Below are 71,143 nucleotides of genomic sequence, written 5' to 3'. Positions count from 1 at the left end.
GTAATTTTAAAGTCAAAGTTAATAGAAAACCAAGATTGAATTTTTTGTAATATTCTAAGGCAAATCAAAATATTAGCCACTTAAGTGAGTGAGCAACAAGAGCTTGGCCCCAACTTAAGTGGGCAAAATAAAAATAAAAATTAGAGGGTAAAAGAGGATTTTCCAAAAAGTTGTGGGGCCGGGGGCACATGAAATCTTTCTACCAAAAAAATAAAAAAGAAAATCTGAATTCATGATAAAATCTGAATTTCCAACCCAAGAAAGTTAAACTCCAGAAAGATTTCTTTCCGTAAATTGTCTAAGCAGAAGGCAAAGAGCAAAATCAGTTTCCAGAAATGCAACTAGGAAAGAACTCGGTCTGTAACAAACGAGTGGCAAAAATCAATCATAGGAGGAGGATGACATAGATACTAAACAAGAAGGTCATGAACAACTACAGTTGATTCAGAAACCATGAAGGTTTTTAACAAGGATTAATTCACCGAAATTTGTTACCTTATATTAATAGATGCACAATCTCCACCAGAAAAAAGAAGCAAAATTTCTGCAACACATATATACTTTGCAAGTGTAGACCTGCAAAAGCTCACACTATCTCCTCGACAACAGTTCCTACACCTCTCCCATAGCTACCGACGCAAAACTGAACCACCTAGGATCTGGTTCTATTTCACATCCTTCATCATGGACCATAATATTCCACGGCTTAGTTTGATCTTTCCATTACATCCATCTTTTCATCCCAGTTGAAATGCGTACCTCGTGATCACCCATCAGTGACAGCAACAGGATGGACCAGAGTGGCAGCTCATCTGCTTAGAGCATTTTATCAAGCAAAATCTCCAATCTACAAACTCAAACTGTACAACTACCACCACATGAACCAAAATTCTTACGTTACATGAAAGACATTTGCCTGGGTTTCTGTACCCCCACCCCCCAACTGCAATGACTTTGGAATGTTCTGGAGAACATCACTTTTTCTGAACTAGAATCGCCACTTAAGAACTGATTGAATCTCAGAAAAACCTTCTCCTGAAAGTACTGGTTGTTGCTTGGTATGAGCGCATCAGCAGTCCAACGCCAATTCCAATCCCAACGCACATACCTAGACCGATTCCGACTCCAACTCGAACACCAGCATTGAACCATGAGAGCTGACCATCATCATCAATGTACATCTCTTCTGAGTAGAATCTGGTCCCTATTTTCCCTTCAGAATCATTATCAACAGATTCCATCTCTGCCATCTGCAAAAATTCCACAAAGAATTTAGTGAGAGATTTTAGTACCTAAGCATTGGCAAATAAGTAATGTAACCAGAATGATGTCTAATATAAGAAGCATATTAAAAGATCCTGGTGTATTAAGGACTAACATTAAGAAGCCAACAGCCATGATTCAGGCTTTCAGAGTGTAAGATTTTTGATATGTAAGGTGAACATGAAGCCTTTGAATATTTATTTTCTAACAAAATAGTAAGGATTGAGAGGGTCAGTATGGCATGAATCATCAGTGCAGAGTAACAGGAACACATTTGCATTCACCATACTCATAGTGAACAAGCATTAGAACCACGTCACTGATAGACTGACTCCAACGTCTGCTCTAGAGGGCAACTAAAGCTTACTCCATTAGAACCCAGCTGTGGTTGTCCTAAATGGTTTCATGAGTATACAATAGGTAAAAACAAATGATAATAGACCAGATATCCGTAGTTTCTTCATACAAACAAAATCTTCACACAAGTCTTTACAATTATGTGAAGTGTATGGTCGTCGTCATTATGGCAACAATGCGGGGTCCAAGTGCCAAGGAAGTATTTTTGAAAGAGGGAGGGAGGAGGATTAGATACACTTTTTTCAGCCCTCCAACTATGTTTACATCTTACAGTTCTTCACCTTCATCTTTGGCACCAGAAGAGAGAGGGAAGCAGACATGGCTGTTCAGTGGGACCAGCAGCAATTGCAGCAAGACAGAAGAGAGAGGGATGCAGACATGGCTGTTCAGTGGGACCAGCAGCAATTGCAGCAAGACAACTGTTGCTTCTTTTTTCTGTAAATTTAGTAGCACAGTGGCTGCCATTTCTCCCTCCCACTCCTTTCACAAATCTGCAACTCTGGCAGCTTCTATCATCATCTTCTTCCAACAAATCCAGCAGCCCAGTAGCTGCCACTTCTTTTTCCCCTGCAACTCTGCAGCTGTCGCTTCTTTTTTCCCTGCAACTCCGCAGCTGTCGATTCTTTTTTCCCTGCAACTTGCAGCTGCCACCATTTCTTCTTCCTCCTCTTCCTCTTCTACAAATCTGCAGCTGCTGCAACTCTAGTAACAAAGTGGTTGTCACTGAAACAACTTCTCCCATCCTAGTAAATCTTCCCTGTTTTCCTTTGTTTGACCCTGCACCTCTGCCACAACCCCCCCCCCCCCCCACACACACACACAAAAGAAAAAAACCAAATCCCCAACCAAAACAATTCTGATAGATTTTGGAACCTAGATGCCTAGATAACTAGGTGGCTGTGGCTGATTACCTAGGTCCCACAAAAATGCCTAGCCTTGACAACTATGATGAAGGTTTATAATTAAAGTTTCTTATAAGCATTACTACTACCTGCGTGGTTCATATTGAAGGTCATCATAATTGTTTCCACAATCTCATAAGATAAAAGAGAGTAAAATCATATGATAAAATGAAATATCGGCCAACTATAAGATTCTCATAACAGTGGCTACTTCAAAACATCAAAATACAATAACATAAACTCAATTTATGCACACAGCATCTGCATTATCTCCTTAAATTTTCAATATAGAGTACACTAACACAGCATTTTCTGCATCACCCAGATATCTGCCAGAGGCAATACAATTCGAGCCAGAATTTTGTAACAGGTAGAACATGCAACATATTGAACTTCAGCCAAAACAGAGTTTGCCAAGTTTTAGATTGTAAAGAAAGAAAGCCTTGATTCATGAGTAACTTCTACGGGAAATAGTGTGTGTGAGTGTGTGTGTGTGGGGGGGGGGGGGGGGGTTGTAACTGATGTAGCCATAGATTGAAGAGGTTCAACTAACGCTTTTGAGGTTGGGTATCTCAATTCGGGTCTCAGGCAACTTGTTATGGTGATGACATGTAAGGAATGATGCAATAAGAGATTGTTTCTTAAAAATTGGATGGATAGAAGCAGGCTTCAAAATAATAATAATTAGCATTTAGGGTTTGCAAATTACAGAATTAAAAGCAGAAGAGTTAGGATGGAGGTTATTCAAAGAGCTTCTTGAACAGCAGCTTGAATAGTTGAAGATGTTCTTGGGAAGAAGGAAACACAAGAACAAATTAGAACAGAAGAGAAGAATCACGCTTGGGGGATATCAATCCTGCATACATTGCTCAACAGCACTAGAACTCCTATGACAAAAGTCATATTCTTTATGGTATCATAAGTAACTGATGAGATTCCTAATTGACTCATTAAAGTACTTCTAGACTTGCAGGAATTGATACTAGTCTAACTCAAACACTGAAAACTACTCCCATGTATTAATATTATCCCCACATTCTGCCCTTATATACTAGGCCCATTACACCAATAAGCCCAAGATAAGATGCCTAAGGTCCATAGGATCCACCGATGGGGAAAAAACAAGGCATTTTAAAGCCTAGTTGACCCATTTGGACCATCTTAACTGCATCAGCAATACTTTGTAATGTACCACCAGCTTCTAGCAAGAATAGTACATTTCCATGTAATTCATACCTCACATAGAAGACACAACATTCTAGTCAAGATAAAACCAATCTAGGATGCCAAAACACTACCAGCTTGATGCCAAAGACCAGACTAAAGTTGAACAAAATATATAAATAGAGCTCCTGGTTCTTGTATGGAACCACCCAAGAGCAATACCTGCATGGAAAAAATATCTGCCGGCATCAAGTCAGAAGGGTAGTGATGCAGGAATCCAACATGGAACCAGGACCATAAACCAGCAATGGACCAGGCCAGCTCAAGCCAGCCTATTCAGTTAAGATGGTCTTTTAGAAGGCCAAAAGGAGGCCAAAACGCTGTTTGCATGAACAGTGTCACAGCCCATTATTTGGCTTATCGAGAATGTTCCATAGAAGATTTGTGGGCCCAATATCAGATTACATAAAGATTATATTCTTGGAAGATTTCGGAGCTTAGTTTAGTTTCTATTTTAGTTATTTATGCATGTGGATAAAATATATAGCCTAGTAGATTCTAATTCTAATTAGTTTCTATTCCCATGAGATTCTATTGTCACTAGTTATTAAAATATTAGTTTCTACTTTCAATCTACTAAGTTTCTATTTCTTGTAAAGCTTTAGCCAAGCTATACATAGGCCTTTACATTGCATTAAAAAAGACTTTTGGAGAATAGTAAAAATGAGTTGAAGGTTTAGCTTTGTGTGTTTGCAGCCCCCTCTTCTCTTCTTCTTCTTCTTATGCGTGTTCTTCGACTTCTTCCCCTTCTTCAAGTTTGGTTCTTCTCAGACTTCCCCTTCTTCCCCCTATCTTCATTAACCTTCTTTTTTCTCTATCTTGTCCCCCGTCATTTGACTGTGTTTGTTTATTGGATTCTTCACTCTATCGAGCTTGCTCTCGATTTTTCTTCCTTGCTAATTTCCTTCTTCCTATGATCTGTCTTCCCTACTAATTCTTCTTCTCTCTCTGATTTGTTTTCTCTATTTCTTCTTCTTTTTTTGATCTTCCTCCACATTCTGTTGTCCACCTACTCACTACCATTGTAATTAATATCACTCTCACAAACCTTACCTCTCTTCATCCCGCATACCTTCAAAAAGGGGGGGTAAAAATAATAGCTGCCTTCTTGAACTTGAGCTTTCTATACAACATCAGTTCTTACTTCACTAGAACTCAAGGACGAGCCTTTTTAAGAGAGGGAAAAATTGATGCACAACAACGGACAGCCACCATGGTACCAGGACCAAGTGAACCAAAAATGGTCTGGCAAGCCCATTCAGTTAAGATGGTCTTTGAGATGCCAAAAGATGCCAAAACATTGTCCATTCGAACAGTGTCATAGCCCATTATTTGGTCTCTTGGGGATGTTTCATAGAAGATTTGTTGGCTCAAGATCAGATGACATGGAGATTTTATTCTTGGGAGATTTAGGACCTCAGTTTAGTTTCTATTTTGGCAATTTCTATTTTAGTTATTTATGCATGTGGCTGAAGTATAAAACCCAGTAGTTTCTAAGTTTAATTAGTTTCTAATTCCATAAGATTCTATTGTCACTAGTTACTAGGATATCAGTTTCTATTTTGAATCTACTAGGTTTCTATTTCTTGTAAAGCTTTAACGAAGCTATGAATAGGCTCTTAAATTGCAATAATAATAAATAAAAAAAGACTTATGGAGAATAAAAAAAAATGAATTGAATGTCTACCATTGTGCATTTGCAGCCCTCTCTCTCTCCTCTTCTCTTTTTCTTCTTATGAGTGTTCTTCTCCTTCTTCAAGTCTGATTCTTCTCAGATTTCCCCTTCTTCCCCCTATCTTCATTAACCTTCTTTCTTCTCTATCATGTCCCTCATTAGGTAGAGACCAAGGTTGAAGTTTGAAAATTCTAGGACTATGAGAGAGAGCACAATAGTGGATTGAGTACCATAGGGTTGCATGTGAAAACACAAGATGGTATTCAATTGTATTTGAGTACGAAATGAGACATGGCTAATCTAGTATCCATCGTCCCCATCCGGTAGTCAGAATTGTCATATCATCCGTTCACATAGCACATTGATGTTAGAGCTGAAGCCAGAAGCCCTCCCTGTGGGGCTTGTTAATAGGTTTTCTGTCATCACCGTCATTCAAATCATAAATCACATTAACTTAATAACTGCTGTTGTGATAAATTTAAAGTTGTAAACACATTTGAACATCGTGACTCTAAATTAACATCATATCGCACACTATGCTAATGCTTTTTCTGGGGAGGCAGGGTAGAAAATATGGTATTGCTACGATCACGTACATCAAACTAATAGCTGTTACAGGAATAAGGTCAAAAATTTCTATTGCTGAGATCTACTGCGGTGAGCTCATTTACACTATAGAGAATGCAAGATTTGGAAATATTCCTTCAATTCTATAACCAAGTAAATAGTAAATACGTCAATATTACTAGCTGCGAACCTGTCAAATGCAATGAATCCTGCTCCAAGGCACATCAAAGTCCAGCAAGATCCCATTTCTACACTATCTAACTCATTTTTCATAAAGAAGCCTACACTAGTACCTTGACTTGCCATATTAGCAATGTAGTGAGAAGCCCAGGTACCCCAACTGGCCAAGTTTCTTAGACACAATATTACTTGGGTGGAGGAAGATCTCCATGTTTTTACCCAATCCCCCTAAATCCCAATCTCTCAAACCCCAGAACCATCATTAATATATGACTATTACACCCCAATTTATCAATGCCGTGGGACCGAAGGAGAAAAGTTAACAATAACAATAATTTAACCTAACAAATATAATTAGAACTACACCTTAGTAGCCAAAGCATTTTGAAACGCTACATATCTTCCCTGGTCACAACTTGGAAATCGAAACAATCCGGCATTTACAGCATGAATTTCAAAACTACCGAAGAATCTTCAGTCTGCACAATAAGGATAGCCTAGCCTAATTTCTGATAAGCAAAAAGGTCATGCGACTGTCCTGGGACTAATCAATGGGTTGATAGAAACGGCATGGAATGCAATTCGGTCAACTCCACAAAGGCCATTTTTCCTTTCTCAATCTCCAGGCATCGTATAGAAACACAAAATTGTTTCTCTCTTTCAAAAACTCCCTGTCTCTACAAAACTTCATTCCCTGAATCAGCATAAAGAAAGAATCGTGTTCTACCTAGATAAAGTGGAAGATTTTCTCAGAAATAATAAATGCCGGTAAAAATTATCAAACTATGAAGGGAAAGTAGCGACAGACAATCTGAAATCATTAAGAAAATTCAATCGGATGAGAATGAAAGATTAAATGGTCAATACTCAAAAGTTGGCGCTGGTCAGTAATACTTACTTGCAACTTCCTGTGGCGAACGATGCCGTTCATGCTCTTCTGATCCTTTCCGATTTCGTCATCCTCGGGAATAACATCAAGTGTGGCATGCCGCGGAGGCTTCCGTCTGGGGCTGAGGTGAATTGTCTTCGTCAGTATGAGAGGGAAGCCAGAGGAGCATCCAGCAACATAAACCTCGATGGAAGGCGATGAAACCCCCAACTTTGGCTGAAAAAACGCAGACGAACCCGTAGCAATCGAGGCTGCTGTATAGCAATCCATACTCCAACCCGTTTTGGAATCGTTCTCTGTTCTTTGCTGGTTGTGATCGTAACCCCCACTGCCATTGATCCAAGGAGATTCCATCCGTTCCAAAGAACCACACAAGATCAAATCTTCCCTCTCGTACACCTCAAATTCAAGTGGTCCCGCCACTCGAACGCTATCAGTGCTTACATAGGTTACCTCTGACGACTCCTTATCAAGACGATCGCGACGGAGGGTGAGAGACGACGTTTCAGAAGCAGGGATGCGAGAGCCATTGATCTCCAAAGAAACCCCAATTTCGCGTCGAAGATGGCGGAGGGTGAGATGGGCGGGAACGCTTCCGACCACACAAGGTGCAATTCGAACATAGAATAGCCGAATCTCGAACCAAGAAGCTGGTGAAGAAGCAGGACCGTTCATTAGCCGATAGAAGCGAGGAGAATTACGGCTAGACGCGCTGGGAAGAGAAATCGCCATTGGCGAATTGCTCTGCTCCTGGAATTCCGTCATCCTATAGCAGAAATTGCAGAAACGTAAACCAGATTCATTCGCAGGCGAAGTGAACCAACGTTAAGACTTCGAAAAAATCATTTTCATGCATCTTCGTCTTCTGGGTAATTTCCAGGACAGAGAAGAATGATGGAACGAGGAAGATATATAGGGTTTAAACCTTAAAGAACTGCCGTTAAAAAATTTCGATGGAAAAGAAGAAACAAAAACGAAAATGAAAATCACGCAGAGATGAACGAACGAAAGGGCAGAGTCACGAGGGATCAAGCGAAGAGTACGAAATGCGAGATCCGAGGGAGAAGGAGAGGACATGGCTACTCATACCTTCCTGTCGTTACGAGTGTCCAAACTTAACTTTGATTGCAAAACGAAAAATAGAAATGAGGAGAAAAAAAAATTCACTAAATTCTTTTTCTTTTTCGGTAATTAAAAAATTGATTAACGACGTTAACTCAGTTAGGTGGCATTGTTAACTCTCGTCTTCAGTCCAACTGTTGCTAGTTGCATGCATGTGGGAACTGATGCTTCCGTTTGCCACTTGGCTTTCTATACGGATGAGAACCGTTCTGGTTTGGTTTGGCTTGATTCGGTTGGTCTGATTTATTTTCGCAATCGAACAGGTCTTGATTTGGGAATGAGAGGGAGAACTTGAAAGGACCACGTATCTCAAGGGTGTTTGAACTTTGAAGAATCCAATTCAAGTATTCAACAAGAATTTCTCGAAATAGCCTTCTTGAATTGAGCTTGTGAATTATATTTTGTTGCAAACGAAGAAAGAAATGATATTTGGTTGACATGATACGGGTTGGTCGCTTGATCCCCTTGTTGGGTTTCAGGTGCGTGCTTTCCCGTTATATCTCGTTCGCTGCAGAACCCAAGCATCCTCAGGCATATGATTTTCGCCAATGGAACAAGAACATCTCTCATTTAATTCGAATCGGTAGGTTAGATGAAGCAAGAAGGATTTTTGATACGATGGGACATCGAAACTCAGTTACATGGAATTCCATGATCAGTGGCTATGTGAAGCGCCGAGAGATTGCGAAGGCTCGGAAACTGTTCGACGAAATGCCATGTAGAGATATTGTGTCTTGGAATTTGATGATATCAGGCTATATTTCATGCGGCAGTGGCACATTAATCATGGAAGCGCGGTCTTTGTTCGATAAAATGCCTAGCAGAGATACCGTTTCTTGGAACACGATGATTAGTGGCTATGCTCGAAATGGAATGATGGCAGATGCTTCGGATCTTTTTCAGAGAATGCCCGAGCAGAATGTCATCTCATGGAATGCAATGATTACTGCTTATTTGCAGAATGGTGATGTTTCACGTGCAATTGGTTTGTTTGAGAGAATGCCTAGACGTGACTCGGCTTCTCTTAGTGCCCTTGTATCGGGTCTTATTCAGAATGGTGAATTGGATGAAGCTGCACGAATTCTGTTAAAAACAGGGCAAATCACCGATGACGGTGAAGATTTAGCACATGCCTATAACACTCTGCTTGCTGGTTATGCTCAGAGTGGAAGGGTTGAAGAAGCTCAAAAGTTGTTTGATCAAATGCCTTCCTATCATGACCATAAAAAAATCAAGGGACGGTTTGAAAGAAATGTGGTCTCATGGAACACCATGATTATGTGCTATGTGAGAATGGGAGATCTAGTCTCAGCCCAAAGGATGTTTGATAAAATGGATGAACGGGACGCTGTCTCATGGAACACTATGATCAGTGGTTATGTTCATGCATCAAATATGGAAGAGGCCTCCAATCTTTTCGGTAAAATGCCTGTTCCTGACACTCGTTCATGGAATTTGATGATATCTGGCTATGCCCTGAAAGGTGATTTTGAACTTTCTCGTGATTTCTTTGACAGGATGCCTCAGAAAAGCCTCATATCATGGAACTCAATGATAGCGGCTTATGAACAGAATGGCAACCATGATGAAGCAATTGTTCTCTTCTCTCGAATGGTAACTGAAGGGGTGATGCCCGACCGACACACTTTATCTTCAGTTCTGAGTGCTTGTGCAAGCCGTACAGCTTTGTACCAAGGAATGCAGATCCATCAGTGGGTCACAAAGACAGTGGTTGCCGATACACCCATAACTAATGCCCTTGTGACTATGTATTCAAGATGTGGAGCAATTAGGGAAGCACAAACCATCTTCAATGAGATGAAATTACATCGAGATGTAGTCTCTTGGAATGCAATGATTGGAGGTTATGCGTATCATGGTTTTGCTGGGGAAGCACTTGCTCTATTTGAAGAGATGAAGAGACTGAAGGTGCAGCCCACACATATTACATTTATTTCAGTTTTGAATGCATGTGCTCATGCAGGTTTAGTGGATGAAGGACGAAGACATTTTAATTCTATGATTAAAGACTTTGGGATTGAAGCAAGAGTTGAACACTTGGCTTCCCTTGTTGATGTGGTGGGTAGGCATGGGCAGCTGAAAGAGGCTATGGATCTGATTGATAATATGCAAGTCAAGCCAGATAGGGCAGTTTGGGGTGCCTTATTGGGTGCTTGTAGGGTGCATAATAATGTGGAATTGGCCCAGGTTGCAGCAGAAGCTTTGATGAAGCTTGAGCCGGAAAGTTCAGCCCCATATGTGTTGCTGTACAATATCCATGCTGATGCAGGGAGATGGGATGATGCAACAGATGTAAGGATGGTGATGGAAAGGAATGGTATCCGGAAACAAACTGCATACAGCTGGATAGAGTTGCACAATGAAGTTCATATGTTTATTGCAGCAGATAGAACACATCCTCTTTCTGATGAGATACATGGATTGCTCGAGAGTTGTAATCTGATAATCAGAGATCTGGGTTTGGATATCCACAATTTCTATGAGTTTGACTAGGGATATAGCTAACTCATGGAAGCTGATCCAGTGAGAAATTATTCATTCTCAGCATTCAAAGATATGCATAAGCTGGCTTGGAAACCTTTCCAAAAGAGGACTCGTAACCCATAGGCCAAATTGCACACTCAACCTTGTGGTTGGTTTGGTTAAATTAAATTGTGATGCCGCTTGATCATATGAAGATGGCAGAGAGAGTGTCAGCTTTGTTTTTAGAGACTCTCAAGGCTTACCTCTTGCTGCTGGTTTTATGGGAATCTCTTGCAATTCTGCTACAGTTGCAGAGGCTGCTGCAGTTAGAGCTGGTCTTATAGAAGCAGTTAACAAAGGCTTTGCTTCTATCCTGATTGAGATGGACAACTTTAATGTGGTGCAGCGATTAACAAAAGTCAGCAATTGGAAATTGAGGTTTCGAAATTTTACAGGATATCTCTTTGGCAGAAATTCACTTTTTGTTCCTTTCATTATATTCCAAGGTCTCCCAACTCGGTGGTAGATGCGCCCACCTTGGTGTTTTTGCATAATTTCAAGTTACCCACAGTTAGTGGTCAAAGCTTTGACCGTCACATTTGTTGTTTAAATGGCTAATACACATTTGTACACATAAAAAGACTAAAATACTTTCAAATAAGTTTCTCTCCTATTTTTTGTAGTTTCACGAAGAAGCTTCTTAAATCGAATCCACCATCACATCCTCCTCCTTCTCCAACTCTCACAACCGTAGGACAATATTGGAACCATCGCTGCATCATTTTAATGGTAGCACAAGAAAACCCTATCGCTAATCTCATGTTCTCTATTACAAGAAATTGCAACAGTAAGGCAAGAAATCTTAGAGCCCGCAATTTGAAGTTAGGGAAAATGACAAAAATTAAAGAATGCAGCAAAAAACCCTAGATTTGTAGAGGTGGCAAGAAATCTCAAAATCAGAGTGGATCTTTCTAGCGGAAGGAATCATACATTTTTGGTAGCAATCTTTAAAACCTTCTCCCAGAGATCCAACGATTCGTTCAACACTTCATCACCTTTAGAGCGTCTTTAATGGTGGACTTCAGATTTTCTGAGAAGAAGAGTTTGCCAAATAACAAATACTAGTTTGCTAGTGCTCTCTAATTCTCGGGAGAACCGAACAAAAGGACTTTGGAGCGATTCAGTAAGAGGTTAATCCAAGCATTCTAGCATTCCATGATGAAACGGATTTATACAAAAACCCTTAAAAAGGATTTGAAGTAATACAGTAAGTCAATATATTTGATGTGCTACCCAATCCACCTTGGCATCATCTGATAGTGCAAGAGCAGTTGTTAAAAGAGAATAACCAGTAAAAGCCTCGAGTTCCAATGTATTCTTGGGATCTATGATCTTCAGAACCATGGATAAGAACTAAACTTCATCAGCTGAAACTAGCATATCATTCCTATTCAAGGATTCAGAAAAGTGAAGTACCATCAACAAGATTCTAATTAAGTTTGTAGGTTTTAATCTGGTTATAGGAACTTACAGAGGGCCATATTTCTGAACGGTTACCTCTCTGATCTCCTTCAGCAGCTCATGCTCTTTTGGGTAAGCACTTCTCTAAGATGTGCTGGAATTAAAGAAAAAAATAGAGAAATAAGAAACCTAGGGGCACTTCTCTTGTTTTATGACCTTTGATTTTGCCAACTTTAGATACCTAAAGGGAACAACTAGTTATGGCTTAAGATACAGTGGGTATCCTACTGTTCTTGAAGGGTTCACAGATGCTAGTTGGATAACAGACAGGGTGTTGCCACGCGATCCACAAGTGGTTGGATAGTCACTCTAGTGGGGGTGCAATATCTTGGGGTTCAAAGAAGCAAACTTGTACAAGCTGATTCTACTCATGGCAGCAACAAATGCGTAGTGGTAAACTTAGTAAAAGCGAAATGGCTTAGGAATTTATTGATAGAAATTCCAATATGGCCAAACTCACGCCACCAATTTGCTTCATTGTGATAGTGAAGCAACTTGGCTAGAGCCTATAGCCGATTTACAATGGAAAGTCAGACATATTGGACTTAGACATAGTTTAGTAAGACGTTGATAGTTGATGGAGTATTACCATCGATTTTGTAAGATTAAGTCAAAATTTGGATGTCCATTGACAAAGGTCTTACAGGGATTTGGTCAAAATCTGCAAGAGGGATGGGTCTTAAGCCCATTTCCTAAGATCACCAAGACTTGTCTCATCTTGAGATATCAAATTTGAGTTCAATGAGTAAAGTACTTTGTATGGAATGGTCTCAGCACTTATATACCATCCCATAGGAGTGCTTGGTTCTTGTATGTAGATGGAGGATGAGCTATATGCTCTTAATAGATCTATAATAGTTCTTGTTGGGTGTTTATTCGGGACACTTCCGATAGATCTACCTAAGTGAGTGCATGAAGTGAGGCCGTTTCGGTTGGTTTGGGTTTAAACTCTAAAGCACTTATGATACCGGGTAGGACACATGGCCTTATTAGTGTCTCGTTTTTGGAGAATATTCGGAGAAGAATTCAAGTGTGTGAGATACGTCCGCTTGTCATCATAGAATTGTCGTTCAAGACTTGTCTCGTATACTTCGATTAGCTTTGATGGATTTCACTGTGGAGGTTCAAGTCTAAGTACACCTATCATTTAAGCATTTGGTTCCCGTTGTTGTTGTGTACTTATTTTCATTATATTGAATAGTGGGGGAATGTTGTATTATTTTTAATATATATATGTTTCATTTTATTGGATTTGTGTGCGAAACTTTCCTTTATTTATTTTGGAAAGTGTATTATTATATAGTCCCACATTGGAACCGCGGTGTCGGATCCGGTTATTATGGTACCACCTATTAACTTTAACTTATAATATGAGACACGCCAGTGTGTGTGGTTGAGTGAGGAGGTATCCGTCCTGCGCGCACTGCGGCTGGGGGCGTTTGTCGCCGCACTTAGCACGCTTGCATCGCTTCGAGCGAGATCGATCTAAACCGTGTGTTATGATCACGTGTCTGGGGCTACTTTCGTTTCTTTCTTCGACGCGAATACCCACCGAATTGATATTTTCAAAGTCGCGGAAAATCGCGTGGTCGATTTGCCGCTCTGGCGCGTTCGCCTTCGCAGTCGCGAATTTGAGTTGAAAGAGTAACTACTCAAAATTAACAAACGATGCAAATCGTCAGCTTTTCGTGAAGAGAGATATACACTGCGAAGGCAAACTACGTGACCACAATGAAATCTCACGGCGACGGAATGTAGAATCCGTGCTTTAAATCTATACTAGAGCTTGAAGAGAGTATGATACGAAATCGATTAAGCTCAAATGGCTGACCAAATGAATTCCCGCAGAACTTCCCCGAAGCCTAATGGAAGCCCGGATATGCGACCGAGCAAAGAGGAACGGAGCTCAGCGGTGACGCGACCGGAGAAGAAGAATGGCGTGAGATATTCCGTTTGGGGTATTTTTTACTTTTTCTATTACTTAAATTGAAAAGATAACTTAAACATCACGTCTTCACGTGCTTGCCTGGGTTTTATATATTTTATTATTTAAATTAAAAATCAACTTACATAATACACTCCACGTGCTTCCGCCACTTTATTTAGTTAATTATTAATGGGGGTAGGGATGTTTGGGTAATGTTCAATTAAATATTCACAAAGGCAAATGATCGGATATTGTTTTAAAATCGGCACATTTGGCGCCGCCCGTTCCTAGTTCGCCTCGTGCGAACGGCACGCCCGTTCTTGGATCTAGGGCATGGAAGTAGATCCATAAATATAGTTTTGATGGTTCAATATGGCCGTTAGATCGTGCGGCCCGATCCGCGGCTCATTCCACGCGCATTCGTATCCCTCGAGAGGTGCACCCATGCGCGAGTCATGAACCGAACAAGAGAGAAAACCCAAGTTTCTCTCCCTTGGTTTTGCAGTGCTTAGCAAAACTTGAGAGATTCAACTCGGGTTGGGCTTCTTTGTATCCGGGAGACGGTTCCGGCCATAGCACCTTGATGTGAGGGCGTCGTCTTAAGGAAATCGCGTTGTACGCGCCTAGAAGTTCCGCCCAAATCCGCCTCTTTTCCATTTTTTTTAACATTAAGCAATTGTCCTGAAGAAGAAAAAAAACTCATTTATTTTTCTTGGATAGGAACGGCTCAACATCTTGATGTTCAATTGACCAGGTATTCTGGTCTTCAACTGAGGCTACACTTTGAATTATGATACCTTAAGGTTTACTCGAGTATTAAAGATCAAATGCTTTATAATTAAGAAGCCATGAGTTCAAATATCACTAGGGTTAATTCCCCCCTCCTAAACATATGAGCTCATTACTCAACGATCATAAATCTTTCTTTAGCTTAGCCTGGTCTAGGCCGGGCCTTTCAACTTTTAAAGGGGGTTTACATTGATTTTTAAGTCTGACCTTTCTACTTGAATCTTGAGTTGGATATCAAATAAATTTGTTCTTGATTTCCCTATTGTCAATGGTGATAGTCTAAATCCGACATTCATATTATAAATCATATCGGGTCACTATGAATGAAGAATCATAATTCAGGAATTTTAAGTATAGAAAGTAATAGAATTATCAAAAAAATATATAGAAAGTAATAGAAGAAATTACATATACACTCTCTATAACTTTTTCTATTACATTTGTACCCTTCATGTTTTAAATTATGTATAAAGTGCACTCCTATTGTAAGATTAATGGGGTTAAGTGATGACTTGGGATCGACTATATTTTTAAAATTTTCATACTACCTCCTTTACCCTCAAACCAATTTTGACTTTCAATAATAAAAGAGGGGAGTATGAAGACTAACAAGTAATTTTAAGTATTTTATTTCAATTTTTTTCTCACTTAAAAGAAGATTCAACAAGGGCAAATGTGTCCTTTTTTTTTTAAAACTAATGGTGTTAGAATTAGGCATAGCGGAACTTGAGTAAACTAATGCGATCAAGGCAGGAAGATGACGCATGTCCAAAAATGTGGTAGTAGGTGCATTGAGGGGGAATCTAGTCGAGAGTAACTGATTGGAGGAATCTTAGACCATTCTCGTCACCAACCATAACTGCAAAAGCGAATATGCTTGGAAGCAAAGACATCTGCACAAAGCTTGGCATAGGAGAGTCTTTGCATCTATAGACTTCTGATATCAAAGTAATGGATGATGAAGAGACAAGGGGAGCTGGAGCAGGTGGAGAGGGAGGGATACTAGAAGAAATCATCAGAGGTGAAGGGGTGATTTCTGGCATGGTCAAGGGGAGGATTCTCCATATTCTTGTTCCTTGATTATCTCTTCTTATACTTTACATTAATTCCCTAATCTAAGAACATAAGAGTGATTGATATAAAGGGGAAAAAAATATAATCTAGTTAATCGTATATTATATTTCTCATTCCTATTTTACCCCCTTAAATATGTTGATCAATGTTGAGTATGGCTCATGCTTCACATTGTGTAGCCTGTAGAGTGTCTACGTTTCTGTGGGCTTCAGAGTTTCTTTATAGTTTGGGCTTGGGCCTATGAATAGATGTGGCTTAGGGTTTCTAAGCGCATATAGATATTCTCTTGTAAAAGAACATTGTAAGTGGTTGTTTTCAAAAACATAATGAATAACCTAATGCTGGACGTAGCCTCATATTGAGGTGAACTAGGGTAAAACTCGTGTCTCCTTCTTCTTTGTTTTCTATTCGATTGTGTGTGATTGATCGCTCAGATCTAATCCTAACAATCAAGAAGCCTTATGCATATGTTCCCACAAATCCAGTTTTGACATGACTGAATCAATATATCTATGGGATAGAATTAAATGTATCTATATACATATTTTATGTGGGTTTATAGATTTAATAGGCAAATTATATCTAGCCAATTAAGAACTGATCTTCCACATGGCATGTCTCTTAAGTGCTACACTTTTGAATACGTAGTGTTATGGGTTCAAGTGCAATAGCCTTCTAGTAACAAACACGAGCTTGGTACATTCTTTTTTTGGGTCAAAAGTTCAGCATTTCATTCATAAACTTGAAAGAAAATATAGATAAAAACACCAAACAAAATAGGGAAAAAAAACCAAAATTAAGGGATGGGTCTAGCCCAATAAACCCTTAGAATACTAGTTGTGACAACCACAGAGCCAACAAGCAAATTGGATATGATATACATATCCACCACCATTGCCTGCGGGGACACACCACAAAGGCGGACACCGATGTAGACAAGAACACGCCACAAGAGTTTACATACCACTCGCCTCAAGGGCGAAACACGCCACAATGGCGGATACAGAACACGCCCCATGGGCGAAGACAGAACAAGCCACAAAGGCTTACATACCACATGCCACAAGGGCGGATACAGAACACGCCTCATAGGCGAAAGCATAACACACCAGAAGGGCACCAACTCAACTGTTGAAGCGAAAATCGCCTGAGCTTGTTTCTAGACTCCCATCTTGAAACCGCAAACATGGAACCACCATCAGTAGTAGACGAAAAAAACCAGAAAACACAACCAAAGCTCGCATCAACCACTATTTTTTTTTTTTTTTTAACCGGAATCTGCAACCAGTGAAACAGACATAAAAAAAAAAAACCAATAAAATAGATGAAAAAGATGCAGAGATAAAAAAACAAGAAACGAGGAGGAGAATGCAAAGGAAAATGCAAAAGGTGAAATGGGAGAAAAATAGAGGCAAAAAGATAAAGAGAGGGAGGCAGAAGAGAGGCTGATAGCCTTAGGCGAAGAGAGGCAGAAAAAGAAAGAGATAACCAATTTCAAACCTTGCTAACCAGGGCGGAAAAGAGCTTGGTACATTCTAACCCTTCCAAACCTTGCTAACCAAAGCGGAAGCTTATGATAGAGGCTGGTGGACTCCTAGTAAATTGCATTGTAATTATTTATGTCAATTCAAAGAAGTATATGGTTGAATTTGAGTATGAAAAACACCAATTCTTTAAATGACTCAAATTTAGTCTAATGATATTGACACAACCAATTTCGAATTAATCATAACCCTCTAAATATCATAATTGTCACATCATCATTTCACATTATATAAATAAGTTTAAATTATCATAAATACTTCATGATTGCCCTCAGTTATTTTTCATTCTATAACCAACTGGGGACAAAAGTTGTCAAAATATTTTTTCTTTTTTTTTGACAAAAATGAATTATTGTATTGTTTCTTCTAAGACAAAATAAAAAATAAATATTGATAAATAGGAGGAAAAAAAACCCTTTACTTCAGAGAAATTATTATTATTGAATAAAAAATCCAATAGGTGAGATGAGGATGACCATGTCATCTCACATAAGGCGTAGTTTTGTGATGTGATGAGAAACTTCTGCATTTAAAACACAAGACATTAATTGGAAATTGAGTTGGAAAGTCCTTAGAAACTATCTCATCAATGACTATCTTGGAAATTTTCCATGCCAAAGTCCACAGTTTCGCCTGCTTATAGTTTTTCCATCTCTTTGCCAAAAAAAATTGAGTTTAAGGTCAATCATATAGTTAGACTGGGGAAGTTCTTCCTTTTTAGTAAAACAACTTGTGATGTAAAAGTCGGCAAATCTTAGACTTTCGTTTAGCTTGTTTATGAAAATATAAAATTCAAATCCTACCTGTAAGGAGTAGTCAGGGTGACTGTGGAGCAATTGGGAGGGCAAGGGACACTGGTGTTGTTTTTGCCATCGCGTGCCCTAGTGCGATGAGAGAGGCGTATGTGCTTTCCTGTGAGGTGAGGGGCATTCATTGTGATCTCTTAGAAGCTGCAAGGGAAGGTTACCGTCGTGTGGAGGTTAGATTAGAGTACTCTCTATGGGCGGAGATGAGGAGCTGCATCTTGATGTTGATTGTCTTCTTGCCTCTCTTCAGTCTTTTGTGCTTGAGGAGAGGTAGGGAAGAAGGTCTTTTAGATCTTAGTATTATTATAGTCTTTATCTGTAATTTTTAATATATTTCTTGTCTTGGTTTTCAAAAAAAAATAATAATAATACATTGACCAACGCGCCAGCCACCACGTTGTTCATAGTTGCTCTCGGATTTTTATTTGTAGCACCGCTGCTATCTATTGCCGACGGTGCTAATTGTTCCACGTAAGTAACATATGATCGGCAGCAGCCAACGATCGAGCCACGTGTGAAGAGATGAATCCAACAGCTGTGAATGAAAGTGCAAGGATGTAAGTATAAATACAATTTTTTTATTTTACAATATCTCAACTAACTTTTTGAAATTTACAAAAACAAACCCCTGGCATTCACCCGACTGGTATCTGTCGAGATTCTTCGAACGAACACTCTTCTTCTTTGCTCTATTTGCATAAACGACTGCTCCACTTTGCCTCTGTCAAATTTATTTGTTTTCCATTCCTTGCAAGTTGGGAGTTTCACTGTTTCTTTTTATTGGGAATTTCTCCTCCTCCATTATGGTTTTCTTTTTCTTAAAATTCAAATGTGTTTGTTTGCTGGAATAAAGGTGGGGTGGGAAAATTCTTGAAAAATTTGTAGATTTCTTACTTTTCCCTTAAATCCCAAAATGGTAGATTGTTTGGTTGCTTGGGATGGGAAAGTGAGATGTCTCCATCCCCAACCCAAGCCATTTTAAAGCCCACATATTTGGTGGGACTTTGTGGGAAAGTTGGACAAAGTAAAAATGCGACCCACCACTATCATTTTTTCAAAACATCCTTTCTTTTCATTTCTTTCTCCCTCACCCCACTACACATGGGGCCCATATGTTTTTTTTTTTCAACACATTTTTTCCACCCCACCTTTGCAAATAAATGCAGCCTGAAGTTTCTTTTTCTTGGTCTCTATCTTAAATTACCTTGAAGCTGATACTTTAAACGTTTTTTCAACTTTCTTTGTCTTTGGACTCTGTTAAGTTATTCTTTCCAACTTCTTTTTTGGGTCTCACTATATCTTTCTTCCATTTTTTTGATTTCAATGCGAGAAGAATCTGAGTCATCGATGCAGGAAATGAATCAAAGTGTATTCTCTACCATCAAATTCACTAAATACCTGTGTAACTAAGAGAGTAGCAAAGTAGTTACGGAGCATAGCCGAAGGTGGTGAGAATCTCTGTTTGATGCCAATGATTCATCTGGAATGAATAAGACGAACTTTTCTGTCGCCACCGTCTGAAGTAGTACATCATTAAGACCCGGATTGAAAAGCCCTAAATCGAATGTATCTCAGTCAGGGAATACCGGAAAGTTATTTTTTGTAAATTTCAAAAAATTAGTTGAGACTTTGTAAAATAAAAAAATTATATTTACATTTACATCTCCACATTTTCGTTTACAGCCAGTAGCCGCAAATAAAAATCCGACTGGGTCATCTTGCATAATACGACACCTAAAGCCCCTTGGCGCAGTTTTCCACAGTGACGTGATTTATTTATAATTTATGGGATCATACCATACCAATTAAACGCAAATAAAAGTTGACTGACGAGTCAAGGTTTTAATTTATTTTAATTTATTTTAATTTGTTGAGACTGAGTCATGGTCTTTCGAGAAGCTTCAGAGAAAGAAAAGAAACCAAGAAATCTTCGAATTAAAAACATGAGAGAGATAGACTTCCACGCGTTTCAGTTTATCTGACCCAGTTATCTTTGTCTTTATAATATCTGTGTTCGATTTTACTCTGTATCTCTTCTATAAATTCGAGATAGATCATATCGTTTTTATTCACAGAGCATTGCTCGTTACACACTTCTCTTTCTGTACCTTCGTCTGCTTCCGTTTTAGAAGTCTTTTCTTGCTTACTCGAAAATCCAGAGAGAAATGAAGGCCAGTTTTCTGTCTTAATGGTTTGTTCTGAGTCTATTATTCGATTCAAAATTGATTCAATCTTCTGAACTCTGCTTGTATTTTATTACAGAAAGTGGTGGTGAAGATTGATGTACATGACGACCGAGAAAAGAGAAGGGCCATGAAAGCAGTCACTACTCTTTCAGGTATCCATCAGGTCTTCTATAATTTTGAACTTTTATTGAGCTTAAGCAAGAAGAGAATTAATGATATTTGTGTTTTCTTGTAGGAATCGATTCCATCACGGTGGATATGAAGGAGCAGAAAATAACAGTGATCGGAGAAGTGGATCCTGTAGATGTAGTAGCCAAATTGCGGAAGCTTTGCAGAACAGAGATGGTCTCTGTTGGTCCCCCAAAAGAACCTGAGAAGAAACCAGAGAAGAAACCAGAACAGAAACCCATTACAGAAACCGTCAACCCATATGAGTTATTTTATAACCCTTCCAAAACACAGTACTATGCTCCTGTTTTCTACACTGCAAACGAAGACAATCCCAACAATTGTGTTATCTGCTAATTGGGAATTGTGGGATTTCATCTGTTATTGCTTGACAAGGCTATGCTCAAGAATCCTGAAGCTCCCCTTGCTGTTCATTTTTGTTTTTGTGCATATATGGTGTGTTTTCTGATTGATCCTGACAGAAAGGACATCAAGAGACTAGAATGGAAGGAAGTATTCCTCTTGATCTTCCTGATGTGAAATTGATCTGAGTGGGTTTGAATCACTTGTAGTAGAACGAACATAAATGAACAATAGAGTTACTCTCCAATAAAACCCAGTTCTGGAATCACAACATTTGTTGCATGTAGTCTTTGATTTACACAAATCTATGGAAGGCTATATATTATAAATCATAGAAAGTTCAATAAAAAAAATAAACACACAATGGAAAGAGTGACTTGGTATTTTTGAAATCAAATGGCTATGAGTTTGTCCACCCTTTTAATCATAGTCATTAATTCTTGAAAATGTCACTTGTCACCTTTTGAAAATCATATGGTTGTCTCCTGTACAACAAGAAATAAAGATTTCTTATAAGATTTCTTCAATAGAGTATAAAAAGAGGTACAGAGTGAAGGGTATAAAAATATGTTGTCCCTTCTGTTGGATCTACCAGGATTTATATTATTTTTATAATTACAGAAGCGTAAAAATAAATACTTGTAATGCGTTCTTGTTACTAAATTCTCCTTTTGCTCTTCTCAAATCTTCCGTTGCCTTTCACTCTTTGGAATCCTTCGTTTGAGTGTATGTAAAAATAACCTCAACCCAAATGTATTGTGTGACAGCTACGGGGACCTAAAAAGATATTCAACAATAAAATACATATCATATCCATACAAATACGCATGACTGCATGAGTGTGAGGTTTGGCAAGATCCACCTCCAGGATGGTTTAAAATCAACACAGATGCCACTTTTACCAAAGGAAGGCCAACAGTGGGCCTGGGCTTCATTATTAGAGACAATGGGGGACATATTATCACTGCAGCATCTAAGAAAACAAATGGACATTCTGCTTTGGTAGGGGAGGCTCTAGCTGTACGATCAAGCATGCTTCTTGGATTGGGGAAGATCTTCAGAATGTTCATGTGGAACTCGATTGCAAGGAACTAGTCAATATACTTCTTCACCCTGATCGCCCTATAACCATGGCGATCGAGCCCATTATTGCGGATATTATGCGTCTTCAAGCATCCTATTCACAATTTATCTTTTCTTTTATTCCTAGGAATGCCAACTATGTTGCAGACTTCCTAGCCCGGAAGGCCCAGTCCATTGAGGACATGACTGTTTGGCCTGCATCCACTCCTTGGTTGGTAGACTTATGTTCACCTTCCTCGGCTTCTCCTCTTGAATAATAAAATCCTTTTACCAAAAAAAAAAAAATACGTGTAGAGCTCCAACCCATTTTGTTGATTTGAGAGAACGTGCCTTGCTATATGGGCTAAGAAGAAGTATTTCATTAAAGTTATCATAGAAAGAGACAATCTTTACATTATTGAGCTACTTCAACATCAGCAAAAGACTCCTACATGGAGGATTAGTTACATTATTGGGATAATTACTGTTATCCCTCTACTCTATTTTTTAATTACTGATTGAGTTATGCTCTTTTTAAAATTACTATTGACCCATCACTTCCAATGGTGTTAATGGTATTTCATAACTAATTGATTGAGCAGCAGCTCCTAGACCAACTGAAAAAGAATATTTATTATTTGATCCATATTTTAACATAAGAAGCAATACTTGAAATGGCAATCCAAAAAAAAACACCTATATTGAGATCAGCTAGAACAAAACCATAGCTAAAAGGAATTACTGAGTAATTTAATAGAATTGATATGAGCGCGATAGATGGTCCAATAGTGAATAGACGAGTATATATATATATTAATAAAAATAAATTTATTAAAAAACTGAGCTATTACAAAAATTGTGTTTGAATTATAAAGATTCAGTCTTTCAGAAGGCAATAATTGAATGAGTACCGAACTTTTGAAAACTCAAATGGATTGCCCAACCGACCAAGGAAAATTGTTTTCCCTGGTTCCGCTTTTCTCCATCTGCTTGTTTGGCAAGAAAACTTGAGCTTAAAGTCAATAATATGCTCTCATAAAAAATAATAAAATAATAAAAAATCAAATATGTTTTTCCATTTTTTGGTAGAATAGACTTGATCTCGTTGATTTGAGTGGGGTTGAAGTTGAATCACTTTGTTATATTATTGTAATAATTATTGTTTATCGCTTGGTATTTATTAATAACTAATTGATTTTTTTTTCTTTTGAAATTGTTATTGTCCCTCACTTCATGGTGGAAAGAGGCTGTTGAGTTTTATTTTACCATTCATTAAAATTAAAAAGTCAAAATGTGATATTAGCAACACCCAAAGAAAACCATTTGGAATATCAATCTTTTTCCCCTTATATTCTTGTCATATGGATTTCAAATAATCAAATCTTAGTTAAATAAATAAATAATAACAAATCTCAAACTTTGATAGACGACCTAGTTGGCAAAAGACCAATGCTTCCATGTACAAGGTCGAGGTTCAAATTTCCTCGCGACCACGGGTGAAACCCTACCTATATTAATTATATAAGCTCCACCCTCTTTTATAGATTCTTCTAACTGCTTGCTCTTTCCTCCATTTCTTTCAGTTCTGAAGCTGACCAACCAACAACACATTTAGCTTAGTTTTCTCATGTCTCAATCAGTATGTTAGAAAGTTTATCATTAAAGTTTATTTTCATATTATTTTTCTAGTTTACATTTAGAATGGGAACGTGACGTAAAAAAATATAATACAAATAATATATAGGCAGATAATACTAATTTGTACTTATAATAACATTTCATGCCAATAATATATACAAAGTTATATATAACTATCGCTCATAATTAAAATATCTTGTAATTGTTGTTTTAACTACATTTAGCTTGCAATTTCACAAAAACAGAATAGTTATTATTTTCTATAAAAAAATTATGAATAATTTTGAGTGTTTAATAGATTGGATTAGGACAAATTTTTCTCTTAATAAATAGAATAAAATTACTGAAATGAATTATTTTAATAAGTTATTTTTGATATATACATTGATCAGTTCTCCTTACAAATTATGGATATATTTTTTTAAAGAATATGGGATGATTTATAATATTTTTGTTTTTATTTAAATGTTATAATGTCATATTTTTGCAAACACAAAATAATTACTATTTTTTATTAAAAAAAATTTGAGAATGAAAAACACCCATACATTAAATGATCAAAATTTAATCCAAAAATTTTGACAAACTAATTTTGGATAAATCACATCCATCCAAATATCATAAGTGTCACATCATCATTTTAATTCATATGAATAAGTGGAAGTTTCCAACCCCACGAATATTTCTTGATTATCTATACTTATTTTTTACTCTATAATTAATTTGAACAAAAGTTATCAAATCAATTTTTATTTTGATCAAAACTAAACGTGATGAAAAGCTTTTGGGTTTAACAGAAAATGACGTAATTGTAATGGGAAGGTACTTTGAAATCAATTTTCCTTTAATGAGTCCACAATTTCGCCTACTTGTGTTTTTCCTCATCAGCTCACTTGTTTGGCAAAAATTTGTGTTCAAAAGCAATGATATTGACTTGTGATGTGAAAGTCGGCAAATCTTGGACTTTAATCACTCTAGAAAATATGTATTTCATCTTATTGTGGTATAGACTATAGATATGATTTGCCACCTTGTTTTTCCGTAGTGTGATAAATTTGTAATTTTAAAACATATAGTAAGGGTACCTCTCTTATGTGCCTAATGAAATTCATTCTACTGTATAAATATTAAATAAAACTAATTTAATATGGAATAGATTAAAAGTTTGGGCCTTTTAGCTATCATTCCATCAGCTTCAAAATTTTTGATGTACAATTCAAGTAATAATGGCATCAGAAGGGTTTGGATTAAAAAATAAATACATACAAAAACCGAAGAAGCTATTTAGAGTAAAGTTAAGAGGGCTATTATCCCCTATCAAGAAAGGTTACTTCATGCTGTACGATATGTGAATTATTTATAATTTATGGGATATCATGCTGATATCAATTATATGCGTGAGTCAAAGTCAATGACTCACGAGTCAAGTGTTTTATGTCAATTTGTTGAAAAAGGTGAGATTGAGCAATAAATAGTCTTTGAAGAAGCTTCAAAGAAGGGAGATTTCCACGCGTTTCAGTTTATCTGACCCAGTTCGCTTTGTCTTTATAATCTCTCTGTGTTCGATTTTACTCTGTATCTCTTCTATAAATTCGGGATAGATCACATCGTTCTTATTCACAGAGCATTGCTCGGTACAAACTTGTGTTTCTGTACTTTCATCTGCTACCGTTTTAGAATTGAGTCTCTTCTTTGCTTACTCGAAAATCCAGAGAGAAATGAAGGTCCTTTTTTTATTTTTTATTTTGCATAAATTCACTTCAAATGCTATCTACAGTTTTGATCCTTTTCAACTTTACTGGGTTTGTTCTGATTCTATTATTCGATTAATCGAAACTGATTCAATCTTCTGAACTCTGCTTGTATTTTTTTACAGAAAGTGGTGGTGAAGATTGACGTACATGACGACAGAGAAAAGAGAAGGGCCATGAAAGCAGTCACTACTCTTTCAGGTATCCATTAGGTTTTCCAAAATTGGTTCAACTTTTAATGAGCTTATGCAAGAAAAGAATGTGAATTAACGGTATTTGTGTTCTCTTGTAGGAATCGATTCCGTGTCCGTGGATATGAAGGAGCAGAAAATGACAGTGATCGGAGAAGTGGATCCTGTAGATGTGGTGGGCAAATTGAGGAAGCTTTGGCGAACGGAGATGGTCTCTGTTGGACCAGCAAAAGAACCTGAGAAGAAACCAGAAGGGAAGCCTATTACAGAAATCGTCAAGCCATATGAGTTTTATTACAACCCTTCCAACACACAGTACTATGCTCCTCTTGTCTACAGTACTGCATACGAAGACAACCCCAACAATTGTGTTATCTGCTAATTGGGAGCTTTTAGGGTGACAGTTTGGAGAAGATTTCATCTATAGTGTGTTATTTTTTGTTGATCCTCAGCTTGTTGTCTCCTTTTAGAGTTTGTGATGCATGTGATGCATGGAGAGAACAAGTATAGTTTCGAAGTATATAGTATTCATTTTCATCAAAAGTTTCTGAGAAAGCTGCCTTGACATCAAGAGACTAGAATTGAATTGAAGGAACTATTCCTCTTGACCTCCTTGATGTGGAACCGATTATTTGAGTGGGCTGGGTTGAATCACTTGTGTAGTAGTAGAACTTAAACGCAACATGACTATCGATCCCCAATAGATCAGAGTTCTGGAATCACAATATTTGTTGCATGTAATATCTGATTTACACAAGTATATAGAAGGTTATGTATTCTTAGTGTTTTGAATTGAATAGTGCTGTTGACCCCAAAAAATGGAAAATTTTGAACAGAGTTCTACCGAAAAAACTAAAAAATGCATGGACAGTGTAAACTAATAACAAAAAGTTTTGCTTATCCTGCTGTGCTGTTCTGAGAAGGTGATACGTGGCATTTTTCGAAATCTAATAATTATGATTTCATTTACATTTTTAATCGTTGGCTCATGAAAGTGCCTTGTGTCACCTTCCAAGAACCATATTGTAATCTCAGTAATAATATATATAGACAAAGATTTGCTCAATGGAATACGAGGGATGGGTGGAAAATAATCAACCAGGCTTACCGGAGTGAAGAGTATAAAGACATGGTATCCCCTTCAACAGTAAAATATTATATAACACCTATATAATTACATATTGGTGTGAGGATATTAACATATAGATGTGTCAATACTTGTAGAGCTCCTACCTGCTTTTGTGATTTAACATATCGAAGGGCTAAGGAGAAGTATTTTACCAGTTATCAAAGAAAGAGACCTTTAACATTATTTTGAGCTGCTTCAACATTAGTGAAAGACTTGTTCGGATGATTAGTTAAATTACTAATCCAACTCTGTTCTTTATAAAAGGAACTACTGTTCTCCTCACTTTTAATGGTGTTAAAAGACGGTTAAAATTGGATGTATGATGTCAATTGTTGTAAATAGATGGTCACATTATCATTTATGTCTTTCTATTATGTTAAGACTTAGGATGTCTTATGTATTTGTTATGAGGGCATCTCGATATTTTGGGTCTCTATTCAGGTCTTTGGGTTTCTCCATCATTTGGTGTTGTATTCTTGAGCTTCTTGGAGCTCATGATTTTGATTATCTTGGAGATGGAGATCCGGCCTTCAGAGAAGCAAGGATGTTTTTTGTGCTTGGTGTCTTCCTTCGCTTGGTAAGATTGCAGCAATTTAAAGTCCCTGCTAGTAGGTGTTTCTTCGGTTGTGTTGTTGTGTGTCGTGTTCATGGTTGAGAGCTAGTTTGAGAGTGTTCCTAAGACTTTTGTAGCCTTTTATTTGATGATGGATAGAGTGTAGATTTGATTAGTCTTTAAACTCATCCTTGGATGTATGTCTCTAGATCGAACCAAGTAAAACTCTGGTCTCTATTGTGATTGTTTGCTTGTCTATTCCATTCCGTTGCTTAGTTTAGGTCCAGTTTACTAACATCCATTTTATCCTTCATTATAATTAATAAGCTAAAAGACGGCATTACCCTTATTTATAAAAATCATGTGGGTTGAATACCAATTCTTTCCTTTATATATATTATTGTCATTTGAATTTCAATGAGTCAAATATTGATGAGATGAGTAAATAATAAAACACCTCATGGGTATTTGAGGCTTCTGAAAATCATAAAATTACTACATCATCAATAAACTAGTTGTTAAGAATTAATACCTAATATGTGCAATGAATCAAATATACACAAACAACCACAGGGAGACACCAGAGTTTTTTTACTTGGTTACGTCAAATGAACTACCTCCATCGATTAGTATAGAGACTCATCAAATATGCACAAACCATCATAAAAAAAAAAAAAACAAGGTTATAACCCTGGAGTCTCACCTCTCTAACTCTCAAACACAAGTAACCCAAGAATACAACAAGAATAACATAAACAATATACCTTCTATTCACCGAATTGTTGCACTGTTCACCGTAAACGAAGAACACCATGAACCAGCCTTCTTCCACACACGATAAAGCCGAAACACCTAATCAAACCATCATGTGAGTGGGAGGAAACATAGAAGAAACAAGAACTCTATCACAACCTTCAAAAGACAATTGCAGAACACTTTAGAATGAAAGGAATATAATGAAACCCCTAGATCCTTTAATGACTGTAGGGGTGAAAGTTTGACCGAAATGGCCCTGACTCGCCCTAAGCCTGCCCTGAGCCCAAATAGAGCTTAGGCTCAAGATTTTGGCCCTGAGGGTTGGTTAGGGCTAGCCAAAATATTCTGGCTTTAACTAGGGCCAAGGGCGGGGCTGAGATTACTCTTTGGCTAGCAGGGTCTGTCCCGACCAATCCTTGATTTTTTGCCCTGATCCTGCTTTGATTTTAGCCCTGATTTTTGCCCAAATCATGATTCTAATTTTGTTCTTGGTGCTTGATCTCAATGAATTATGAACATGGACAAAGATATGGCCAAATATAGGGTCAATCAGGGCCAAGGATAAGGCCAATCATCGTTGGGACATGGCATGGGCCAATCAAGGTCAGGGACATGGCCAATTAGGAAAGAAATGAAATGAGCTTGGCTTGGCCCTATAGGACTTAAGGTCAAGAACAATAATCATTGGCCCTGAATTACGGTCAAAACGGGAATGAACTTAGATTAGACTATATAGGACTGGGTTTGGGATTGCAAAGCCCGGCCCAACCCCACCTTGGTGCAACCCTAATAATGGGTACTTATTCACACCAAGTACGTGATACAATTTCATTTTAAACAATTACATAAAACAACCCATATCCTATCTAAACAGAAAAGACATAAATGCTGTGAGACAATGCACCACTTTACAACACTAATAAAGCTTAACAACAGAGGATATCAATCAGATAAAATCCAAGATTAAATTAATAATATCAAAAATACCGAGAATGAAAGATAAAAGTTAAGCTATTGTATAAGAAAGGTTCAGTAATCATGCAATACTCTCTTGACTTAGCATCTACTTTGATTCTATTAGATTCTAACACGTTTTCATGGGATGCAATAATGTGAAAAAAATACTTTATCGCTTTTGAGGCAAAAGATTGACAAGCTTTGTTATTTGTTGGAGAATCTTCTTCCCACTTTCTTTGTTAGCTCATCCAAAAAGTTGTTATTTTCTTCCAACTAAATTAAGTTTTCACTCAAAAACAAGAATATCATAATAGCTGTGTTATGTGCTAAGTGGGAGTTTTTAGGGGATTTTGCGTGGGAGCAGAGCAGTTAACGCTACATATTGAAAGTTGAGTGGTAGATTAAATAATAATCATAGATTTAAGACACATGAAGAAAATTGAATTTTAAGTGAGAGCAATGCCGGTTTTTTAGTTTCAACTCGAACCACGATCGATTCATTTGGAACCATGCGAACCAAGTTGCTCTGACCTCTTTTCAAATCCCTCTTTTTTGGAATCCTCCGCCGCCAACTCTACCACCACTTGTGTTAAAAACTCTATGACGACAATGACATCGATGCATTCAATCAACCACTCATCTGCGGTGCCGGTGACATCATCCGCAGCAACACCACTGCCGCTTTCAACTACTAGCGCAAGCGAAGAAGGACGAGTGCTAATAATAAAAACAAGGCCACCTTGCTTTGATGACAGACAACCTACCAGGGAAACTAGTGTAGAAAAACGAATACTGCCGATCAGTGATCAATGATGGGTTTTTGAACTACGAACTGGGATGGATCGAGAAACTTGGTCGGGCGTGAATGAAGATATAAAGAACCCAATGCACAAAGGGATAACGGAATCAATAATGAGAGTGACTCTCGGTCTCTTCGTATAGGAACTTCTAAATCCAAACTAACACAAGAAGGAAGGAAGAAAAAAAAAATAAAAAATAGAGTCGCCGGAAAACTTCTAACACAGAGGAAGGAAAAATTGAAAAGAAAAAAAGAGTCGCTGGGAAACCGTAGTTTTAGATAAAACCACAACCGTGGTAGTAGTACCAGCTTTTTGGAGTTGGTCTTGTCATAGCAAAAAAAAAAAAAAACTTTCAGGGGGCTTTTGAGATAACCTCAGTATGTTATAGACGGGGAAAGGAGGAGGGTAAATCGATAGAAGGCAAGAGGAGTTAGGGAGCATCGGTCCTCATTTTAGGTTTTCTTTATCGCATAACCTTCCTTTCCGTAATCTGCAAATTTGGAAATGGGGAGGGAGTTAACACAGAAATTCTCTTCTTTCTTAGAAGACAACCAACTGAACCAAGGTTGAGGTTCATGAGAAAAATTAAAAAACAAATCGATGTTCACATTAGGGCAAAAAAAAATAAGAGGAGGATGTGCTCCTGGGTAGATAAAACATTCAAGGGAAATATGTCACATTCCACCTGCCGGTCTTGGTTATCCGCCTGACAACCCGTGAGTGCGATCCGTTACATGATCCATTGTCTTACCCATCAATAATAATAAATACAAGATAATAGATAATCAAGAGCAAAAGTAAGTTCAAATAATTAATCAAAGGAATTAAATGAGTTCAACTACTCTAATAAAAGTCAAAGAAAGAATCCAATAAAAGAAATCATGAATCAAAAGAAATATCAAGTTCACCGGAAGCAAACAAATAAACTAAAATATCTTCTTTCCTGTAGCTTTCTCTAAAGCTAAAGTATTTTCTTCTAATTTACAAGAATGAGAGTTCTTCAATTATTCTGCAGGGACTTTCTTGAAATGCCTGACGATCTGCCTTCTTCGACCATCAATGAGAGTTATAAGGTCAATCATCAAGCTCTGGACCACATCTCTGCTCTCACCCATCCACATCCTCTTCACATAGAATATTCGGCTCATATAGAACTTCTTCGGTTTCTGACGAAGTGTAATCATCTGTACAATTTAATATAACATACAAAGAAAAGAATGAGTTCGGACGAACTCGGTAAAGATGACATATTTCTCATACATATGTCAACATAATTAGCAATGTATATATGATTACTATTTTTACGAATACAAAATAATTACGATTTTTTATTAAAGAAAATTGAGTATGAAAAACACCCATACATTAAATGATCGAAATCTAATCCAAAAATATTGAGAAAACTTATATTGGATCAATCACATCCATCCAATTATCATATATGTCACATCATCATTTCACATCATATGAATAAATTTCCAACACCACGAGTATTTCTTGATTATCTCTACTTATTTTTCACTGTATAATTAATTTGGACAAAAGTTATCAAATCAAATTTTATTTTATCAAAACTAAACGTAATGAAAAAAATTTCCGTTTATGAAAAAATGACGTAATTGAAATTGGAAAATACTTTGAAATCAATTTTCCTTTATGAGTCCACAATTTTCCCTGTTTGTGTTTTCCCTCATCCGCTCACTTGTTTGGCTAAAAAGTTGTGTTCAAAAGCAATGATATAGATTTGTGATGTGAAAGTCGCCAAATTGATCTTGTACTTTAATATGTTGCACTCTAGAAAAATATTTATTTCATTTTATTGTGGTGTAGACGGTAGAAGTGATCTGCCACCTTGTTTCTCTATAGTTTGATAAGTTTTTAATTTTGGAAGCATTTATTCTAGTAAGAGGACCTCTCTTATGTGCCTAATGAGATCCATTCTACTGTATAAATATTAAATTGGACTAATTTAATATGGAATAGATTAAAGGTTTGAGCCATCAGCTTCGAAAATTTTGATACAATTTAAATAATAATGGCATCAAAAGTTTTTGGATTAAAAAAAATACATAAAAAAAATATTTAAAATAAAGTTAAGAGGATATTATCCCTAACAAGAAAGTGTTCATGTAGGAAAAAAATAATAATAAATAGAAGCACAATGAGAACAATTATGAAAAGCATGTTGGTTGGCTCTTGGTCTATGTATTTTTTTAATACTGTTTTTTTTTTCTTTTTGGAAAATATAATGTTTATTTTTTCGGTTGAAAGAAATGTAATGTTTATTTGTAATATGTCACTTGTGATCGAGGTTTAATGTAGTTTATAATGTTTATCCAAAAAAAAAAACCCATAATAAGATAGGATACTAGTAGATACACATTCATATTGGATCGATGCAACTAATATGATATATATTAAAGACGTCTCCTGATTGTATTAAAATATGTCAACTCATATAATACAATACTCAGATACGCAATGATACGTCTCTTGTACAAATACTTTATGTCTAGACACGTGAATTATTTATAATTTATCGGATATCATGCTGATATCAATTATTTGCGTGAATAAAAGTCATTGACTCACGAGTCAAGTTTTTGTTTTATGTCAGTTTGTTGAAAAAGTTGAGATTGAGCAATAGTTTTTGAAGAAGCTTCAGAGAAGAGAGATTTGCACGCGTTTCAGTTTATCTGACCCAGTTCACTTTGTCTTTATAATCTCTCTGTGTTCGATTTTACTCTGTATCTCTTCTATAAATTCGGGATAGATCATATCGTTCTTATTCACAGAGCATTGCTCTACACACTTTTTTCTGTACTTTCATCTGCTACCTTTTAGAAGTCTCTTCTTGTTTACTCGAAAATCCAGAGAGATATGAAGGTCATTTTTTTATTTTTTATTTTGCAAAAATTCACTTCAAATGCTATTTACAGTTTCGTTCCTTTTCACCTTTACTGGGTTTGTTCTGATTCTATTATTCGATTCAATCTTCTGAACTCTGCTTGTATTTTTTTACAGAAAGTGGTGGTGAAGATTGAGGTACATGACGACAGAAAAAGAAAGGGCCATGAAAGATCACTACTCTTTCAGGTATCCATTAGTTTTCCAAAATTGGTTCAACTTTTAATGAGCTTTGCAAAGATGTATTAGTATTTGTTTCTTATGTTCCGCCCGTGGATATGGGAGCAATGATATTGGATCTGATGTGTTGAGGAAGCTTTGGCGAACAGAGATGGTCTCTGTTGGACCAGCAAAAGAACCTGAGAAGAAACCAGAAGGGAAACCTATTACAGAAATCGTCAAGCCATATGAGTTTTATTACAACCCTTCCAACACACAGTACTATGCTCCTCTTGTCTACAGTACTGCATACGAAGACAACCCCAACAACTGTGTTATCTGCTAATTGGGAGCTTTTAGGGTGACAGTTTGGAGAAGATTTCATCTGTAGTGTGTTATTTTTTGTTGATCCTCAGCTTGTTGTCTCCTTCTAGAGTTTGTGATGCATGTGATGCATGGAGAGAACAAGTATGGTTTTGAAATATATAGTATTCATTTTTATCTAAAGTTTTTGAGAAAGCTACCTTGACATCAAGAGACTAGAATTGAATTGTGGAACTGATTATTTGAGTGGGCTGGGTTGAATCGCTTGTGTAGTAGTAGAACTTAAATGCAACATGACTATCCCCAATAGATCACAATATTTGTTGCATGTAATATCTGATTTACACAAGTATAGAAGGTTATATATATATATATATATATATATATATATATATATATATATATATATATATATATATATATATATATATATATATATATATATATATATATATATATATATATATATATATATATATATATATATATATATATATATATATTAGTGTTTTGATTTTTGAATAATTTAATAGTGTTGTTGACCCAAAAAAGGGGAAAATTTGAACAGCTTTCTACCAAAAAAAAAACAAAAAATGCATGGACAGTGTAAACTAATTACAAAAGTTTTTGTTTATCTGTGCTGTTCTGTCCTGAGAAGATGATATTTGGCATTTTTCGAAATCTAATGATTATGATTTTATTTACATTTTTATATATGGCTCTTGAAAATAGCTTGTGTCTCCTTCCATGAATCATATTGTAATCTCGTATGTAATAATAGACAAAGATTTGCTCAATAAAATATGAGAGATGGGTGGAAAATAATCAATCAAGCTTACTGGAGTGAAAGGTATAAAGACATGGTATCCCCTTCAACAGTAAAATATTATATAACACCTATATAATTACATATTGGTGTGAGGATATTAACACATAGATGTGTCAATACTTGTGGAGCTCCTACCTGCTTTTGTGATTTAACAGATCGAAGGGCTAAAGAGAAGTATTTTACCAAAGTTATCAGAGAAAGAGACTTTTAACATTATTTTGAGCTGCTTCAACATTAGTGAAAGACTTGTCCGGATGGTTAGTTAATTTGCTAATCGAACTCTGTTCTTTATAAAAATAACTATTGTCCTCCTCACTTCTAATGGTGTTAAAATATTGTTAAACATGGATGTATGATGTCTATTGTTGTAAACAGATGGTCACATTATCATTTATGTCTTTCTATTATGTTAAGACTTAGGATGTCTTATGTGTTTGTTATGAGGGCATTTCGATATTTTGGGTCTCTATTCAGGTCTCTAAGTTTCTCCATCATTTGGTGTTGTATTCTTGAGCTTCTTGGAGCTCATGATTTCAATTATCTTGGAGATGAAGATCCAGCCTTCAGAGAAGCAAAGATGTCTTTTGTGCTCGGTGTCTTCCTTCGCTTGGTAAGATTGCAGCAGTTTAAAGTCCCTGCTGGTAGGTGTTTCTTCGGTTGTGTTGTTGTGTCTCGTGTTCATGGTTGAGAGCTAGTTTGAGAGTGTTCCTAAGACTTTTGTAGCCTTTTATTTGATGATGGGTAGAATGTAGATTTGATTAGTCTTTAAACTCATCCTTGGATGTATGTCTCTAGACCGAACCAAGTAAAACTCTGGTGTCTCTATTGTGATTGTTTGCTTGTCTATTCCATTCCGTTGCTTAGTTTAGGTCCAGTTTATTAACATCCATTTTATCCTTCATTATAATTAGTAGGCTAAAAGACGACATTACCCTTATTTATAAAAATCATGTGGGTTGAATACCAATTCGATCTTTCCCTTATATATATTATTGTCATTTGAATTTCAATGAGTCAAATCTTGATAAGATGAGTAAATAATAAAAAACCTCAAGGGTATTTTGAGGCTTTTGAAAATCATAAAATTATTACATCATCGATTAACTAGTTGTTAAGAATTAATACCTAATATGTGCAACGAATCAAATAAACACAAACAGAGAAACGCTAGAGTTTTGATGTTAAACTATAAAACGGGTTATAACAGGTTGTGGTTTGGGTTCGGATTGGTGCGAGCTTTGCAACCCTCAGCCCAAACATAGCACATTAAGGTTCGGTTCGGGCTATAATGGGCCGGTGGGTTTCAATGGTTCGGGTTGCAAATTGACACCCCTAACCTAGAGTCTCACCTCTCTAACTCTCAAATACAAGAAACCCAAGAATACAACAAGAATAACCGAAACAATATACCTTCTATCCACCAAAATTATTGCACTGTTCACCATAAATGAAGAACACCATGAACTAGCCTTCTTCCACACACGATGAAGCCGAAACACCAAATCAAACCATCATGTGAGTGGGAGGAAACAAAGAAGAAACAAGAACTTTATCACAACCTTCAAAAGACAATTGCAAAACACTTTACAATGAAAAGAATATAATGAAACCCCTAGATCCTTTAATGGGTAGGGGTGCAAGTTTGGCCCTAATGGCCGTGACCCGCCCTGAGTCCAAATAGGGTTTGGGCTCAAGATTTTGGCCTTGAAGGTGGACTTGGGATTACTCCTAGGTCAGTAGGGCCTGTCCCGACCCGTCCTTGATTTTTTACTCGCCCTGATTTTGGCCCTAATCATGACCCTAATCATGACCCTAATTTTGTTCATAGTGGTTGATTTCAATAAATTATGAACATGAACAAGGATAGGGCCAAATATAGGTCAATTAGGGCGAGCACCAGGGCCAATCATGGTTAGGGACATGACCAATTAGCATCGAAATGGGCTTAGCTTGGCCTTGTATGGCTTAAGGTCAGGAACAATAATCATTGGCTTTAAATTATGGTAAAGGGGGGGGGGGGGAAATAAACTTAAATTAGAATACATAGGGCTAGGCTTGAAATTGCAAAAGCCTGGCCCAACAAGACATGTTGCAGCTCTATTAATGGGCACTTATTCACACCAATTACATGACACAATTTCATTTTAAACAATTACATAAGACAACCCAAATCCTATCTAAACATAAAAGAGATAAATGTTCTTAAACATTGCACCACTTTACAACACTAATAAAGCTTAACAACAGAGGATATCAATCAGATAAAATCCAAGATTAAGTTAATAATTTAAAAAAAATACCAAGAATGAAAGATAAAAGTTAAGCTATTGTATAAGAAAGATTCAGTAATCATCCAATACTCTTGACTTAGCAACTACTTTGATTCTATTAGATTCTAACACGTTTTCATGGGATGCAATAATGTGAAAAATACTTTATCACTTTTGAGGCAAAAGGCTGACAAGCTTTGTTATTTGTCGAGGAATCTTCTCCCCACTTTCTTTGTTAGCTCATACAAAAAGTTGTTATTTTCTTCCAATTAAATTAAGTTTTCACTAAAAAAGAAGAACATCATAATAGCTGTGCTATCTGCTAATTGGGAGCTTTTAGGGTGACAGTTTGGAGCAGATTTCATCAAGTATTGCTTTAGAAGGCTAGCCCAAGAACCCTGAAGGTGCCCTTGCTCTATAGTTTGTCCTTTGTGCATATATAGTGTGATTTTTTATTTAAAATAACATCATGATCCTCTTGTTTAATCATTTATTTTTTTTGCAGATGATAGTATCTTGTTTGCTCCAGCTATTATTTATAATGTCAAGAACAAGAAACTTGTTCGTAAAATTAAAATAATCACAAGGTCATAGTATTGTATAATTAACGGATCGATCTCGATCATGAAGATATACCACTTTAAAATTTAACATCTTAATAGTAATGTAAGAGTGCGAAGATTTAAAATTTTTAACTAATCAATTAAACTAAATTAAGAAATCTAAGTAAGTGGTCCTAACACATATATCTAATGCAATCGAATTGAAAATAAAAATAAAACGGACATAATCTAACTATTCATCATCTAATAAAAAAAATACATAAATAAATAAATGTGGGAATAAAAGATGCGAACAATAAATAAATAACCAAATAAAAGGAAAATGACCTGTGTCAACTTTGGATCGAGGGAAGGAAAGTATAACTAGGATGACTTTGACCGTGGACCCTTTGTCATAACTTACAGTCCACCGATCAGAGGAATATATATAAAAGAAAGAAAACACAGAAAGTAAAACCACGAAAAAAAAAATAACAAAGCAATAAATAAAAAAGAGAGACCTTAATTAGAGAGAGGCACGACTGTAAGTATCTTTTATTAAGGACCCAAGGGGAAAGGGAAACAATAAATGAATATTGAAAAGCAAATCCGAAGTTAGTAAAATAAAATACAAGTTCTAACTAATATCAGTTGTCAATCAAAATTGGCTTATTTATTTTTAAAATATTTTTGGAGTTGGCCCATAATCACATCTCTAACCTATCATGCTCCAAATCAAAACATTTTTGCACTTTGAAAATTTGAATTGGATCTCTTTATGTATAAAATTACATGTTTCGAACCTAAAACTTTACATATTTGCTATAGTTCTAAAAGAATCCTAAAATCTGTAAAAACAACATAAAATCAAAGGTAGCTCTGTTCTAAGTGTGTAAAATGCATATTTTATGCTTTAAGATTTCACATAAATGTGTTCAACACAATCGTCAGCAATTGTGACCCTGTGTTCCTTAGCAACTTCTGGCAGGACCCCCTTCATATGTAAGTACTACACTATCAATGAGCCCCGCATATAATTCCCAAAGCAATGGCCAGACTGCAGCACTTAATCGATGTCCAGAAATTCGTGAGTGACGAACCCCACAGTGGCCGAAACCTCTTGGTTGGGTGGTTTATTTCTACAACACTGCTCACCACTCACCACTTCTCACTAAACAACACACCCTATCAGGCGTTATATGATTACCCACTGCCATTGTTTGTAGAACCTCTCATCTTCATCTGCCCCGGCTATCCTTGGTAGTCGCAAGATGCAACGAGGGGTGAACACGATGCCACAGGTTCGTGTTCATGTGGCTTCGTGTTCAGAAGCAGCTGATGTCCTCAGATGAAGCCACCGATGAAGATGTTGAACAGCTACGACAACAGTTCCCTAAACTACACCTCAAGGACGAGGTGCTTTTCCTAGAGGGAGCCGCCACACACACCTTAAAGACTATATAGTACTAAAGCATTGTAAAGGTCCACCAGAACTACATTTACGGTTAGTCTTTATGGAGCAAATTAAATCCTCACTCTTCATCTACTCTCTCTCTCTCTCTCTCCTCTCAGATTCCGCATGATTACTAACCGTGTAAGCCGTGACCCATTGACCCACGAGTCAAGGTTTTATTTTATTTTAATTTGCTGAAAAAGTTGAGACTGAGTCATGATCTTTCAAGAAGCTTCAGAGAAAGAAAGGGACTTGGGCCCGTCTTCAGCGACGGCGAAGTAAACCAAGAGCTCCTTGAATTGAATACATGAAAGTGACAGAGAGAGAGATTTCCACGCGTTTCAGTTTATCTGACCCAGTTCGCTTTGTTTTTTAGTCTCAATGAGTTCGATTTTCCTCTATATATTCGGGATAGATCATATCGTTCTTACCCACAAAGCATTGCTCAGTACACACTTCTCTTTCTGTTCTTTTATCTGCCACCGTTTTAGGAGTCTCTTCTTGCTTACTCGAAAATCCAGAGAAAAATGAAGGTCCTTTTTTTATTTTTTATTTTGCACAAATTTTCACTTTAAATGCTATCTACAGTTTCGTTCCTTTCCACCTTTACTGGGTTTGTTCTGATTCTATTATTCGATTCGAAACTGATTCAATCTTCTGAACTCTGCTTGTATTTTATTACAGAAAGTGGTGCTGAAGATTGAGGTACATGACGACAGAGAAAAGAGAAGGGCCATGAAAGCAGTCACTACTCTTTCAGGTATCCATTAGGTTTTCCAAAATTGGTTGAACTTTTATTGAGCTTATGCAAGAAAGAATGTGAATTAACTGTATTTATGTTCTATTGTAGGAATCGATTCCGTGTCCGTGGATATGAAGGAGCAGAAAATGACAGTGATCGGAGAAGTGGATCCTGTAGATGTGGTGGGCAAATTGCGTAAGCTTTGGAGAACAGAGATGGTCTCTGTTGGGCCAGCAAAAGAACCTGAGAAGAAACCAGAAGAGAAGGCCATTACAGAAATCGTCAAGGCATATGAGTTTGGTTATTATCCTCACAAAACAGAGTACTATGCCCCTGTTCTCTACAGTACTGCATACGAAGACAACCCTAATAGCTGTGTTATCTGCTAATTGGGAGCTTTTAGGGTGACAGTTTGGAGCAGATTTCATCAATATTGCTTAAGAAGGCTATGCATGCCCAAGAACCCTGAACTGCCCCCTTGCTGTGTACTTTGTTATATGTAGTGTGCTTTTTTGATTGACCCTCAGCTTGTTCTCTCCTTCTAGAGTTTGTAATGCATGGAGAGAACAAGTATAGTTTTGAAGTATATTGATCATTTTCATCCAAATTTTCTGAAAAAGCTGCCTTAATTGACACCAAGAAACTAGAATTGAAGAAAGTATTCCTCTTGATCTCCTTGATGTGGAACTGGTTTGAGTGGCCGGGTTGAATCACTTTTGTTGTTAGTAGAACTTAAATGCCACATGACCAACTCCAATAGGTCAGAGTTCAGGAATCACAATATTTGTTGCATGTAATATCTCATTTATCATTTACACAGATCAACGGAGGTTATATATTCTTAGTGTTTTGAATTGAAAGTGCTGTTGACCCCGAAAAAGGAAATTAAATTGAGCAGTGTTCCACCAAAGAAAACAAAAAAAATGCATGGACAGTGTAATCTAATAACAAAACTTTTGTTCATCCGTGCTGTTCTGAAAAGGTGATAAATGACATTTTTGAAATCCAATGATTAGGATTTCATTCAATCGTTGACTCTTGAAAATGCCTTGTATCACATTCCAAGAACGATATCTAAATGGTAGACAAAGATTTGCTCGACAGAAAATGAGAGATGGGTGGAAAATAATCAATAAGGGAACCAACCGGAGTGAAGGCCTGAAGGGTCTTAATGGCATCCCTTCAACAGTAAAATACTATATAATACTTGTTTTAATACATATTGGTATGAAGATATTAACATATAGATGTCTCAAACAAGGTAAAACATTTAACCGAATTTTACCCATTTTGGCGAGTACCAAACCGAAAGCTGAACCGAAAAACGAAGTAAAACAATATCGTCGAAGAATTGCCGAAAAAATGCCTAGTCAGCAAAAAAATCGACAGTAAACCTACAAAATGTCACCGACTGTGTTTAGCTTCATGGTTGAAATCCTTCTATCACTAGCGAAATCCTTGCTTTGATGGAGAAGAAGTGAAAAATGAAGAAGAAGAAGACGATGAGCTCAAAAAAAAATCAAACTCTTCAACTCAAACTCCAGCAACAAAATCTTGTTTCAAGAGGTGCAAAATATGCCTAAAACCCTTCCATTTTCTGTTATTCTTCACTTCTTCTCTTCTCTCAGTGCCGGAATTGTCGAAACCACTGCCTGAAATAGAAACCTTCGCTTGAACCACCGCTTGTTTCTCCTCTTTTTATTCGTTTAAAATCTCAGTGAAGATATGAAGTTTGATTCAAAGTTATCCCATACACAAGTTACGCAACCTCACTTTGGAAAATGAAAAAAGATAAGAAATCTTTTCTCTTGGGGTTGAGTGATGATGGAAATGGGTTGCAAAATTTTAAATTTTAAAAGTGGGTGGGACCCTGGGATTGCATGTCATGATAATAGGGATGGGTTTGGGAATCGGGATTTGGGAAAATTAAATGAGGAAATATCGGCGAAATCTCGCCGAGATTCCACTGGTTTGCCAGGTAGCTAACTGGCGAACTCGGGCGAGATTTCATACCTTGGTCTCAATACGTGTGGAACTCCTACCTATTTTGGTGATTTAACAAATCCAAGGTATTTTACCAAAGTATAACAGATCCAAGGACCTCTTTATGTGTAAAATTGCATATTAGATACCCAAAACTCCACATATTTGCTCAAGTCCTGAAAAATGCTAAAATTTACAAACACAACATAAAACCAAAGATAATTATGCTCTAAGTATGTAAAATGCATGTTTTTTGCCTTAAGATTTGACACATAAATGTGTTCATCACAATCGTCAGCAATCGCGACTCTGTGTTCCTTAACAACTTTTGACAGGACCTCTTTCATATGCAGGGTACAACACTATCCAGAGCTCCACATACCATCCCCAAAGCGATAGCTAGACTGAAGCACTCAATCATGTCTGGAAACGTATTTGAGATGCTTTGTGAGTGACGAGCCCCTATAGTGGCCGAAACTCCTTGGTTGGGCGGATTATTTCTACAACACTGCTCACCACTTCTCACTAGACTGCACACCCTATCAGGCGTTATATGGTCTCCCACCACTAACCCTAATTCGGTATATCCCTAGTACCTCCTCTAACGCAACAGTGGATGTTGAGCTTCAAGACAGAGACCACTTACTTCGCTCACTCAAAGAGAATCTTCATCATGCACAAGAAAGGATCAAGATGCATGCCAATTGGAAGAGGACCGACAAGTAATTTCAGCCTGGTGACAAGGTGTTTGTGAGATTGCAGCCATATCGCCAAGATACAGTGGCCCAATAGGTTAATCAGAGGTTATCACGCCATTATTGTGGTCCATACCTTGTCGTGCGCCAAATTGGAAGAGTAGCTTATCAGTTGTAGTTGTCGGAGGGGTTATGTGTGCACCCTATCTTCCATGTTTCCTTGTTGAAGCCATGTGTTGGGGAAGCTAATACTCCCATGCCATTGCCAGTCAACCCTCCCATCTTCATCTACCAGCTGGTTATCCTTGGTAGTCACAAGATGCAATGGGGTCACGCTTTAGTGCTGGGCAATTAATGCTCAACACTGAGCTGCCTATTGTAACAACCCTCGTATTTCTAACCCAGCATCCGTATTGCAGGTCCGATAACCTGAAGGTCTAGCCGAATTGATTTGTGGAGTGTCCGGATTGAAGTCCATGATTCATACCCTAAACCCATGGATCTGGATTCTCTTGATGATGAACTTGTCATGCTTGGAAATTGGATTTTTGGAAGGCAAGTGGTGTTTAGAGATGTCCGGATTGAAGGTAAGATTTCCCCATGTGTTAATTAGGGTTAGGTTGTGTTTGGGTTTCAATTCCTTAAGCAAAACATCCTTGTATAACAATATACTAGGGGGCGGTTGGTTGAGGTAGTCGATGAACCAAGCAACCGCCTGGTTTTGCTTGTGGGAAAATACCCTAATTTGCCCTAGACTTCTATAAATAGCAACCCTCGCCCACTTGATGAATATTATATTCGGGATTGTTGTTTTTGGTGGTTAGGAGGCAGTGGAGACACACTGAGAAGTGAGTAGAGCATGGACTGAGATCTGGAGATTTCCCTTTCATTATTTGGTGATTCTGGTTAAGGTAATTGGATCTCCTTTCACCCTTTCTCTTCCTTTAACTTCTAATTGGTGTAAACCCATCCCCATGTTGTCAGTGGTTACCCAATTGGCTAGTTGTAGCTCTCTTTCTAATGTTCTTGATGAGATCCTGTTCGAAAACGAAACCCTGCTTTCGTGAAAAGGATGGATCAAATCAAGGGGAGGATTTTGGGTGATTGATTTGCGTTAATTTTAGGGTTTTGTTTTACCCCTCGATTATAGGAGTGTTTAGTTTGAAATTCGGATTGAGATCATCCCAAAATCGGATGATCAAAAGCTTGAGTTTCGGATTGGAAACTCTCTGTTTTTGGGGCGGTTGCTCAAGACGGTCGCTTGAGCCAAGCAACCGGCTAGTTTCCAGAGAGCAAGTGGCTTTTGGCTTTGATCCAATTTGACTCATTTGACTTATATAATCTTATAACCTATTTATAGGACTTCTCTGTTTCTACTAAAAGTCTTATAATTGTTTCTAGTTTGCATTTTATAAGACTTCTACTTAATTACAGGTAAGGACATACAATCTTATCTTTATGCAATGATTTGAACATGCTAGTCCAGTGTCTTTCAATATTGTTCTTTAATTGTATATATTGTTGTAACTGTGGATAGCATGCTGATCTTATCATATACTTGTTGTTGTATTGTCTTTGCATATACTTTGTTAATTATGAATGTGGTATGATAATGATTGATGTATTGTAGTTCTGATGGAAAGGGTATTCCATTGGGATATCTTGGCTTGAGATATTAGAGGGCTGTGGTATGGGACACATGCTCGTTGATGTCTTCAACACTATCATAACTACTAGATGACATACCTAGGTAGAGTCTAGAGTTGCATGGTTAGGTACCCCACATACTACTACCCTTTCAGTAGGGGAATTGAAGCCGTATGACCCGTGACGATGATGATGTGACTTTATTTCATCCTACAGTGGTAACTATTCCGTGCGGAGACTCAGTGGTCCACTGTTGTTCATGCATTAATAGGGTTGCATTTGTTAGGGTTGGGCTCATGGATGTCCAAGGAGCGGACTAAGTGTCGTGAGGAGTCATGCGAGCTTTCCATCCCAGCAATATGTGGATGACCATGGGGTTATGAAATGGAGTTCAATAGCGGTAGCCAGTCCGTGAGGGTTTTCATTCCTAGGTTGTGAAGGATACTGGACCGAGTTGGTTGGTGCTATAGGGGAAGTATCTGGACTTCATGGAGTGTGTTACTATTATGACTTGCATTGGATTAGAAACCTCGACATGCGCTAGTACTCATTACCAATGATCGTTGTGAGAGAGCGCTGATTTAACCCCAGCCATGGTTTGAGAGCCAGTGTGGATTTATCCTTTTACCCAGGATCCCTACAGAGGTATACAGTCCTTGCGGGATCAAAGTGATTAGACCTACCAAGAGGAAGGCTGGTGTATAACTTAAAGCATGTCAACTATTAGATACTTGCATAGTTAGATTTTTGTGCCATTCATACTTTTGCACTTCATACATATCATATATGCATTTCTGATGGTGTGGACATATGGATGAGAATTACGTTGTTCTTACTAAGTTTGTCAGAACTCATTCCTTTATTTCCCTTAGCTTGTACAAATGGATGAAATGCGTTGAAAATTGGATTGATACCCCATGAAGGAGCCTTCTCATATAAAGAGGATGTGACACTGGCATTGGGAGATGGAGATAGCCTGTGCAGGAGCTCTTATGAGTGCATGGAGTGCGCTTATAGCACCCATTGATGGACATAGGAGACAAGTTACCAGACATTTTACTGATCGTCTGGAGAAGAATTGAAGAACCCTTCACCTTGCTAAACTTGAGTCTCAGTTCTTAGTTTTAGATAAAGAAACTGGAAATAAGATTATTTGAATTATTTTGATTTGCTCCACTGAATTCATATTCGTTTTGATCATTTAATCTTTCGTTGATTATTTTATTGAAATATTTGGACTCCTGTAATATTTTTATTAATTATTGTACCTATTATTGCTCATGATTATCTATTACTTACATTTATTATTATTGATGATAAGACCGTGAATCCTATGACGGTTCACTCCAACGGGTTGTCTGGCGGGTAACCAAGATCGGCAGGTGGGGTGTGAAACCTATGGTCCACCCTTTTTTTTTTTTTTTTTTTTGAAGTCGTGTAATTGCAACTTTCATTCCATTTCAACGAGCTCCACTTGGAAAGTGAAGCGAGTCCATCAGAAAAAATCGTTGCGCGCGTTACACGTGTGTCTATTTTTCAGCTGGCTTCAAAGTGCTAGTTGTAGCACGCTAGCGCACGTATTCTTCTATGGCGCTATTAAGCCCATGAGCCTTGTCTTCCTCCAACGAGATGCAACGAGGGGTAAACATGATGCCACAGGTTTGTGTTTAGAGGCAGGGGATTTCCCTGAGGAAGCCACCTAGGAAGATGTTGAACTGCTACGACAACAGTTCCCAAAACTACACCTGAAGGACGAGGTGCTTTTCCTAGATGAAGCCGCCACACACACCTTATAGCTTGAAGACTATATTACTTAAAGGGAATTATCCAAAAGAATTGTAAAGGTCCACCAGAACTACATTTATAGTAGTCATGGACGAATCTGGATCTTCTCCCCGTCGGGGGAGCACAGAGTGCTCTCCCATGGCTTCCTGACCACAAATATCAGTGGGTCCTACTGGTGAAAATTTTTTTTCTTTTCTAAAAAGTGTTTTTCACCGTAGGCCCCACTGATATTTGTGGTCAAGGGGAGCACTTTGTGCTCCCCGTACAAGTCGCTGATCCGGACTCGTCATGGACAACGTAATGAAACCATGGAGCAAATCAAATCCCCACTCTTGATCTACTCTCTCTCTCTCCTCTCAGATCCCGAATCATTCAGATCTACAGCTAACCGTGTAAGTCGTGACACATTGACTCACGAGTCAAGGTTTTATATTTATTTGTTGAAAAAGTTGAGACTGGGTCATGATCTTTCAAAAAGGTCGATTTCAGTAATGCACATCATTATATGGTGAACGGTTGAGATTAAAATCTTGATTTAGACTATTCACTTTGTAAAAGTGTTATAAAGTAACTTTTAGAAATGGATGGTGGAGATCGAAAATTTCGGTCGATCTCTATTTTTCCTGTTTCCTGTTGCTGCCGGCGCCGCAATAATTTTACTTTCAAGAAGCTTCAGAGGAAGAAAGGACGAATCTGAGGCTCGTCTTCCAGCGACGGCGAAGTAAACCAAGAACTCTTATTGAATACATGAAAGTGACATGGAGAGAGAGATTTCCACGCGTTTCAGTTTATCTGACCCAGTTCGCTTTGTTTTTTAGTCTCAACGTGTTCTATTTTCCTCTATATATTTGGGATAGATCATAGCATTCTTACTCACAAAGCATTGCTCAGTACACACTTCTCTCTATACTTTTATCTGCCACCGTTTTAGAAGTCTCTTCTTGCTTACTCGAAAATCCAGAGAGAAATGAAGGTCCTTTTTTTTATTTTTTATTTTGCACAAATTCACTTTAAATGCTATCTGCAGTTTTGTTCCTTTTCAATTTTACTGGGTTTGTTCTGATTCAATTATTCGATTCGAAACTGATTCAATCTTCTGAACTCTGCTTGTATTTTATTACAGAAAGTGGTGTTGAAGATTGAGGTACATGACGACAGAGAAAAGAGAAGGGCCATGAAAGCAGTCACTACTCTTTCAGGTATCCTTCAGGTTTTCCAAAATTGATTGAACTTTTATTGAGCTTATGCAAGAAATATTGTGAATTAACGGCATTTGTGTTCTCTTTTAGGAATCGATTCCGTGTCCGTGGATATGAAGGAGCAGAAAATGACAGTGATCGGAGAAGTGGATCCTGTAAATGTGGTGGGCAAATTGCGGAAGCTTTGGAGAACAGAGATGGTCTCTGTTGGACCAGCAAAAGAACCTGAGAAGAAACCAGAAGAGAAGGCCATTACAGAAATCGTCAAGGCATATGAGTTTGGTTATTATCCTCACAAAACAGGGTACTATGCCCCTGTTCTCTACAGTACTGCATACGAAGACAACCCTAATAGCTGTGTTATCTGCTAATTGGGAGCTTTTAGGGTGACAGTTTGGAGCAGATTTCATCTATTATTGCTTAAGAAGGCTATGCATGCCCAAGAACCCTGAATTCCCTTGCTGTATGCTTTGTTCTTGTGCCTATATAGTGTGCTTTTTTGATTGGCCCTCAACTTGTTCTCTCCTTTTAGAGTTTGTGATGCATGAAGAGAACAAATATAATTTTGAAATATATAGTTCATTTTCATCCAAACTTTCTGAAAAAGCTGCCTTAATTGACACCAAGAAACTAGAATTGAAGAAAGTATTCCTCTTGATCTCCTTGATGTGGAACTGGTTTGAGTGGGCCGGGTTGAATCACTTTTGTTGTTAGTAGAACTTAAATGCAACATGACGATTTCCAATAGGTCAGAGTTTAGGGAATCACAATATTATTTGCATGTAATATCTGATTTACGCACATCAATGGAGGTTATATATTCTTAGTGTTTTGAATTGAATAGTGCTGTTGACCCCGAAAAAGGAAATTAAATTGAGCAGTGTTCCACCAAAGAAAACAAAAAAAATGCATGGACAGTGTAATATAATAGGATTTTGCTTGTATTTTGTTTATCCGTGCTGTTTTGAAAAAGCTATAAATGACATTTTTGAGATTTTATCAAAAATTAAAAAAAAAAAGGGTAATTTTCATCTGGACCCCCTGAGGTTTGCCCCATGTCATTTTTAGTCCAAAAAAATAGATACTTTGCATCTGCCTCCCCTGAGGTATTCAATAAGATTAATTAAGGACAATTTGTGATTTTTAAGACCAAAATACCCTCACATCTATTCTACTGTAAGATTTGCATATTTTTTCACAATAAAATCCAACGGTAAAAATAAAAAAAGTGGGGTTTACCTAGCAGCAGCATGAGCAGTGTCGAATCCACTTTGACAAATCAACACCATCAGTATGAAAAATCACCAATAAAACAACCACAATCAGAAAGTTGAAAGACATTAGCGAATAAACAAAACGAAGATTAATTCCCACCCAAATAAACTTGCTTTCCACAATCCCTGCAAAAAAGATGAACCAGAAATCAAAGCAAGTTAAGAACCGAAGGAACCAACAATGGATCGAATTCAAGTGCAAGAATGAGATTCACTTATGTAAATATCAACCATATGTGAGATTCCCATCTCCCAGTCCTTTGTTACGGCTCGACCCAATGTGCTCCAAATGAAGAAGATGAAGACAACCAGAAAAATACGGCATCATCAACTGGAGATTTATTTATATAATAAATCATTCCATGGAATTTCATGGACGTTGAGCCCAAACCCCAAAGGCGAGCCTAACAAATTATTGGCCTCCGCACAAGTCCATTTATAGCCGAAAGCCCTAAACCCTAAAATCATCATCTTCTCCATTTGATTCCTATAAAGCTAAAATTAGACTCAAAACCCCTCTCTCTCGTCAGTCGTCTCTGCACCAGTCGGGGCTCAACACAGAACTTCAGATGAATAGGTGTTTTCTCAAGATTGCACAAGTTCTACTCGTAGCGTGATTATATCAGAGCTATTAGGATTTTATTCTACTCAATTGAAAACCCAGATGCCTCTATTTTCAGATCTACTTTAGGTCAGAGTCTATACAAGAGGATTTCTCCAGTTGGAGATCCTAGTGTTTCAATGTTCTAGTTTTCAATCAATGGATTTAAGCAAAAAGGTGTTCCAATCGATTCAACTGTCGCCGGAGTTGAAGAGGAAAAAAAGCAAAGATGCGGCAACGCGGGATTGAAGATGGAGACAATGAGATGAGAGAGAATTGGGGATTTAGAAATGGGTATTTTTTTTCCAAATGGATTTATGTTTATTCGATTAGAATGATCCAGTAAATACCCCACTCTTTTGATTTTCAACGTTGGATTTTAGTGTGAAAAAAATGCTAATATTATGGTAGAATAGATGTAAGGATATTTTGGTCATAAAAATCATAAATTGTCCTTAATTGATTTTATTGAATACTTCAGGGGAGGCAGATGCAAAGTGTCCATTTTTTTTGATTAAAAATGACATGGACCAAACCTCAGGGGTCCAGATGAAAATTACCCTAAAAAAATCCAATGATTAAGATTTCATTCAATCATTGACTCTTGAAAATGCCTTGTATCACATTCCAAGAACGATATCTACATGGTAGACAAAGATTTGCTCAACAAAATATGGGAGATGGGTGGAAAATAATCAATCAGGGACCAACCGGAGTGAAGGGTATGAAGATATGGCATCCCTTCAACACTAAAATACTATATAATCCTTGTTTTAATACATATTGGTATGAGGATGTTAACATATAGATGTCTCAATCAAGGTAAAAGATTTAGCGAATTTTACCCAGTTCGGTGAGTACCGAACCGAAAGCTGCACCAAAAAATGAAGTTAAACAATATCACTGAAAAATTGCCGAAAAATGCCTAGTCGGCAAAACATCGACAGTGAACCTGCAGAATGTCGCCGACTGTGTTCAGCTTCATGGTCAAAATCCTTCTATCACTGGCGATGCTTTGATGGAGAAGACTGAAGAAGAAGAAGAAGACGATGAGCTCAAAAAATCAAACTTTGCAACTCATACTCCAGTAGCAAAATCTAGTTTTAGAAGGTGTGAAATATGCCTGAAACCCTTCCATCATCTGTTATTCTTCACTTCTTCTCTTCTCTCAGTATTGGAATCGCCCAAACCATTGCCTAAAATAGAAACCTCCACCTGAACTACCGCCTATTTCTCCTCTTTTTATTCGTTTAAAATCTCAGTGAAGAGTGAAGATGTGAAGTTTGAGTCAAAGTTATCCCACACACGCAAGTTACGCAACCTCACTTTGGAAAATGAAAAGTGAAAAAATATTTTCTCTTGGGGTTGTGTGACGATGGAAATGGGTTGCAAAATTTTGAAGTTTAAAAGTGGGTGGGGCCCTGGGATTGCGTGTCATGATAATAGGGGTTGGTTTGGGAAAATTGAATGAGGAAATATCGTCGAAATCTCGCCGAGATTTCACCTGTTTGCCTGGTTCACCAGGTAGTGAACCGGCGAACTCGGGCAAGATTTCATACCTTGGTCTCAATACGTGTGAATCTCCTACCTATCTTGGTGATTTAACAGATCCAAGGGCTAAGGAGAAGTATTTTACCAAAGTATAATAGATCCAAGGACCTCTTTATGTGTAAAATTGCATGTTAGATACCCAAAACTCCACATAATTGCTCAAGTCCTGAAAAATCATAAAATCTGCAAATACAACATAAAACTAAAGATAATTATGCTCTAAGTGTGTAAAATGCATGTGTTTTGCCTTAATATTTCACACATAAATGTGTTCATCACAATAGTCAGCAATCGCGACTATTGTGTTCCTTTACAACTTTTGATAGGACCTCTTTCATATATAGGGTACGACACTATCAAGAGCTCCGCATACCATCCCCAAAGCAATGGCCAGATTGAAGCACTCAATCATGTCTAGAAACGTATTTGAGATGCTTTGTGACTGACGAACCCCTATAGTGGGCGAAACTCCTTGGTTGGCCGGATTATTCCTACAACACTGCTCACCACTTCTCACTAGAGCACACCCTATTAGGCGTTATATGGTCTCCCACCACCAACCTTGATTCGATATATCCCTAGTACCTCCTCTAACGTAGCGGTGGATGCTGAGCTTCAAGACAGAGACCTCTTACTTCGTTCACTCAAACAAAATCTTCATCGTGCACAAGAAAGGATCAAGATGCATGCTGATCGAAAGAGGACCGACAAGTAATTTCAGCCTAGTGACAAGTTGTTCGTGAGATTGCAGCCATATCGCCAAGATACGGTGGCTCAATAGGTTAATCAGAAGTTATCACGCCATTATTGTGGTCCATACCCAGTCATGCGCCAAATTGGAAGAGAAGCTTATCAGCTTGCGTTGCGAAGGGGTCATGCGTGCACCCTATCTTCCATGTTTCCTTGTTGAAGCCCTGTGTTGGGGAAGCTAATACTCCCACGCCATTGCCAGTCGACCCTCCCATCTTCATATGCCCGCTGGTTATCCTTGGTAGTCGCAAGATGCAATGGGGTCACTCTTTAGTTCTGGGCAATTAATGTGCGGCACTAAGCTGCCTATGGTCCACTTATTATTTTTTTTTTTTAAGTCGTGGAATTGCAACTTTCATTCCATTTCCGCGAGCTCCACATGAAAAGCGAAGCGAACCCATCAGAGAAAGCTGTTGCGTGTGTCACGCGCACGTCTATTTTTTCGCTGGCTTCAAAGTGCTAGTTGTAGTGCACTAGCACGTGTATTCTTCTGTGGCGCTGTTAAGCCCATGAGCCTTGTCTTCTCTCCAATGACTAGCTTCCCTTTCTTGTCAACCAACTCTCCCTTCCCCAGCTCCGGTTAGGCACAAAGATTTCCCTAGCCTGATTGGCAAGTCCCTAGCCTGATTGGCAAGTAGAATTGTAGGTTGGGGAATTTCTCAATAGAAAGCAATTGATCAAGTTACTCGTGACTGAGGAGAGAATCATCAACGGATAGGAGAACGAGGTCGCAGGTCAGGTCGGTTCACACGTCCCATCCTCCCATTCAGGTTTCGGATCACTGAAACCCCCAAAAAAAAAGGGTGGTCATCTCGACCACCACTTTAGATCTGGACCACAGCTAGCTCAATGTTGTGCATTAATTTCACAGAACTGAAGCCAAATGGGATGCAATGAGGGGTAAACATGATGCATGCCACAGGTTTGTGTTTAGAGGCAGGGGATGTCCCCTGAGGAAGCCACCTAGGAAGATATTGAACTGCTACGACAACAGTTCCCTAAACTACACCTGAAGGACGAGGTGCTTTTCTTAGATGGAGCCGCCACCCACCTTGAAGATTATAGTACTTAAGGGAATTATCCAAAGGCACCATTGTAAAGGTCCACCAGAACTACATTATATAGTAGTCATGGACTACGTAATGAAAGCCATGGAGCAAATTAAATCCCCACTCTTGATCTGCTCTCTCTCTCTCTCTACTCTCTCTACTCTCAGATCCCGAATCATTCAGATATACAGCTAACCGTGTAAGTCGTGACACATTGACTCACGAGTCAAGGTTTTATATTTATTTGTTGAAAAAGTTGACACTGGGTCATGGTCTTTCAAGAAAGCTCGATTTCAGTAATGCACAGCATTATATGGGGAACGGTTGAGACCAAGTGAGATTTCAATCTCGACCATTCATTTCGTAAAAATCTGATAATGTATTTTGTAGAAATGGATGGTCCAGATCGAAATATCCGTCCAATCTCCTACCTTTCCTTTTGCTGCCTTTTGCTGCAGGTGCCGCAGCAATTTTACTTTCAAGAAGCTTCAGAGGAAGAAAGGACGAACCTGAGGCTCGTCTTCCAGCGACGGCGAAGTAAACCAAGAACTCTTAGAATTGAATACATGAAAGTGACATGGAGAGAGAGATTTCCACGCGTTTCAGTTTATCTGACCCAGTTCGCTTTGTTTTTTAGTCTCAATGTGTTCGATTTTCCTCTATATATTTGGGATAGATCATAGCATTCTTACTCACAAAGCATTGCTCAGTACACACTTCTCTCTCTGTACTTTTATCTGCCACCGTTTTAGAAGTCTCTTCTTGCTTACTCGAAAATCCAGAGAGAAATGAAGGTCCTTTTTTTATTTTTTATTTTTTATTTTGCACAAATTCACTTTAAATGCTATCTGCAGTTTTGTTCCTTTTCACCTCTACTGGGTTTGTTCTGATTCTATTATTCGATTCGAAACTGATTCAATCTTCTAAACTCTGCTTGTATTTTATTACAGAAAGTGGTGCTGAAGATTGAGGTACATGACGACAGAGAAAAGAGAAGGGTCATGAAAGCAGTTACTACTCTTTCAGGTATCCATTAGGTTTTCCAAAATTGGTTGAACTTTTATTGAGCTTATGCAAGAAAGAATGTGAATTAACTGTATTTATGTTCTCTTGTAGGAATCGATTCCGTGTCCGTTGATATGAAGGAGCAGAAAATGACAGTGGTCGGAGAAGTGGATCCTGTAGATGTGGTGGGGAAATTGAGGAAGCTTTGGCGAACAGAGATGGTCTCTGTCGGGCCAGCAAAAGAACCTGAGAAGAAACCAGAAGAGAAGGCCATTACAGAAATCGTCAAGGCATATGAGTTTGGTTATTATCCTCACAAAACAGAGTACTATGCCCCTGTTCTCTACAGTACTGCATACGAAGACAACCCTAATAGCTGTGTTATCTGCTAATTGGGAGCTTTTGGGGTGACAGTTGGGAGCAGATTTCATCTATTATTGCTTAAGAACGGCTATGCATGCCCAAGAACCCTGAATTTCCTTGCTGTATGATTTGTTCTTGTGCCTATATAGTGTGCTTTTTTGTTTGGCCCTCAACTTGTTCTCTCCTTTTAGAGTTTGTAATGCATGGAGAGAACAAGTATAGTTTTGAAGTATATTGATCATTTTCATCCAAATTTTCTGAAAAAGCTGCCTTAATTGACACCAAGAAACTAGAATTGAAGAAAGTATTCCTCTTGATCTCCTTGATGTGGAACTGGTTTGAGTGGGCCGGGTTGAATCACTTTTGTTGTTAGTAGAACTTAAATGCAACATGACCAACTCCAATAGGTCAGAGTTCAGGAATCACAATATTTGTTGCATGTAATATCTCATTTACACACATAAATGGAGGTTATATATTCTTGGTGTTTTGAATTGAATAGTGCTGTTGAACCCGAAAAAGGAAATTAAATTGAGCAGTGTTGCACCAAAGCAAACAAAAAAAAAATGCATGGACAGTGTAATCTAATAACAAAAGTTTTGTTTATCCGTGCTGTTCTGAAAAGGTGATAAATGACATTTTTGAAATCCAATGATTAGGATTTCATTCAATCGTTGACTCTTGAAAATGCCTTGTATCACATTCCAAGAACGACATCCACATGGTAGACAAAGATTTGCCCGACAGAATATGGGAGATGGGTGGAAAATAATCAATCAGGGAACCAACCGGAGTGAAGAGTATGAAGATATGGCATCCCTTCAACACTAAAATACTATATAATACTTGTTTTAATACATATTGGTATGAGGATGTTAACATATAGATGTCTCAATGAAGGTAAAACATTTAAGCGAATTTTACCCAGTTGGTGAGTACTAAACCGAAAAACGATGTTAAACAATATCGCTGAAAAATTGCTGAAAAAATGCCTAATCGGCAAAGCATCGACAATGAACCTGCAGAATGTCGCCGACTGTGTTCAGCTTCATGGTCAAAATCCTTCTATCACTGGCGATGCTTTGATGGAGAAGACTGAAGAAGAAGAAGATGATGAGCTCAAAAAAATCAAACTCTGCAACTCATACTCCAGTAGCAAAATCTAGTTTTAGAAGGTGAGAAATATGCCTGAAACCCTTCCATCATCTGTTATTCTTCACTTCTTCTCTTCTCTCAGTATCGGAATCGCCCAAACCATTGCCTAAAATAGAAACCTTCACCTGAACTACCGCCTATTTCTCCTCTTTTTATTCGTTTAAAATCTCAGTGAAGAGTGAAGATGTGAAGTTTGAGTCAAAGTTATCCCACACACGCAAGTTACGCAACCACACTTTGGAAAATGAAAAGTGAAAAAATATTTTCTCTTGGGGTTGTGTGATGATGGAAATGGGTTGCAAAATTTTGAAGTTTAAAAGTGGGTGGGGCCCTAGGATTGCGTGTCATGATAATAGGGGTTGGTTTGGGAAAATTGAATGAGGAAATATCGTTGAAATCTCGCCGATATTTCACTTGTTTGCCTGGTTCACCAGGTAGTGAACCGGCGAACTCGGGCAAGATTTCATACCTTGGTCTCAATACGTGTGAATCTCCTACTTATCTTGGTGATTAACAGATCCAAGGGCTAAGGAGAAGTATTTTACCAAAGTATAATAGATCCAAGGACCTCTTTATGTGTAAAATTGCATGTTAGATACCTAAAATTCCACATAATTGCTCAAGTCCTGAAAAATCATAAAATCTGCAAATACAACATAAAACCAAAGATAATTATGCTCTAAGTGTGTAAAATGCATGTGTTTTGCCTTAATATTTCACACATAAATGTGTTCATCACAATAGTCAGCAATCGCGACTATTGTGTTCCTTTACAACTTTTGATAGGACCTCTTTCATATACAGGGTACGACACTATCAAGAGCTCCGCATACCATCCCCAAAGCAATGGCCAGATTGAAGCACTTAATCATGTCTAGAAACGTATTTGAGATGCTTTGTGAGTGACGAACCCCTATAGTGGGTGAAACTCCTTGGTTGGCGGGATTATTCCTACAACACTGTTCACCACTTCTCACTAGAGCACACCCTATTAGGCATTATATGGTCTCCCACCACCAACCCTGATTCGATATATCCCTAGTACCTCCTCTAATGTAGCGTTGGATGCTGAGCTTCAAGACAGAGACCTCTTACTTTGTTCACTCAAAGAGAATCTTCATCGTGCACAAGAAAGGATCAAGATGCAGGCCGATCGAAAGAGGACCGACAAGTAATTTCAGCCTAGTGACAAGGTGTTCGTGAGATTGCAGCCATATCGCCAAGATACGGTGGCTCAATAGGTTAATCAGAAGTTATCACGCCATTATTGTGGTCCATACCCCCGTCATGCGCCAAATTGGAAGAGTAGCTTATCAGCTGCAGTTGTCGAGGGGTCATGCGTGAACCCTATCTTCCATGTTTCCTTGTTGAAGCCCTATGTTGGGGAAGCTAATACTCCCACGCCATTGCCGGTTGACCCTCCCATCTTCATCTGCCCGTTGGTTATCCTTGGTAGTCGAAAGATGCAATGGGGTCACTCTTTAGTTCTGGGTGCGCAATTAATGCGCAGCAATGAGCTGCCTATATGGTCCACCCGTTTTTTTATTATTATTTTTTTTTTTTTTTTTTTTTAAGTCATGGAGTTGCAACTTTCATTCCATTTCCGCAAGCTCCACTTGAAAAGCGAAGCGAGCCCATCATAGAAAGCTGTTGCAAGCGTCAATTTTTCAGCTGGCTTTAAAGTGCTAGTTGTTGTAAATATGTTTAAAAATTATTAATGTTATTTTATATAAATATATGTTTTAATCGTGTCTTTTATCCATGGTTTTATTTAGTCCCACATCGGGTTGAGAGGAGCTGATTATATAGTTTATATATAGTAAGGGCCTATGTAATATTTATTTGTGCGACACGAATCGTGCCTGAACTTTGTTGTGACCCTGCCATGATTCAGAAGGCCCATTGTTGGGTGAAAACGTGGAGATGCCATTTTAGAGGCACTCTCATATGGGGAGGTCAGTTGGAGGCACCTTCCTGAAGAGAGTTGAGTTGAAAGGTACCCTTACAAAGAGAGGTGTCTTTACCCTTTCACCCATAGCCTTTGGGGCTCTTTATAAACTCATTTTCGTGTTCATTCTTTACACTGAATTTCCGCCTCCTCTTTCTTTCTCTCTCTCCCTGTTGTTGTTCTGTTAAGCAGTGAACATAACCTGATACACCTTAAGTAACTTTTATGGGATGCAACCTTAAAGGTTGGGCTGACTGATCTTGGAGTGAAGACACTGTAGAACCTGTATTGCACAAATCGGGGTGTCTAAATACCTTAAAGAAAGTACCTCTAGTACGTTTCAGCTCAAAAGAAGTATTATGAGAACAAGCGTTCAAGTGTATTTGTAGATTCCTCAACAAGTTTTTCAACAGATTCCTCAACACTAGTTATAGAGTGCTAGCGCACGTATTCTTCTGTGGCGTTGTTAAGCCCATGAGCCTTGTCTTCCCTCCAACGACTAGCTTCCCTTTCTTGTCAACCGACTCTCCCTTCCCCAGCTCCGGTTAGGCACAAAGATATCCTTAGCCTGATCGGCAAGTAGAATTGTAGGTTGGGGAATTTCTCAATAGAAAGCAGTCGATCAGATTACTCGCGACCGAGGAGTGAATCATCAACAGATAGGAGAACGAGGTCGCAGGTCAAGTCGGTTCATTCCTCCCATCCCCCCATTCCGGTTTCAGATCACTGAAACCCCAAAAAAAAAGGGTGGTCATCTCGACTACCACTTTAGATCTTGACCATAACCAACTCAATGTTGCGCATTAATTTCACAGCACTGAAGCCAAACGGAATGCAACGAAAGGTAAACATGATGCCACAGGTTTGTGCTTAGAGGCATGGGGTGTCCCCTGAGGAAGCCACCTAGGAAGATGTTGAACTGCTACGACAACAGTTCCCTAAACTACACCTGAAGCACGAGGTGTTTTTCCTAGATGGAGCCGCCACACACACCTTGAAGACTATAGTACTTAAAAGGGAATTATCCAGAAGCATTGTAAAGCTCCACCAAAACTACATTATATAGTAGTCATGGACAACGTAATGAAACCATGGAGCAAATTAAATCCCCACTCTTGATCTACTCTCTCTCTCTCTCTCTCTCTCTCCTCTCAGACCCCGAATCATTCAGATATACAGCTAACCGTGTAAGACGTGACACATTGACTCACGAGTCAAGGTTGTATATTTTTTTGTTGAAAAAGTTGAGACTGGGTCATGGTCTTTGAAGAAAGCTCGATTTCAGTAATGCGCATCATTATATGAGGAACAGTTGAGATCCAGTACCGTTCATTTCGCAAAAATGTGATAATGTACTTTTTAGAAATAGATGGAGGTCGAAATCTTGGTCCATCTCTACCTTTCCTTTTGCTGCAGGTGCCGCAGCAATTTTTCTTTCAAGAAGCTTCAGAGGAAGAAAGGACGAACCTGAGGCTCGTCTTCCAGCGATGGCGAAGTAAACCAAGAACTCTTAGATTTGAATACATGAAAGTGACATGGAGAGAGAGATTTCCACGCGTTTCAGTTTATCTGACCCAGTTCGCTTTGTCTTTATTAGTCTCAATGTATTCGATATTCCTCTATATAGTCGGGATAGATCATATCGTTCTTACTCAAAAGCATTGCTCAGTATACACTTCTCTTTCTGTTCTTTTATCTGCCACCGTTTTAGAAGTCTCTTCTTGCTTACTCGAAAATCCAGAGAGAAATGAAGGTTCATTTTTTTATTTTTTATTTTGCACAAATTCACTTTAAATGCTATCTGCAGTTTTGTTCCTTTTCACCTTTACTGGGTTTGTTCTGATTCTATTATTCGATTCGAAACTGATTCAGTCTTCTGAACTCTGCTTGTATTTTATTACAGAAAGTGGTGTTGAAGATTGAGGTACATGACGACAGAGAAAAGAGAAGGGCCATGAAAGCAGTCACTACTCTTTCAGGTATCCTTTAGGTTTTCCAAAATTGATTGAACTTTTATTGAGCTTATGCAAGAAATATTGTGAATTAACGGCATTTGTGTTCTCTTTTAGGAATCGATTCCGTGTCCGTGGATATGAAGGAGCAGAAAATGACAGTGATCGGAGAAGTGGATCCTGTAAATGTGGTGGGCAAATTGCGTAAGCTTTGGAGAACAGAGATGGTCTCTGTTGGACCAGCAAAAGAACCTGAGAAGAAACCAGAAGAGAAGGCCATTACAGAAATCGTCAAGGCATATGAGTTTGGTTATTATCCTCACAAAACAGAGTACTATGCCCCTGTTCTCTACAGTACTGCATACGAAGACAACCCTAATAGCTGTGTTATCTGCTAATTGGGAGCTTTTGGGGTGACAGTTGGGAGCAGATTTCATCTATTATTGCTTAAGAACGGCTATGCATGCCCAAGAACCCTGAATTTCCTTGCTGTATGCTTTGTTCTTGTGCCTATATAGTGTGCTTTTTTGATTGGCCCTCAACTTGTTCTCTCCTTTTAGAGTTTGTAATGCATGGAGAGAACAGGTATAGTTTTGAAGTATATTGATCATTTTTCATCCAAATTTTCTGAAAAAGCTGCCTTAATTGACACCAAGAAACTAGAATTGAAGAAAGTATTCCTCTTGATCTCCTTGATGTGGAACTGGTTTGAGTGGGCCGGGTTGAATCACTTTTGTTGTTAGTAGAACTTAAATGCAACATGACCAACTCCAATAGGTCAGAGTTCAGGAATCACAATATTTGTTGCATGTAATATCTCATTTTCACACATCAATGGAGGTTATACATTCTTGGTGTTTTGAATTGAATAGTGCCGTTGAACCCGAAAAAGAAAATTAAATTGAGCAGTGTTCCACCAAAGAAAACAAAAAAATGCATGGACAGTGTAAACTAATAACAAGAGTTTTGTTTATCCGTGCTGTTATGAAAAGGTGATACATGACAACTTTGAATGATTAAGATTTCATTTAGGTTTTTAATCGTTGACTCTTGAAAATTTTCTTGTATCACATTCCAAGAAGCATATCTACATGGTAGACAAAGATTTGCTTGACAGAATATGAGTGAAGGGTATAAAGATGAGGCATCCCTTCAATAGTAAAATACTATATAATACTTGTTTTAATACATATTGGTGTGAGGAGCTCCTATCCAATTTGGTGATTTAACAGATCCAAGGGCTAAGGAGAAGTATTTTACCAAAGTTATCATAGAAACAGACTATTTAAGGGCTTGTTTGGTTACATGAGTTTGGAGATTTCAAATATGTGGAGTCAATTCATAAATTAACTGTTTGGTTAATCTAAATCTATGGAATGAAATCAGTGGATTCATTTGTGATTTTTGTGAATGTGCAAATGTTTAGTGCTTTTATAGTAGAGGAGAAATCTCTGGATTTCACCCCATACCCATAAATTTACAAATTCACATTTTTAGTGTAAAAAGATGAATCTCTAGATTTTATGAATCCAGAGATTTTTCACAACCAAACAGGTATAAATCTCACATTCATGAATCTAGAGATTTAAAATCTCTGGATTCATGTAACCAAACAGGCCCTAACATCATTTTGAGCTACTTCAACATCAGTGAAAGACTTGTCAGGAGGATTAGTTAAATTATTAATCAAACTATGTTCTTTATAAAAATAACTATTGTCCTCCTCACTCTTAATGGTGTTAAGAGGCTGTTAAAATTGGATCTATGATGTCCATTGTTGTAAATAGATGGTCACGGTATCATTTATGTCTTTCTATTATGTTAGGACTTGGGATGTCCTATGTATTTGTTATGAGGGCATTCCTATCTTTTTTGGGTTTTGTATTAGTACCCTCTTTAGGGTTTTATGTTCATGATGTTCTATTCGATATTTTGGGTCTCTATTCAGGTCTCTGGGTTACTCCATTGTTTGGTGCTCTGTTCTTGAGCTTCTTGGAGCTCTTGGTTTCAGTTCTCAAGGAGATGAAGATCTGGTCTTCAAAGAAGCAAGGATGTTTTCTATGCTTAGTGTCTTCCTTCGCTTGGTATGACTATAGCAATTTGAAGTCCCTTATTGGTAGGTGTTTCTTCAATTGTGTTTTTGTGTCTTGTGTTCATGGTTGAGAGTAGCTAGGTTTGAGAGTGTTCCTAAAACTTTTATAACATTTTCTTTGATGATGGGTAATGTAGATTTGATGAGTCTTTGAACTCATCCTTAGATGTAGGTCTTTAGACAGAACCAATCTCAATTTTATAGATGCATCTATTCAAATCAATATATTATATGAATGGTCTACATGATGGTTGAATGGGCTCATATTTTTTATCGTGTATACGTTTAAAAAACGCAAAATATTCAATTTCAACTTTAGCTAGTGAATATCTAATAATAGATTTTTCTTTATCTTTAAGAAAATTCACTTAATTGAAGAATCTTTTGGTTCTTCAATTGATAACAATTGAATTTTCAATAATTTTTCACATCATATTTGATCTGGGATGGTCCAACCGGTCATGCCACATAATAAAACTATTGGAATCAATGTTCTTTTGATTTACTCAAGCATGTGCTTCAACCATGCAAATATTCGTATAGTACAAACTGGGAGAAAATATCTAACACTTTGTAGTAATGCATAGATAGTCATTTTTACCATTATTTGTAGTCTCAATCTGATAGTCATTTTGGCAAATAGCTTCAAAACTTAACACGTTTTTTTGAGACTTACTACAAAATAATGAATTATTTATACCCAATTTCATCTCCCAAATAATAGATTAGCTCTTCCGAAGCTTCCAATCAATGTTGTACTACCGATTATTATATGAATATTGGCTTCCGCATCATCAAATAAGTGAAATATATATATATTTCTCTCAGTATAATATGCATCGTAGCTTATAAGAGAATATTCACATTCTTCATCAAAATGAAGCAAAATACAACAAAAGATATATCAATAAAAAAATTAGAAAAGAAAAAGATTAAATTTAACATAAACTAACATATGATATGAGACATTGAGAGAAAATAATTACAAACTAATATAATATTTATTTTATTTTATTTGAACTCGACTAACATAACAAAATCTTCAACTATTATCTTCAAAGGAGTCTGCAACATCTAAATGTGTAATATCTGTAAGGCCATCAAAATCATCCGCGTTATGGACAAAATTTGCTTCAGTGTCGTTACTTTAAAAAGTCATATTCATCTCCACATTATCTTCATTTCTTTAATTGAAGCTTGACAAAACTTAACAAAATATTATGGAGTACGATGGATACGTGTCTAATAACATTTCATCCACATCGATGATATATATTATCTTTACTCCTTGAAGAGTTACATTGAGAATCGTTATTATTCTCTTATCTATTTCCATCATGATAACGGTATTTATTCCGTCTTTTTCCTCGTTCACTTCCACAGTCATGATTATAATTATAATTTGCCTTCTTTTAGGTATATCATAAATTATTGCATTCACTTTAGGGAATAGAGCAGTACCAATAAGACGAGCTTCATGACTTTTTATTAATAGTCCATTAATTTACTTAATTACAAATAGGCATAATATCATTTAGAGTATTTCTTAAAACTCTTTTTACAATATTGTTATTGTAACAACACATCTGAAGCTTAAAAATTTGCTGGCAAGTTTTCATCAATAATATTTTCTCCACATAATTTTCATAGAGAACTAATTTTAAAAATTACAGAACAGTACTTATTTACAGCTTTAAATCTTGTAATTTTATGTGCATCTGCAGAACTGTATTCATTACAGTTTCAAATCTTGCAACTTCAAATGCATCTGCAAAACTGTACTAATTTACAGTTTCAAATCTTACAATTTCAGGTGCATTTAACAATATTTGTAGTGCAAGACTAATAACCACTATATACAATAAATAAAATCATTATGTTTAGATTGGCTAATGACAAACCATAATTGTTAAGACAACCTAATATTTTATTTGATTCTTAGATTCAATAAAATACATACATTTGTTTATCACGATGCACTTATGTTACAAGATGAACAAGGTAAACTCCATTGTTTACAAAAACGCGCGAGGAGGTCGATCATCTTTTCACTTTGGAATATAAAACATAATGATGCATAGTCTGCTGTTTTTCTTCTCAAAATGTAATACTTTGAGCACGAGTGTTATAAAATAAAGAAGATATATTGAATACAAAAAAGAAAAACAAGATGAGTTCAATTCTTCTATTGAGTTAGTCATTACATATTTATAATAAAACTAGCATCTTCTCTTATATGGTAATATTAGAGTCTACAAGAAATACAATATATAATTCTCACACACAATAAGATAATCTTGATATGGAATGATAGATTGTCGTCCAAGATAGAATATGCATAGAATGAAAATATTGACTGCCAACGTTGTGTAATGAGATGGCTGTGATCTTCAATTGGAAGTACAATCTCTTTGGGGTAATAGACATTCATAAATAAATATTATTTATAACACCTATATTATTCTAGACACTCTTCACGCAGTGTTGCAGTCGCGAAGTTGACCAAGAGTCCAACAACTGAATGCGATGAGAAGTGTGTGCGAATACAAAGATGCTCTGTTACCTTCTCAAGTAAATAAACCCTTTCTTTCCCATTCTAATACACTTAATAAATTCCGATTTTACTTCCTTTCCATTAATGGACTAAGGCTCTTTTTGGTATCAATTCTCATTCTCTATTATAAGGTTTTTTCATTATTTTAAGTTGTTTGGCATCTATTATCAGTTTTATTTTTATTTAAAATAATAGAAAATCTTCCAAAATCCATAATGAACTTTTTGTCAATTATGAATTATGGTGAGAATTTCATTCTCTTCATTTATGCACAAGTTTACTTAAAATTTCTTACCAAAAAAAATTTACTTAAAATTTTATGGTTAAGATGAGGGTAAAATAGTCAATACACATGTTTTTATAAAAATCATACTTTTTCTCTCTTTTATTACTTGCTCACTATTATTTACTAATAATTTTTTATTTTGACACCAAACTTATTTTTCATTCCATAATTTAATTTTGACAAATTTCACCAAACCATTTTTCATTCTTGACCAACAATGAATTCTTGTACTTATTTATTTTAAATATGCATAATAGAGAATGAGAATTGATACCAAAAAGAGCCTAAAGGGAATAGATGTTGTATTGAATCGATTTCCATGAAATTCAAACCTTTCAATTAAGAATTCTGACTAGATGCACCATCTAACCCAAAAATGTTTCTCCTTTACTGGAGGAAGATTTTGATCTGATCGTATTTGGTGAATCCTTCTCCGATGCAACTGCACACTTATCTTTTCCCTCATATTTGTTCATTTGCTGCTGCCAACACTCAAAACTGCAGAAAACGCTATCATCTCTGCAAATTTCGTGTCATCCACTTCGCAAGTCACGATTTTGTTGAATGGGTTTACCTTTGAGTATTAGAGAATCTAAGATAAAACACCAAAAAAGAATTTGTCACATCTAGCGTCTTCATCAACTCTGGCAGGCAATGCAACCTCATGATTTGGGTTCCCTTCATTTGAGTCTCTGTTGCTTCTATTTGTTCCGATTTGGGGTTTTTTAATTATTTCTTCAAGTGAGTCGAGGTTGGGTCGAAGGTCTAGTCAGTTGAACATAGAAATTGGATTCATTTTACACCGTTGGCAGAAAAATATAAGGTAACCAACCAACGAACTGGTAATACGTGGCGTTCATCCATAGCGGCCCTCAGCGCCGCGGAGGATTTTAACCACTTTTGAGGAAGCCAGCGGGGCAAAGCGGCGAGCCACCCGAGGAGATCGGAGACGCCCCGGTTTAGAACCCCCCCACCACCACCGCGACGGCTCGTTAGGTGAAATCGCGTGTGGCTGCGTGTTCGCTGGGCGGTTCTTTCGGTTGTTCGTTCGGGGGGGTTGTGGGGTTGGGGTGGGGGTTTGCCCCCCCCCCCCCCCCGGGGGGGGGGGGGGGGGGGGGGGGGGGGGGGGGGGGGGGGGGGGGGGGGGGGGGGGGGGGGGGCGGGGGGGGGGGGGGGGGGGGGGCGCGCCCCCCCCCCCCCGCGGCCCACCCGCAACGACTTTGATTTCAAAAAAAATCATCTATTTATGACTATTGTGATGTAAAATTGAATAAAATAGTATTATTTATTTATTTTTTAAATAAAATTCAATTCATTGGGAAATCGTGCTGTCACAGGCAGTTGACATCTGTAATTACAAAGTCTTAAAAGCATTTGGATGACAACTAACTTTCCACAAACAGAAATAAAAAGGCCAACAGAGAATTAACTACTCCATTGATTTTTCTAACAACAAATCTAAAATAATAGAAGAAAGATTTCATCACGCCATCAACTTAGAATTATTGTAAAGGAAAAAGGATGTCATGATTGTCATCTATCTCCACGAATCACGAGTAATTTTTTTTTTTTTGTAAATTAAAATTTCTAATTTACGTGATTCGTCCCTCAGACTAAATTGTAAAAGTCGAAAAAAACAATTTCAAAGAGGGAAAACAACAATAGTTAATTATAGAGAATTGCAATATAGTGGGAAATGTAAAAAGTATAAAGCCTGGAGATATTCCTACACGTATATCTTTGCCCGACTGATGACGTCACAATTATTATAAACAAATAAAATAAAATTGAAAAAACTGTACTGACTTTACTTGACTTCAACATTTTGTCTCTACTAACTCAGTTTCTTATATAAATTCGGAATGAAGATCTTCATTTCTAATTGCAGAGAAACATTGCTTAGTTCTCAATTTCCTTTCTTCGCGTCTCTTTGTATTTTCTTCATCTTGTTTTCCTTAGTTTTTCCGGTCAGAAATCTGAAATCTGGCCGGATGGAAACTAAGGTTAATGTTTCTTTTGCCTCTTAATTCGATATAAAATTTTCTGTTCAGATTCTTCTTTTGATTAATTCCTTTTAGATACATTCCTTTCTCTGTTTTTAACTGAGTGGATTTTGTTACTTCTTTTCTCGGTGTTCCCTTTTCTGCTTCTCTTATTCCAATCTTCTCAACTCTGCTTGTACGTATTTTGTTACAGAAAGTGGTGGTGAAGCTTTGCGTACATAATGACAGGGATAAGAAAAAGGCCATGAAAGCAGTCACTGCTCTTCCAGGTATCAATTAGGTTTTCCAAGATTCGATCAACTTCTTCTATACATGACCTGAAATAAGGAAAAATTGGTTTTATTTAATAAGTTTTGGTCTTTTTAAATTTCTTGTAGGAATCGATTCCATCTCCATGGATATGAAGGAGCAGCAAATGACAGTGATCGGAGATATGGATCCTTTGGCTGTGGTTGAGAAGTTGCGGAAGTTTTTGCGAGCAGAAATGGTCTCTGTTGGGCCACCAAAAGAGCCTGAGCCGGAGAAGAAGGAAGAAGAAGCCAAGAAACCAGCTGAAGAGAAAGAGAAAGAGAAAGCCGATGGCGTTAATGTATGTGGGCTTTATCAAAAACCAGAGTGGATACATTACTCACCCCCACGGAGGTTTTTCGTTGAATACGAAGAGCACCCCAGCCCTTGTGTGATATGTTAATATGAAGATCCTCCGTACGCTCTGGTTCCTGAAGATGTTAGGTTTGTCAGATTTGTTCTTCACTGTTGTTCCATGTTTTAGGGTTTGTGATGTGATGCATGGGAAAGATTGAAGATTTGAATTGGGAGAAAGAGAAAGGGACACTTTTCTGATTGTGTATTGTCAGAAGTTTTCACTCTTTCATTCATTGGGTGGGGTAGTGCGTGGCGCCGATTGAATCCACGGCGGCCCCCATCTAGCAGCTTGCCAAGGATGAGTGACACGTGGCAAAGAAAAGATCACGACCGTTGGTTGATGTCTATCTTGATATTTCAGTAAACCGTGTACCATGTTTGGATTCCAAACCAAGAAAGCAAGAAGACCTCGTCTCACCCGTGACTCACTTTGGAAGGGAAGAAAAACAAAATAGATAGATACAAGCAGGTGTTTCTCCGTATCTTAAGATTCTCAACAAGTTCTCCTCAATGGAAAACCAGAAACAAATCGTTCCCAAGGTACTTCTCAAATGGCAACATTCTCAGCGATGTCAGCTTAGCACCACTGTCCCTGCTCATTAGATCATCAAAGTTCAACAGGATTCTACCCAAAACAAAACCCTAAAATATCAACAGGATCAGGACATGTAGGACAGAAAAATCTAGAAAGCAGAGAGATGTTAAGAAAGGATCACAGTCCTCACCTTGAATGTTTCAGCTTTAAAGAGCAGCATAAACTGTCAAAATATTCTATACCATCATGAAATAAATTCTTACAACGTTCACAAATTAACAGAAAACCAGAGAATCTTATGATCTTCGAAGAAAGGGATGAAATCGACCAAGCAGCATCAAAGCGAAAATTAAAAACCTATTACCCACTAGGAATTTCTTTGGAGAGAGAGACGAATGCTTTTTACTCTTTATCGAGGTGTCAGGTGTCAGAGATTCACGAGTTGAAAATGTAGAGAGCCTCGTCTTTGTCGATTTTTTGCTTTTTCCCCTTCCAAAGTAAGTTGCGGGTGAGAGGTATTGTTACTGTGTTGGTTTAATCTGGTTCGAAATCCAAACAGGGTTTAGGGTTTAGGGTTTAGGGTTTCTACATTTTCAACTAGTCTCCCCAACTTTGGCTCCTGCTCAATTTTAATGAAAGTTGATTACCAAAAAATCCAAACAGGGTTCATTTATTGAGAAATCAGGATAGACACAGCCAACAGCCACGATCTTTTCTTTGCCACACGTCGCTCATCCTCTACAAGCTGCTGGATGGCTACTACGAATGGCGCCGCCGAGGATTTCAACCCGTGGGTGGGGGATTTTGCTTTGATTCAGCACAATAAATACCCTAAACCATTCAACGAGACATTGTGGGCCGTTAGATTGAGATCATCGTTGAGATTTTGAACTCAGCCGCTCGTTTCGCAACAGTTAAGATCAAAATCTCGACCTTGATTTCAATCTGACAGCCCACAATGTCTCGTTGAATGGTTTAGCGCATTTATTGCAACCTAAGCAAAATCATTCATAAGATGTGGTAGTTATTTGATATAGTCCTTTGTTTAGAGTCAAGAGTATTTTTGAACTATTGTCCAAAGTATTGTGCGATTTTGATATGCAACTTTAAAGAAGCTTTCTCTCTCTCTTTTATTTCTTTCATACGTAATAATTTATTAATACTACTGTGTATAACACTTGGAGGGCAAAATGCCCAACAACCAAGGAGTGGAATGTAGTCAAACAGTCATACACAATATAGACCAGACTCTCCAAGCTAGGGAGTCTATTACACAATTAGACACCTTTGGAACATGATTAGAAACACAAAGATCGAACAGTACAATAATGTGTTTTACATGAACTAAATGTTGCACATCCATTGGTAGATAACTCTAACTAATCACTTTCAGCTTATCCTTCATCCAAAACGTTGCTAAAAGTTGGGAAATAATCCCAAATGTCGATGGAAGTTATAACCACCCCAACTCCAATGACTCATATTTTTTGAATTTGAATTCAAAAATTGAGCAACCATTTGACCTTGGGAATCTACCACGTCAACATCATCATCAACCAAGAGGACCAACGAAGACGCTGTTGCATGCAGTGGTTGTTGAGGGAAGTGTTCTGCCATTGCCAGGACTCATGGGGACACAATATTCACTGTCTTTGTTGGAAGTGAGGTCTCGTGTCGCCTATACTTTTCCAATCCTTGATACCAATCTTTCAATGATGGAGAGCTTGAAGAAACACAAATATGAGGAAATGAATGTAGAAACACTCATTGAAATGGACTTGAATACACACAAATGTGGATAACTAAATTGAGCGAAACCTTTGTTAAAACCACAATCTCCTTTGAATCCACCATGTAAATCTTGCCCCATTGGATGTTTATGAGCAAATTCTTTGACCACGGGAGTTGGAATTCCAAACCAGGGAAATTAAAAAGAAAGAAAAAGAGAAAACATTATGAAGAAACTAAATAGAACGATAGATGGAGGGGGGGGGGTGAAACACTTAAGGCCACTGGTTTCAGAAATTTAGAAGGAACGAAGAGAGTCTCATGGGATTAGGGGCTTATAGGCCCAAGGGATGGATAAAAGGGAAATGTGCCCAAAGGATGGGTAGAAGGGAAAAGTTATGAAGGGATGGAGGTTTGAATCTAAAACCTTTTTGGCCTTACTATCTTTGCATAAGAGACTCAACATTATGCTAGAAGCATATCCACTTTAATGAGAATTGAATTGCTTGAATATTGCAATGGGACCAAAAGTATACTAGGAGAGTTCTTTTATTAGCGAAAAAAGGATTGTGTTCTTCTTTTAGAGAGAAAAGAATTCCTTGAATGGTGTATCTATACACATTTTTTAGGGGGGGGGGTCTATAGATATGCTAGGCAAATTATATCTAGAAAGGTCCTTTGTATTAAGAATAGAAAAAAGAAAAAATTACATTAGCAAAAATTGCATTTACAAAGTATTGATCCTTGCCCTTGCCATACCCCTTTGAATAGAATATTTTCATACAAAGTTTTAAAATAGAAAACCCCCTTCCCTACCAGAAGAGCGTCAATACTTTGTTCAACCCACTTTTTCCTTTTTCCACCAAGAGTCGGTCAATTTTTGCAATTTCCTCAAAAGTATTCTCAATTCACCCAAGTGATGATATAGTATAGCTTTTGATGTTTGAGATCTCCCTCTCTTCATTTAGATCAGCATACTTTGAGTGAGGCTAATTCCTTCTACCTCTCCCATCACATTGCCATTTTTTTTTCTCATTGATTAATACCATAATCTACACTGGAATGCCTCAGCCTCGCGGCAACTCCTGAACAAACCATTGGATCAAACCTTAAATCTTGAGACACTTTATCATCCAACGGAGCTTGAGAAACAAACTCAACTACAGGGATCGATCAGACCTCGTCAACCGAATCTCTGGAATCACTAGACTAGGCAAACCCTAAAGGTGGGACTCTCAGATTCGTCTGGTCCACCATATTCAAAGTTGAAGGAGTTTTCCAAGTTCAAATGAGAACTCAAACTCTCCACGTTCAAGACTCCTATTTCCCTTTCACTTGCCAACAACTCTTTCAACCCCAACAAGCCAACCTCAAGGGAATTATTCTCCATCATATTCAAATTCTTTACATAAAATCCTACTTCCCTTTCATTCTCCAACATCTCTTTGAACCCCAACATGGCAATCTCATGGGCATTAATGGTGATTAATATTAGGTGTTTGAATTTGAGTTGATTCTATTTCAGGGTTTTGCAAAATGAGTCCAACCCCAACCATCCTTGACAAGTTTCAATCGTCCAAGGGAGACCTACCACTTAAAGGAGAAAGAGCATCAGTTGTGGCTGCATCAGAATCCCTTCCCCTTCCCGTTGCACTAAGCAGCAGAATGTCCCTTTCTATAATAGACAAAAGACTTCAAGATACCATCTTAATAAATAATTCGCTGGATGAAACTGTATAGCCGACCCGAGTAAAGCCAAGTTCTAATCTCTCAATCTGAATCTCTTTCACAAAGTTCATCCCCTTCCTCTAGTTCCATGAACACTCAAGCTGTCAAGCATAATGCCTCAGAACACCACTACGAGTGTGTTTGTCTAAAGAGGTCAGCCTACTAATAATCTTTGCAATGGACAACAAAACTTTTTCATGCTAGTATTCTAAGGCAATTCTTAAAAATGAACCCAAACCAGTTTAGGGGCTGAGTGTGGGTCATTAACATTAAAGTTAAAATAGACCGCCTCTGAGGACGGGAAGTCACCTTCGACGATCGAGTTAGTTCAGGCTAGAAAACCAAAGACTCCATTGAGGGGTAAAATACCCAAAGAGATGAAGAAGATTATGCTCTTCAAGAGTTAAAAATGCTAGAGAGTGGTGGCTGGAGTGTTCAGGTCTTACCCTTGTTCAAGCATAGTGATGGGTTATATAGTTGATCCATGCTTAAAGAGATAATGGACGCTTGATAGCCTTTAGATACTTATCTGGTGAGATGGAGGGTGGAGATGAACTTGGCTAGTGAAACAAGATGTCAACATCATATTGATTTTGATGTGACACACGCCCACAGTTGGGGGACAAAAGATAAATGCAAGACTCGAAGCAAGCTTGGGTTGAATGAAAATCTCCCATTGTCAACAAAGAGCATTTAATGCTGAGTTGAATGCTTTGGATAGGGATATGTTGAATATCTTATTTGTCATACTTTCTGCTGAGAAGTCACATAAAGCTAGCTGTGTGTCCGAGAAATACCGGACGAATCATCTTGGTCCAAATTTTAGCGCTCTTGGGCCCAACCAAATGATCTGCTCTGGTTCATTGGCTTGAACCAAAATGACCATAACAGGCCACCAACTCTGAAATAGGGTAGCAACATTCTACCATCTGCGACACCTGATTTTGCCATATGATCTTCACACTTGAACTGAAAGCAGATAATGAAACCTCTTTCCCTAATGATGTAACACCACTCCTTGGATTAACTTCCAAGAATTCCTCGCACCTAACTCATCGCTGGAAGTCAAATCAAAATTGATTTTGTTGTCATTCATATTCTTTTCCAAAAAGTGTTTTTCACCGTGGGCCCCACAGGTTTTTGTGGTCAGGAAGCGTCGGGGAGCACAAAGTGCTTCCCGTCGGGGTCGCAGATCCGGACTCATGACAATATGCCTGTAAGACCCAGCCTAAATCGGACTTAGAAGTGAATCTATTACCAGCATCGACACACTACCGACTACATTTGCATATGTGTTCTTGCCGTCCATGCCTCTTCCCTCTGGTGCTTTCAACCTCAAAAACACAAACTCCCTGAGCGAATCTTAAGTCTCCAAACCTTCTCTCTCATTCATCCTTCCATCAAAAGAACAGCGTTGGCTGGAGGCTATTTTTTATCCGTGTATTGAATCCACATGGCATGTCACTTAAGTGCTCACTTCTGAATATTTAGTGTCATGGGTTCAATTGCAA

At 37.7% G+C, this 71,143-nt stretch overlaps 8 protein-coding genes and 1 pseudogene across 8 annotated transcripts; 8 read left to right on the top strand and 1 right to left on the bottom strand.

Annotated features, from left to right (window-relative positions):
* Positions 1-330: 330 nt before the first annotated feature.
* LOC149029902 (Erythronate-4-phosphate dehydrogenase family protein) lies at positions 331-8,177 on the bottom strand. Its single transcript, XM_089142222.1, has 2 exons — positions 7,067-8,177; positions 331-1,250 (listed from the first exon to the last, which is right to left on the bottom strand). The coding sequence occupies exons 1-2, from the start codon at positions 7,820-7,822 to the stop codon at positions 1,020-1,022; spliced, it is 987 nt and encodes a 328-aa protein (XP_088998348.1). The 5' UTR covers positions 7,823-8,177; the 3' UTR covers positions 331-1,019.
* Positions 8,178-8,352: 175 nt separating this feature from the next.
* On the top strand, positions 8,353-11,463 carry MEF9 (mitochondrial editing factor 9). Its single transcript, XM_089142220.1, has one exon. It carries the CDS (start codon positions 8,618-8,620, stop codon positions 10,691-10,693), a length of 2,076 nt encoding a protein of 691 aa, XP_088998346.1. The 5' UTR covers positions 8,353-8,617; the 3' UTR covers positions 10,694-11,463.
* Positions 11,464-20,353: 8,890 nt separating this feature from the next.
* LOC149029900 (heavy metal-associated isoprenylated plant protein 39-like) lies at positions 20,354-21,455 on the top strand. The gene is made up of 3 exons (XM_089151904.1): positions 20,354-20,495; positions 20,587-20,662; positions 20,746-21,455. Exons 1-3 carry the CDS (start codon positions 20,490-20,492, stop codon positions 21,033-21,035), a joined length of 372 nt encoding a protein of 123 aa, XP_089008030.1. The 5' UTR covers positions 20,354-20,489; the 3' UTR covers positions 21,036-21,455.
* A 3,882-nt stretch (positions 21,456-25,337) lies between these two features.
* On the top strand, positions 25,338-26,444 carry LOC149029899 (heavy metal-associated isoprenylated plant protein 39-like). The gene is made up of 3 exons (XM_089151894.1): positions 25,338-25,465; positions 25,618-25,693; positions 25,785-26,444. The coding sequence occupies exons 1-3, from the start codon at positions 25,460-25,462 to the stop codon at positions 26,063-26,065; spliced, it is 363 nt and encodes a 120-aa protein (XP_089008020.1). The 5' UTR covers positions 25,338-25,459; the 3' UTR covers positions 26,066-26,444.
* A 12,327-nt stretch (positions 26,445-38,771) lies between these two features.
* Positions 38,772-40,109, top strand: LOC149029898 (heavy metal-associated isoprenylated plant protein 39-like). The gene is made up of 3 exons (XM_089151882.1): positions 38,772-38,895; positions 39,047-39,122; positions 39,213-40,109. Exons 1-3 carry the CDS (start codon positions 38,890-38,892, stop codon positions 39,491-39,493), a joined length of 363 nt encoding a protein of 120 aa, XP_089008008.1. The 5' UTR covers positions 38,772-38,889; the 3' UTR covers positions 39,494-40,109.
* A 5,998-nt stretch (positions 40,110-46,107) lies between these two features.
* Positions 46,108-47,121, top strand: LOC149029897 (heavy metal-associated isoprenylated plant protein 39-like). The gene is made up of 3 exons (XM_089151870.1): positions 46,108-46,187; positions 46,338-46,413; positions 46,504-47,121. Exons 1-3 carry the CDS (start codon positions 46,182-46,184, stop codon positions 46,782-46,784), a joined length of 363 nt encoding a protein of 120 aa, XP_089007996.1. The 5' UTR covers positions 46,108-46,181; the 3' UTR covers positions 46,785-47,121.
* Positions 47,122-52,777: 5,656 nt separating this feature from the next.
* On the top strand, positions 52,778-53,035 carry LOC149029896 (heavy metal-associated isoprenylated plant protein 39 pseudogene; annotated as a pseudogene).
* A 4,710-nt stretch (positions 53,036-57,745) lies between these two features.
* Positions 57,746-58,632, top strand: LOC149029895 (heavy metal-associated isoprenylated plant protein 39-like). Its single transcript, XM_089151859.1, has 3 exons — positions 57,746-57,862; positions 58,013-58,088; positions 58,179-58,632. Exons 1-3 carry the CDS (start codon positions 57,857-57,859, stop codon positions 58,457-58,459), a joined length of 363 nt encoding a protein of 120 aa, XP_089007985.1. The 5' UTR covers positions 57,746-57,856; the 3' UTR covers positions 58,460-58,632.
* LOC149029894 (heavy metal-associated isoprenylated plant protein 11-like) lies at positions 58,630-65,777 on the top strand. Its single transcript, XM_089144048.1, has 5 exons — positions 58,630-58,646; positions 60,010-60,145; positions 65,190-65,265; positions 65,374-65,585; positions 65,769-65,777. The coding sequence occupies exons 1-5, from the start codon at positions 58,630-58,632 to the stop codon at positions 65,775-65,777; spliced, it is 450 nt and encodes a 149-aa protein (XP_089000174.1).
* Positions 65,778-71,143: the final 5,366 nt, after the last annotated feature.

The sequence above is a fragment of the Hakea prostrata genome, chromosome 1 (assembly GCF_041222555.1).
Source record: "Hakea prostrata isolate BN-2017 chromosome 1, UWA_Hpros_2, whole genome shotgun sequence".
In the NCBI taxonomy this organism is placed as follows: Eukaryota; Viridiplantae; Streptophyta; class Magnoliopsida; order Proteales; family Proteaceae; genus Hakea; species Hakea prostrata.
The sequence above is the reverse complement of the archived record's forward strand: the minus strand, read 5'-3'. Positions and strand labels throughout refer to the sequence as shown.

Coding starts and splice junctions, on each gene's coding strand:
- LOC149029894 (XM_089144048.1), top strand. Junction 60,146..65,189: donor TTAGTGTCTTCCTTCGCTTG/GTATGACTATAG, acceptor ATTTTGTTACAG/AAAGTGGTGGTGAAGCTTTG. Junction 65,266..65,373: donor AGCAGTCACTGCTCTTCCAG/GTATCAATTAGG, acceptor AATTTCTTGTAG/GAATCGATTCCATCTCCATG.
- LOC149029902 (XM_089142222.1), bottom strand. CDS start 7,822: ATGACGGAATTCCAGGAGCAGAGCAATTCGCCAATGGCGATTTCTCTT. Junction 1,251..7,066: donor TTCGCCACAGGAAGTTGCAA/GTAAGTATTACT, acceptor GAATTTTTGCAG/ATGGCAGAGATGGAATCTGT.
- LOC149029897 (XM_089151870.1), top strand. Junction 46,414..46,503: donor AGCAGTCACTACTCTTTCAG/GTATCCTTCAGG, acceptor GTTCTCTTTTAG/GAATCGATTCCGTGTCCGTG.
- LOC149029898 (XM_089151882.1), top strand. Junction 39,123..39,212: donor AGCAGTCACTACTCTTTCAG/GTATCCATTAGG, acceptor GTTCTATTGTAG/GAATCGATTCCGTGTCCGTG.
- LOC149029900 (XM_089151904.1), top strand. Junction 20,663..20,745: donor AGCAGTCACTACTCTTTCAG/GTATCCATCAGG, acceptor GTTTTCTTGTAG/GAATCGATTCCATCACGGTG.
- MEF9 (XM_089142220.1), top strand. CDS start 8,618: ATGATACGGGTTGGTCGCTTGATCCCCTTGTTGGGTTTCAGGTGCGTG.
- LOC149029899 (XM_089151894.1), top strand. Junction 25,694..25,784: donor AGCAGTCACTACTCTTTCAG/GTATCCATTAGG, acceptor GTTCTCTTGTAG/GAATCGATTCCGTGTCCGTG.
- LOC149029895 (XM_089151859.1), top strand. Junction 58,089..58,178: donor AGCAGTCACTACTCTTTCAG/GTATCCTTTAGG, acceptor GTTCTCTTTTAG/GAATCGATTCCGTGTCCGTG.